Source organism: Squalius cephalus, assembly GCF_949319135.1.
Source record: "Squalius cephalus genome assembly, chromosome: 16".
NCBI classification, from domain to species: domain Eukaryota; kingdom Metazoa; phylum Chordata; class Actinopteri; order Cypriniformes; family Leuciscidae; genus Squalius; species Squalius cephalus.
Window position 1 is genome coordinate 5,499,528 of NC_137137.1, and position 72,089 is coordinate 5,571,616.

General features: G+C 37.7%; 5 protein-coding genes across 8 annotated transcripts in view; all 5 read left to right on the plus strand.

Annotated features, from left to right (window-relative positions):
* Positions 1–348: 348 nt before the first annotated feature.
* On the plus strand, positions 349–16,890 carry LOC307173783 (leucine-rich repeat neuronal protein 1). The gene is made up of 2 exons (XM_079897177.1): positions 349–573; positions 13,656–16,890. Exon 2 carries the CDS (start codon positions 13,741–13,743, stop codon positions 15,985–15,987), a length of 2,247 nt encoding a protein of 748 aa, XP_079753303.1. The 5' UTR covers positions 349–573; positions 13,656–13,740; the 3' UTR covers positions 15,988–16,890.
* Positions 16,891–19,429: 2,539 nt separating this feature from the next.
* otud5a (OTU deubiquitinase 5a) lies at positions 19,430–47,299 on the plus strand. 4 transcript variants are annotated; one of them, XM_079897184.1, is made up of 9 exons: positions 19,430–20,238; positions 23,655–23,748; positions 40,098–40,162; positions 40,244–40,400; positions 40,867–41,015; positions 44,244–44,429; positions 45,048–45,255; positions 46,287–46,403; positions 47,092–47,299. In XM_079897184.1, exons 1-9 carry the CDS (start codon positions 19,654–19,656, stop codon positions 47,211–47,213), a joined length of 1,683 nt encoding a protein of 560 aa, XP_079753310.1. In that variant the 5' UTR covers positions 19,430–19,653; the 3' UTR covers positions 47,214–47,299. The 4 variants fall into 4 exon arrangements, with proteins under 4 accessions (XP_079753310.1, XP_079753312.1, XP_079753311.1 ...); XM_079897185.1 differs by having other exon boundaries at positions 19,440–20,238; positions 23,658–23,748; XM_079897186.1 differs by lacking the exon at positions 46,287–46,403.
* A 1,936-nt stretch (positions 47,300–49,235) lies between these two features.
* Positions 49,236–52,819, plus strand: pim2 (Pim-2 proto-oncogene, serine/threonine kinase). The gene is made up of 7 exons (XM_079897452.1): positions 49,236–49,485; positions 49,718–49,818; positions 49,911–49,961; positions 50,469–50,689; positions 50,770–50,939; positions 51,026–51,202; positions 51,435–52,819. Exons 1-7 carry the CDS (start codon positions 49,422–49,424, stop codon positions 51,581–51,583), a joined length of 933 nt encoding a protein of 310 aa, XP_079753578.1. The 5' UTR covers positions 49,236–49,421; the 3' UTR covers positions 51,584–52,819.
* Positions 52,820–59,938: 7,119 nt separating this feature from the next.
* Positions 59,939–69,402, plus strand: slc35a2 (solute carrier family 35 member 2). Its single transcript, XM_079898006.1, has 5 exons — positions 59,939–60,210; positions 62,288–62,470; positions 63,519–63,670; positions 63,873–64,567; positions 69,019–69,402. The coding sequence occupies exons 1-5, from the start codon at positions 60,129–60,131 to the stop codon at positions 69,050–69,052; spliced, it is 1,146 nt and encodes a 381-aa protein (XP_079754132.1). The 5' UTR covers positions 59,939–60,128; the 3' UTR covers positions 69,053–69,402.
* Positions 69,403–71,612: 2,210 nt separating this feature from the next.
* The window catches only part of bcap31 (B cell receptor associated protein 31), a 20,823-nt gene continuing 20,346 nt past the window's right edge, over positions 71,613–72,089 (plus strand). Inside the window, exon 1 of the mRNA XM_079897834.1 lies at positions 71,613–71,756. The gene's annotated coding sequence lies outside the window, so the exon portion shown is untranslated. The remainder of the gene's footprint in view (positions 71,757–72,089) is intronic.

A 72,089-nucleotide genomic window follows, 5' to 3' on the forward strand; every position in this document is an offset into this window, starting at 1 on the left:
TATTGTTTGCTTGGTCCCGAGAGGATAAAGGTTTACGAGTTATCTCTGACATCATGCTTTTGTGTTAAACAGAAACCCGAGAGTGTATGAGCTCAGCGCTGATGGCAGGGGTTATTCTTCATCCTTCATCCTTCATGCCTGACGCTGCCGCAGGAGCTCAACCTGGAGGGAGAGCGAAAACTCGACCATTACATCATTGCTATGGGATACACCGATGCCCCGCCCCCTGTGTGTCATTGGCGGAGCGACCTGACTCGACGTTCCCATTGGTTAATGACAGCGTAATGGGAAGCAGCGAGGGGGCGTGGCCTCGGCGTGTAGGGGCGCTTCAAATACACTGTAAAAGATGCATAAGGGAGCGATGCTGATGCTGGTGATGCGAGAATAATTTCACACCGGAGGCAAGCTTTCGAACGGACCGAGATGGTGATGATGGACTTCATTTTTAGGTTAAAATAAGGTTTAGGTTAACAACTGCCTACCGTAGACGCGGTTATTTGCTCAAATTGCAACATAATAGAGAAATAGGTGAGAGTGAGACCCTGGATCGGATCTATCCTACAATCGCTGGAGGTAAGGGCGTTTCTGAAAGCATCCCTTTGGCGTTTGTGGTTTCAGATCAGAAGTTACAAACTCACAAACTGATGCCCCTTCTAATAGGGAATAAAACTGCTGGTAAATGTACTGTATATATTAAGAGTTTCTGAAGTTTCTGAGCTCGTGCCTTTATTTTGGATTCGCTTGATTTTTTAATGGAGGTGATATAGTCACTTCGTCTTCACCTGCTCTCAGTGACCCTGTAGGAAGCATCCAAAGAGCCTGAAATATTTAGAACCACATTAGAAACCAGCCTGGTTTGTTTGTATTATTTATTTGTTATTTTATGTCTTTTTTTCCCAATTGGGTCACACTTTAAATAACAGTGATAATTACAATGTACACAGAAATTACTGAGAAAACTATTCTCACTGTGTAAATTTGTGGAACTGTTTTCATATTATTATTGGTCTTAGCATTTCAAAATATGACACTGTAATTTAAAGTATTATGTGCATTTGTATATGTTATACCAAAGGGAGCCATCAAAACTCTTTACTGAACTGCGAACATTTTCCAAGTCGTATGTACTTTATAAGAATAATATTATTTAAATAATATTTTATCGGTAATGAATTCTCATCAAAAATTTAACGAAATAACATGACGTTATAGAAGTGCAGTTGTATTTATTTATATAATTTTATATCATGCACATCTAGAAGATGTGCATCATAATCTATCGTTGATAGCCCAATTTCGGCTGTGATGTTTTCTTGTTTAAGTGCCTTGTGTTTGCATGCGTTGAACAAAAATGCGCTGTTTAATTATAGCTGCTCTAAATAAAACCGTGCAGAAGACCTCTGAAGTAACACACCAGGAGAAAATGGCCCATGGGAATATGAGTGAACGGAGCAGAGACGGCACAGGAACCCTTAACAGTCGTAATGGATGCTTACATCCTCAGTTCATGTGATCTCACACTCCATTTGATTACTAAGTGCAGATTTATTTCCTTGGGCTGCTTTCCCTGTTTCTTGCTTTAATGATAGAATCCCAGAGTGAGATTTTATTGCCAGATCTTTGTTCAGTAAATTGACAACAGTTTTGGCCAACAATGGTAGACAATTACTAGTGATATTTCATTGCCCATGAATCTATTTTATTGTATTATTATTATTTTTACATTTAGGACTTTCTCTAAAGCAACTTACATTGCATTCAAGGCGTATTTGGAAGCAGGTTTATTAGGCAGCTGTCACTTTAAGACCTGACGCACGGATCCATTATAATGTTACACATGCGTTTTGTTTCTCAACTGTTTACATTCACTTAAAACAGACTGTGTTTACAAGAATACTCGCCAGGACCGGCATTTTGACATTATTTTGTGTGTATTTGACTGTTTAAGCGCAATTAGCAGCGAACAAGAACTCAATCGAATACTGAGAGGCGGCTTTATGTGCGTGCACTGTAGGTGCGAGTACAATATCTGCGGGAATTAGTCAAATTATGCACAATATGTGCAATCCCACTTCGAAATTCAAGCCCTGTAACACCAACATCAACCTATCTATCTGTTCTGCGGAAAATGAGTATTAGAAGCATTTCAAATTTTTCAGTGTCGATATGTCGATGATATATCGAAATAATCCAGGTTGGCGGGTGTTAATGTCAAGCCCTGTACATTTATAAATATATATTTTTTAAAAATGTAATATGCATAATTTAAATGAAATAAAATATATCCTTGTTTGGGACCATGGAAAGCTTTTATCGAACAGTTCTCTAGTGGAGGAGTTTCTCAGGCATTAAATGCTAATGCCGATCTCTGTGTGAGCAGTGGTTGTGTGTGATGAAGTGTCCCACCTCCGGACCATGCTGGATGTGGGATGCGTCTCTCCAGCCTGAGTGGTGAAACGGTTGCTGTCGGTGCTTTGCATAATGCACTGAAGAGTTTGGGCTGTACAGAGGCACTGTTGTATTAGTTTGGAGAGGTTATTGAGAGCCAACGGTGCTGTGGGTGGAGAAATGCATCAGGTCTTTTGTGGCCCAGAACAAAATGAACATGAAATAACTCCTGGGCTTGTCCTTGAGCGAGTCCTGTCCCCTGAGAGATACTTTCAGCTCCTTCTCTCTCCATGTCTCTGTCAACATTTAGGCTTATCTGTCTCGCTCACTTTCACTCTGTCTCTCTTGTCCAGTCCACTTCTTATCTTTATCTTCTTAATCAGAAATGATACTCGCCTTCACAGGGCAATGTTGAATCAAAGGAAGAGGACAGTGAGAAAGCAGCTCATATCACTTACCATTTAATACCAGGTTTCAGTCGATGAGTAAGAATCTGAATAAGCCACACCCCACAGAAGTGGAATTGGAATGGCTGGAATAGGAATTTTAAATGAAAAGAAATCAAAAGAACTTTAACACAACAGATATATTTTATTAGTCCAAAAATGATATCATTATTTTTTTCTTTATTACCCTTTTATTCAAATTATTTTACATACGTCCATACGTCCACCACTCTGTTTTCAGATAACAATTAATTAATAAATAAATTATCGAATAAATAAATATTCACAGTAAACTGTGGGGTAAAATAAAGGATTTTCAAATATTCTTAAAGCTACACTGTGTAGGATTTTCTCCCATCTAGCGGTGAAATTGTTTATGACTACCAACTGAATATTACTTTCTAGCCCCTCCCATTCCGAGGGCGTTTTAACTCCTACGGTGGCCGTATTATTTCAAATCTGCCGACAGTCGCGAGTAATCTCCCCCTCGCATTCGTCACGGTGCCACTGAGTGTAAAAACGCGAAAGGCGAAGCTTGAATTTCCAGGTATGTCCCTCTTTGGCTAATGTATTTTCAAGATGGAGGCGCAACATGGCTGCCGCCATTCGAGCGACTCGCTCGTATGTATTCTAAATGGCAGATTCTACGCTTACGAGAATACTTGATAAGTAATTACACATTAATGAGTACATATCATTTTGAAAGAACAAAGTGTTTTTTGCAAAGAATCAACTTAAAAATGACAGTGTAGCTTTAAATGAAATATACATTTATATTTTTGGAATTTTGAAACATTGATTATTACTATTATCTTATGGAAATAACTCTTATGTTGTGTGGATGTTAGCTTTTATGGGTATGGATACGGTATGAGTTAGAAACTATGATAAGCTATAGCTTTTATATGCACTCCTTTGAATTTCATTCTATTTTCCTTCTATTTTGACAACATTCTGGATTTGAATTGGACTTTAAAAGGCATTCTCAGTCCAATCCAGAATAGCGCACAACTCTGTTTAGTAAACGCTGACTCTTGCCAGAGATTGCTCATGTTAGTTTTACAGCCTCAAATATTGCCAGATCCTAACTTTACTCTGTAATGTTTCACTGGAGACATTTAAACAGTGACTCATAAGTCTATTTTATTCACTCAGCCCACTCTCCCAGCAACAGTTCTCAGTCCTTTTTTTATACACCAATAAGTGTATTAATGGACAGTTATCTGCTGTATGGTGGGTGTATGTTCTGGGCCTTTACATTTAATACTCACTGTTTTTTCACCCCGACAGCCCAGTGATAGGGCAAATAACTTAGTGGGCCCTACAATTGCATTTATTGGCATCAAAAAAAGAAAGCTTTGAATTTTAAGTGATTTTCACTCGCAAAAATGCTTACGCTGGCTTTTCTTTGATTTAGCATGCATCCCATTTAATGTAAGCGCTGCACTAGCTCCACTGCACATTTTCAGCTTTTATTTGGCTCTCTTCACAGCTTTGGATGTTGCAATGATGAAATGTATAGCGACACTGGCTCATGTCAACCTAAACATCCAGTTCTGACTGTTATACGTGTGTTAAAGGTTCACTGCTGGCAAAATGGGCTTTCAATAAAACTTTGCTGTCTATGCAGACACAGTGAAATCGGTACCTGAGAGAAAACTGAGAAAAAAGGCTGTTGTCTGTCGCTTTTGCCAAAACTTCAACACCCATAATGCACTGGGCATGTTGCCATCCAAGACTGCTCCCGGTCTGCTATGGAAACACTTAAGGCTTGCCCACACTAAAAGATTTTTTAAATCGTATCATATTTTCAAAATTTAAGAGACCACAAACATGACGATAAAAAATCATAGATTGTGTTGCTATAGTGTGTGGAGTGCCGCGATGTGACCAGGAAAACACACCACACAGTAACAGATTCCATTCACAAACAACCAAATTCCCAACTGTGAACACGGGAAATCTCGCAAAATCTCTCACGGTCAAATGTGACTTTATAGTAAATAAACATGGCGGACGACGGGCAAGAGGAAATAATAGTGTTTAGATTGCTTTTTACAGAAAATTATCGGGGGGAAAAGAAAAAGGTTTGGATGAAGTCGTGTTATGCTTCCGTCTTCTGTCAGCTCGCTTTCTGATTGGCTATCGTTTCGTTCCATTTGACAATCTACAGAGTGCGTGCGCGTTTGTCCTCGGGGTTCTCTTCACACAACAGGATTTCTGATCATAAATATTCAACATGTTGGATATTTATGATTAGAGATTGGTGCGGCCCCGACGTTCTTCCGAGCAGATTTAATCACTCTTAACACACCACAGGAAAATCTGATAAGATAATCTGTAGAACCATCAAGATAATCGGGATTTTACCTAGGATTGTCGGAAAAGTAGCCTGGAAATCCAGACCTAAATCTAAAAGATTAATGATCTGGCATCGACTAATGAAAATCGGCAAGCTCGAGGGGCGGCGCCAAGCATGCATTTGAAAATCTCACTGCACGCAATTGGATAACACTACGACCAATCACAATAAACCCCATACGCTACCAGCGGAGCTAACATAGATTATACTCTTACCGTATCCGGTCGGCAAAACAGCAAAAACGTCCTTCTTGCAAATGAACGATTCGAGCGCTGTCTTCTGTTCCTGTTTTAGATAAAAAGCCAAGTCTAACTCGTTCATTGTAGCGGCCAAAGCCGTTTCAAACAACTGGTGTTCATCCATAGCCATCTTGCAATGTTTACTAATGACTTCGACGTCACAGCGCTGTCGTCATCTTTAGCTCGCCTCTGGCCCGCCTATATCAGATAACCCGATGTGATTGGTGCAGCTCAGATCGAGGGGCATATTTAATGAGCATCATTACTCGACACCAGAGTAACTCGCTGAGCAAATTCAACTTGTGCTCTCGCGAGAACTCTGGATTACCAGGGTATCGAAAAAGGAGAATTGGGCCCAAAATCTGCCCAATTATTTTGTAGTGTGTGAGTGCCTTTACTAGATTCAAATACCGCCTTGCTTTAGTAGAAAATACTGTCTTAGCAAACTTTTAGTTATAATGGTGTCGACTTTATTGTTCCCGGTGCAAGAATTAAAAGGGTAACCGTTTAGCGGGAGTAAGTTACTTTCGGTTTCCAGCGGGTTGTAAGCAGTGGCTCAAAAAATATGGGGAGAAAATCTGAAAAACCTCTGCCATTCAGTCAGTTCTGCACGTACAGGAAAGAAAGCTGTTGCCATAGTCTTCCATTTTGACCACAATGCTGTTTGGAGTAGACAAAGTATGATACAATTTTCAGTGATAATCTTACAATAACTGTTTTGTTAATAACCCTCTGTCGATCCGACTGTCTGTGGGCGGGGATACCAAAATGCGGATGTATAATCTGTAATTTTTTACAAAAGCCCTGGAGCTGTCGAAAATCCAACAAAACTCATTTATTTGGTGACAAATAAATGGGAATTTCTCAGTCCAAGTAACTCGAAGAACGTGTAAACATTGTTCATTTACATATGAAGAGTTCAGATGCAAAAACCTGTCAAGTGTCATCTGAAATTTTCTTCTAGAACGATCATTTTTATCAAGCTCGTTTATTTAAGTTCAGTAATTTCACTTATTAATAGGTAATTTTCATTGCCATTTAAGTGAAATTACTGAACTTAAATATACGAGCTTCATAAAAATGATCATTCTAGAAGAAAATTTCAGACGGCACTTAGAGGCTTTTGCATCTGAACTCTTCATATACTACCAACATTGTAACAATACAAAGCGGGTTGAAAATCGGTGAAGTTACGCTTTAAGTCATGTAAGTGTCATATTACTGTGCCATTAGCAGCAATTAAATTTTCTTAATCAAACATGTTTTCTCAACACTCCACATCACATTAAGTCTCTTTTAAGTTTCATGCATCACCAGACATTTATCAGCCATAGACTGGATTTACATTAGTTTTACATTAGTAAGACAGTTTGTTGTTCAGCGAAGGTTAACCACTGTCATATTGATATTGGTAATTTATATTAATGCGTGAGAAGCCGATGAAGGGTCGGAAATTAGGTCACAAAGTGTTGACAAATTGTGACGGCCCAGATGCATCTTTCCTTCACACCAATTAACAGCTGCTTTTTCCCATTTTTTACCCAATAGTAAAAGGCAAGGATGAAAATTAAAGACCTGCCTGCAGTGCTCTCAATAATTAATAACCCATCTATGAATATTTCATCGGCTCCAATACGTTTGCAGATGTGAGGGGCTGTGTTCAGGCATGGCAAATAAAAAGGAAAGGAAAGTGTACTAAAAGAGAGATCAGCCCCAGAGGGTTATCGGCTACGCACCCTCCTTATCTCCAATCACCACTGTACTACTGCACATCGACGGGGAACAAACCCATTGTCTTGCTCTTCATTGTTGTACTTTGCTCTGATGTATGGAGTCATGTGAACATTTTCATTTCATTACGTTTTAATGGTTTGCAGTAGCAATGCATTATTATGTTCTGTGTACATTGCAGAGTGTGAAATGTAGGGCACCTTGTAAATACAATTGTCAGGATGCTTGTTTGTTTCCAGCAAATGTAATCACTTTTAAAAGCTCAAAGGCGAAGATTTAGCTGTATAACTTTTTGCACCAGACTCGTGAACAGCTGGCTGGATAATCTCGCTTAAATTACAATCTGAGCCATTCATTCAGTACACTTCGCTTGGCCACTGACCCGAGTGGCACAACTTTTTATAATAGACACAGTGAATCCAACAACATCTGTATCATTTTTTTCCTTTCAGTTTTTGTATCATGAGGACTTTGGCACATGATATGCAGACACATTCAAAAAGCAGATTTTTTGTTGTTTGAAAAAAAGAAAAATCAGGATCTGGTTAAACACACTATAGAGTAATGATTTTTATGTATTCTAACTTATTACTATTGATATTAATGACAACATTAGTGTATATGTGACCCTGGACCACAAAACCAGTCACATGGGTAAAATTTTTTAAATTGAGATGTATACATCACATGAAAGCTGAAGAAATAAGCTCTCCATTGATGTATGGTTTGTTAGGATAGGACAATATTTGGCCGAGATACAACTATTAGAAAATCTGGAATCTGAGGGTGCAAAAAAATCTAAATATTGAGAAAATCTCCTTTAAAGTTGTCCATTTATGTTCGCGACTGTGCTGCATTCACTCACAAAAATAAATGTTTTATATATTTACAGTAGGAAATTTACAAAATATCTTCATGGAACATGATCTTTACTTAATATCCTAATGATTTTTGGCATAAAAGAAAAATCGATCATTTTGACCCATACAATGTATTGCTGGCTATTGCCACAAATATACCCGTGAGACATGTGACTGGTTTTGTGGTCCAGGGTCACATATATGTATGTACAGTGCATATTTAATTTTATAAAAACATTAAGCATAACTATGCAGTGCAACAATTATATTTTCTATAAGTGTGTAATAGTGTAATAATAAATAATATTGTAATATTATTCATACATATACATTATATATATTTACATAACTATTGCAGTGCAGTGTTTCTTTTATTTTATTTTAAATTAGATTATATCCTTAACTGGATAGTTCCAAGAGTTTAAAGAGATTTATTTTTCTATCTATTTGAATTATTTTCCTCTTTTGTTTCCTTTAGGGCCTTATTACTGTAATCTCTCGACTGTGTATTTACATTACCGATTCACTAACCCACTCAGGTGGTTCTCTCTCTCTCTCTCTCTCATTCACTCTTTCATTCAGCTCTTTCCCAGCTCTCTCTCTCACTGAGTCTGTATGTCCCATCACACACATATGCACAAGGAAGCCCCAAGGGTTGGTCCTTTTTGCTTCTTCCTGTCAGGTTGCCATGGCATCAGGCAAGGTGGCCCCATTTCCTGCCGCGCAGAGGGGCCGGGGGGGTTACGTCCAGAATGACCGTCCCAGTGTCTAATGCGATCGGACAGGCGTGCGGAGTAGTGTCACACGCTACAGCCAGACTGAGACTCAGCTGACGCACACACACACACACACTCACAGATACTTCTTCATCGCTGAAGGTGATCTGATCTCTGCAGCAGCAGGATGGGCGGAAACAAGATGGCTTCTGCTTAAGATGATCTGTCACCAGTCTGTTAAAGGATCAGCACCTCTGAGGGTGAGAGGGGGCATTAGAAAGATATATCACTTTAAAATCGCACTTGCTTCTCTGAGACAGCAGTGAGATTAAATAGAGAGCAAAACAAGGAGAATTTGCCTCTTATTTGTTGATTAAATAAAGGCCATGCTGAGATTTGCCATGATACCAAATAAGTAAGAAATCCCAATATGTACTCAAGATCAAAAAGATCTAATGATCAGAGCTGCTAGCTCTGTATTCTAACTGTGTGTCAACTATCATCTTTTTGTCTTTTCTCCCAAGAATTCTTCCCCAGTTGCTATTAAAATGCACGGGTTGGCAGAATGCGAGTTAGCGCACTGAGAATAGAGAAACACTCTAGCCTTAGGCAAGAAATACACGCAAATATGCTAACGCTGATGTAAATGCTTGGCCAACACATTGCTAGCATAATACTGGTCTCTTCTGAAAGTAGACACACTTGTTATTCTCAGTAGCGTTGTCAGTGTTAACTAAAACTAGATATGTTTTTCAGTAATTGAAATAAAGATTACAAAAACCTAGACTTAAAGAAAATGAATATCTGACAAAAACTTGAACTGAAACTTAAATTAAATATAAAAAGTGGAAAAATAAAAGCGAATTAAAAATATTAATAAATACTATAATAGTGTTTTAATAATAAAGTCACACTGATTTCAAGCCTGTAACTTCAGCTTCTATCTACTTGAATGGAGAGAATATTAGAGAATATAAACACAGTATACAATATATAAGTAATATATACATTTTTTAATAACATTAAATCAGTAATAAAACCTGACAGCAATGGTATCATAAATTGTGCTTTTTATGCTCAAATCATACCAAAAAAACAAAAACAAAACGTATTTATACATATTATATTCCCATTCAGGTACATTAGTTGCATGATTGGAAATAGCTGACAAGATGGCCACCAAGTGAACTGTGCAATGTGCACACTTGCACAGGATGTTTACCAAACACTTGACATAACAGATACCAGATATTGAATCATGATTGAGCAGGTATGAGCTTCTTTATTACATTATAAAGCTGCTACAGTATACCAACATTTATGATGATATTAATGTGACGAAGGCCAGCTAGTAAAGAGCTGTGCTGGTAAACCTCACTCCCCTGGCGTCAAGAGGCTCACTGGCGACTGGCGCTGTGGTTTTTTAGCATCCTTGTTAGCGCGCCCGCCTCCTATGCCAGAAACGCTGGTTTGAATCCCACTCGGAGCAGTGCGAGTAGAACCGGAGGGGTTTCATAAAATTAGTAGTAAATGTAAATAAGTGTAAACAAACAGACCCTGTGTTACTGTGACAGTAACAAACCTCAGTACTCAAGAGTGATAGGGTTACCCTCATTTGTTTGTGCCATTAAACAGGTGTTTTATTGGTCAGATAGCTGCTATAAAATTGTGATTTCACTTGCTCAGCATGACTTTCCTGAGAGTAGTTGACCTGAAAGAGAATACAGTTAAATGCTAATATCAGCTAGCACCCCACGCTTGGCTTGCATACTTGTGTTATGAATTGTTGCTAAAAGCATTTGCTTTCACATACCTGTGTAGAGTACATTTCAGGCTTTATTCAGAAGATTGTGTCATTAGGGATTTTGAGATCTCAAATGCCATCATGATTCCCAGTAGCTCTGTTTCCAAAGAAACAGAACAGGTTGTACGTGAGTAAAAGTGACTCTAGTGTTGTTAAATCTGATCTGTCCTACCTGAACTGCCTATAGGAAGCTTGACGACAACTCGACAACAAGCTAATGCAAGAGATTGCATGAAGTGTTTTGGACTTTTATGCACCGATATGTTGTGACAGCACAAGTCTTAGAAGTACATCAGACGTTTGAGGCTCTTTGCAGCAAAGCGGGACACACCCCATCCGTCTGACTGTCCCCTCCCCCGTCTCATCTCGCCCCTCTTCAACACACCTCTCAGGGGAGTTCATTTGTGTTCGACGCATGAAAAGATCATAGTGTGGAGGGGGGTGAAAGAGGGTGGGTAATTTTTCCCCATCTTGTTTTCATTTCCAGAGCCAGTGCCGTATGAGCGTTCATCCACATTCTGGCTTTGTTCTGAGAATTTTGAACAGGCCTATCGCTGCAATCAAGAGCACTTTCCACAGGCTGAGCAGATTAAAAGACCCCCAGACTCAGCGGAATATAGGCGGCTCATGTCTCTGTGTGAAAAGTGTTGTATTTTCTTGTTATATACTGCCGCCACACGTGGAATTGTCTACCATTTAAAGCACACAATCTAAAGTCAGGTCTCTCTGAGGTTTATGGCATTCACTAATGAAAAGCTCTTTCATATTATGAAAAGTTCCATGGTGTTTTCTGAACTTCTTGGAGTGTAAATAGCATGGTATATGAATATGGGCACCTAACCCTTCATGATATTTGTCAAAATATAGGACACCATGGCATTATCATCATGGTAAATACCATGGTATTTTTATTTTATTTATTTTTTTACCATGGTATTATGAAAGAGCTCTTTATTACCATGGTTTCACCATAGAACATTTTTAGGTCAGATGAGCAGTTAGGACAACAGATCACGTAGAAGCACATAAAACCCTGTACTCTCCTAGTTATTGTCTTATTTTGCTTATGACATAACAGAAAGGGAAGTTGCTCTTGATTGCATCACTGGGTCTATTTTAATGTGCAACCAGGATATGTGGTTTGTGAGAGACAAAACTTTGATCCTCTCACTGATGTGCTTTGAACAAAGTTATTGTTACATTTGGTGCACAATATAAGTGTCACTTTCCATCTGCTCAGTGCTCCGTCATTTATCAGCTCTCATTTTAAATGTTCAAGACTTACATTTTACATTGGATGTCAAATGCTGACCAGTACAGAAATACTTTATCCTAAAAAGTAAAGAAAATTGTATTTAAAATGTTAATTTATTTAAATTAAATTGATCTACATAGCTATCCAATAATTCACAACAGTACAAAAAAATAAATAAAAAAAACCTATACCTACTGTAGTCTGGGTCATATTTTCTTTTACTTTGCATAGATTTTTTCATGGTTTTCAAGGATGATACCATGTAACACTACTTGTCCATGTTGGCATCGACACTAGTTTCTACCAAGCCATGAATTTACTTGTCATGAATATTGTGCTTTTGACTCTGATTGCATGAACTGAACTGATTGAATCAGTTCATGCATTCCCTGGTAATCAAACCCATGACCTTTGCATTGCTTTTCTATTTAAAGTACAGTAACACAATAAGTGACAGATGTATTTGCATCAACAGATTGTAGAGTTTGGAAACACAGCCTTTAACATCAAGAACAAAAGATACTGGAATTGTTTTCTATTTCTATCTAGCCTATTTATTTTGCGATCCTATATGGTTATCCTAAATATGGGAATTATTTCTATTTTATATCTATTTTGCCATCCTAACTATACACAGTTATACAGTGAGTTGCATTTTATTATTTGAGCTAAGCATTGTTGTTTTTTTTCCCTTTGTTCCCTTCAGTACAAACCTTGACAAGAATCACTGTTATGACTCTTCTAAAGTCAGTTAGTGTTGCCGTTTGTTCTAATCAATGCTGTCGTGCTTTAACTTCAATTACAGATTTGTGAAAACATATGGTGGGACTTTTAGATTTTCCTAGTTTAGTGTCTGTGTGAGTCATGCTGTAAAACCTATTAACAGCTCAGTCTTCAGTTCTTCTCTCGCGCCTCCTGCCTGTTAAATCCAGCTCATTAGCACCGAGCGGCAATCAGGGGAGCGATGCATCACAAACCCTGGCATAGTGGGAGATCAAACGGTAGTCCATCACCAAAGGCTCCCGTTTGAACTCGGGGCATATTTCTTTCTTTTTATGACGTTGAAAACAAAATGCTTTTTATGACAAATGCCATGTTGTGTTGTTGTATGTAGGTTATTTTCACTCCAAATGTCTTGCGGAAGATTGAATATGTGTGGTAAGCAAATTCAAAAAGTAGCCAAAATGCTTGAGGCTTAAACATGCTCTTGAGATCTCAAATGCCTCTGGCCTGGAGATATTTTGTCCGTTGGTTGTTTAGAGTGTGATAAAGTGCTTGGAATCTGTTTTATTGCATTGGTATTCATTTTGCCTTTCCTGCCGTATAGTTGCAGCCCCTCTGAGAGCAGTTACACTCAACTGTTACAAGACCGTGCAATTCTTCCAGGCGCACTTACACTTATGGGAAGATTGTACTGAGACGTATGGTGGAGCACACAGGCTTTGATGTGTGGCTCCTTTCATGTGTTTGTTGGAGCCTTTGTTTGGCAGGTGTATTTTTTGCATGCAGGCCGGAATAATGCTGCACGCTCGCTGACAATTGCTCTCTGTTTGACTAGAATGAGAGATGACTTAATAATCAATTATCAGAGGGATCTCTGAGCACTGGCAGGGGAACGATATTAAAAATGTCAATTCTGGATATTTACTCATTGCAAAAAATGCTGCTTTGATTTGTTTGTGTGATCTTAAGGAGAACAGAAATTGCAGTCTTTATGTTTAATATTCCTTCTGCGCGTACTGCAACTGATGCTAATAAATATCACATCTAAAGTTGCCGTTTATGTCATTTGCACTCGGCTGACATCATATAATCTGCATGATTTATATGTCTTCTTTCTTTTTCATTTTGCAGGGCTGGATGAGAAAATTCCTGTTTTCCATTTCGCAGAAATCTTCCCTCCAACTGTCAACTACCTACTGGGCACAGCACTCTAGAGATGCTCAATATGGAGAGAACTGCCATTTCCACTTCACTGCTCACAGTCTGTTTTGTGTTGGCTGCGTGTCGCTGTTCCCTTGCGATTCCCTTCTGCCCTGCCCAATGTGTCTGCGAGACCCGCCCATGGTACACGCCTCAGTCAGTCTACCATCAAGCCAAGACTGTTGACTGCAACGAACTCCATTTGAGCAGAATCCCATGGAATATTTCAATTGATACTCAGGTGCTGCTTCTTCAGAGCAACAATATCTCCAGGGTAACCTCAGAGCTCCAGAGCTTGGTCAACCTCACGGAACTGGATCTCTCCCAGAACCACTTCACACAAATCCAAGACGTTGGCTTAAGTAACCTAACCCAACTGGTCACACTCTACCTTGAGGAAAACCAAATTAAAGAGCTGCCTGATATGTGTATAAAGGATCTAGTCAGCTTAGAGGAGCTTTATATTAATCATAATCAGATCTCTTCTATTGGTCCTAATGCCTTTTCAGGCTTGGGGAACCTGTTGAGGCTTCACCTTAACTCCAACAAGCTTGTGGCGATAGACAGCCATTGGTTTGAGTCCCTACCCAACCTTGAGATCTTAATGATTGGGGAAAACCCAATTCTTGGGCTGCAAGATATGAACTTCCACCCCCTCTCCAAGTTGCACAGTCTAGTTCTCGCGGGAATGGGGCTCAGGGAAATACCCGAGGGTGCTTTCCAGGGATTAGAGTATCTCGAGAGTCTCTCGTTCTTCGATAACAAGCTCACGGCTGTGCCAAAGAAAGCCCTGCGTGTTCTACCGAGCCTCAAGTTTCTTGACCTTAACAAGAATCCTATCGTCCGTATACAGGAAGGTGACTTCAGAGACTTTCCCCACTTAGAGGAACTCAGTTTGAACAACATGGAAGAACTTGTGGCGGTTGAGAGGGGCGCGTTCTCAAACTTACCACAAATGGCCAAATTGGAGCTCTACAACAACCCTCACCTGTTCTTTATAGACCGAGCCGCTTTCCTAAAAATGCGTGTCTTGCGCACCTTACTGATCCACAATAATGACCTCACACTTTTGCCCCATGACATTTTATCCGCTTTCCCCAGTCTGGATGAAATCAGTCTTCATAGCAACCCACTCAGGTGTGATTGTCTCGCCAATTGGGGGCCCATCCTGGGCAACCAATCGAGCCTCAAAGTTCTGGAGCCCCAAATAACCCTTTGTGCATCCCCACCACATCTTGTCGGCCAATCCCTTCAGGAAGTGGTGTCTGCAAGTTGGAATGGGGCAAGCAATACCTGCCTGCCTCTAATTTCCCAGCATGCCTTCCCTCCGCTGCTCAATGTCACCTTAGGGCAGCTTCTAACACTCAACTGCTGGGCCGTGGCAGATCCAGCGCCTCAGTTTTACTGGGTGACACCCACCGGTGACAAAGTCACTTCTGAAGCTGTTTCCCCATCCTCAAATGAAGGAGGAGGAATGAAGAAGAAGAAGCACCGGATGCAAGAACAAGGAGCTCTAGAGATCCCACATGTCGAACCCGAGGATTCTGGTCTCTATACATGTGTTGCCTGGAATGCAGAGGGAGCCGACACCAGAAGTGTCTCTGTGTACGTGGATAGGAGCAACTGGCATGGTGGACGCTCTATTGGAGGTCATCATGGGGTGTTGAATACCACCGGATCCTTGGTAATCCTGGCAAAAATTGTCCATGCCCAGTCTGTGGTGCTCGAATGGAAGGTGCACCCATTTGCCGTCTCTTCCAACCATGAGGTGGCACAACCCAAGTGGCTCAGCGCTACCGTAAAGATTGACAACCCGCAGATCAGCTACACTGCAATGGTCCCCGTAGATGTCCAAGAGTACAACCTCACACACCTCCTACCATCCACCGAGTACCGGGTTTGCCTGACCATGGCCGGCACCGAGCAGACCCAGCACTCTTGTGTCAACGTGACCACTAAAGAAGCCAGCTTTGCTGTGGAGATGGTTGCCCAGCCGGCCAATGTTGCCCTGGCAGCCGTCATGGGCTCAATGTTCGCCATCTGCATCATGGCTCTGTTGGTGTTCTATATGGGACGGCGCATGAAGCAGAAATCTTGTCATCACTCTCTTAAGAAATATATGCAGCACACCACCTCCATTCCCCTGAACGAACTCTACCCACCGCTTATTAACCTCTGGGAGAATGAGACGGAAAAAGAGAAAGAGGGCGCTGCCGACCCTCAAAACTCACAGATAGACACTTCAAAAACGTACATGTGGTAGCTGCACAACAGAAAGTAGATAACAGAGACATTTTAAACAGTATATGCACTGTTATGTACATAAATGACAAGTATGTGTTACTGATTTGTCATTGTGGAAAATATATGTATTTTTAGATTGTACCCTTCAATGCCAAGCACACTTGGTTGCAGTTGTGATTTGTTAGAAGACCAACAGACGTGGGCAGCAAAACACATTTTATGCTTTTGCATTGCATTGTATTTTCTGAGACTAATTCCACGTTAAGCATGCCAATGTGTTAATAATTCATATAATTTATTCATTCTATATCAGCACTTAGCACGATTATACACAAACACAGATCAACACTATTTATATCGCCTCACACATATCAAATGCGTTCACATGACATCAGATTCACAGATTCTGGAGTTTTTGCATGGAATTTTGCATGATATTTTGGTGCTAACAGGGTGAGTCCTTTCCTAGTTCTCTCACTTCTAAAAATACACCGGTGTGAGAAGGTGACATAAGCCTGCTCGTTGCTCTCATTTGTCTTCAGCTCGTCGCATTTTATCACCTGCATTGTAATGAAAATGAAACCTGCCAGGTGCTATGAAGTTGAAAACTAATTAACTGTCATATGTAATTAATATCTGGAACACAACTGCGCAGCTGTGCTTATTTATTCTTGCATTGTTAAATAACTATTTATTGAAGAGTGTTTGAAAATGGCTGTGTTTATTAGCACTGCCTGAAAATGTATTTCATAATTGATAGAAAAAATCATTAGCCTATAATGATTATGTGGTTCAAATGCGTGACATTTACTAGCAGACATTCACCTTCGTTAACAATGATGGGGCCGTTTTGTGCTTTGCACCTCATCATGCGCTTGTTGTTTTGATTACTGAGAGATTGCTTCAGTTCTCAGTTAAATATGTTGCCAAACTCAATATTCACACAATTCAGTCTTAGTGTGGTATATTAGGTATCAAGTGAGTGTGGAGAATGAGAACTGAATTGAATGAAAATTGAAAACAAATCAATTTTGTTTTTTTCTCCTCGCATAGATTAATTAACCTTTAAATTGCACATGCCACCCTTAAAACAATATTAATTTTGTCTAAAGGTTTTGCCATGTTTAAAATTGAGATTTGTGCACAATCCTGCATTATATTGATCAATACAAATGTTATGCAAGACACATGCTCGTGTATTGTTGTTCTGTTTTGTATGAGCAAATCCAACATCCATCCAGATATGAATGAAATATAACCAAATAAAATTTTGATCTATCAAAAGTGTTCTAAAAGGCTCTAACTTTAAAGGTGCACTCTGTAATTTACCCTAATTAAGAATAATGTAAACCTAAAAAATTGCATTATATTTTATTTTTACATTAGAGAGGACTCCAGTCATATCTAATCTAATAAAAGCTTTTAACATATGACTTTCTATAATGGCATTTCAAACCGGAAACTTTAGCTTTAGCGTGATGCTGCATTCACATTGCTAATTGTCAGTGTACTGTAAGTCCAAGAAGACTCAGTGCAACATAAAAAAATTATGTTATGAATTATTTGAATGGATGTCTGGGTATATTTAGCTCTGAAGGACTGTGAGGAAAATCTTTTTAACATCTGTTTTCTTGCTCAGTTTTTGAGCTAATTATTGTAATTGTTATTTTTTTGTATTTTATGCTGAATTTTTTTATTTTACTTCTAGAAATGATAGAAAATGCACTCAAGTTCATATGGACAACTTCTAGAATCGACGTGTTTGCAGTCAGTTCTGATATGAAATGTATTTCATACACATGTCACATGATTTTAAGGTGTTCTTTCATCACTGACTGTAAATCACATTGTGTGTTATTACTGGAAGAAGAGCAGAGAAAATGTCACCTTAGATTAAGCATTAAATATTTCATTGCAGCTCTGCCCTCTAGTGGTGGAGGACACTAATGACGTCTTACACGATTTGCTGTCTCTCAGTGAATAGCAGGGTATTTTGTAATAGAGGAAAAATATTGTTATATTTCAAAGTCAAAAATAATGCTTTTACACTGTTAAGACGTGTTGTGACGTCCATGCGCAGTAGTTCAGAAGAAATGATTGTCTGAAGAAACATTTGAGAGAAATAAACACAATATCACTACAACTATAGGCTACAGCTTCTCTTTATTGTTTATCCTTGAAGTTTATGTCTAAAACTGTTTGAGTATCAATACATTAGTTTTAACTTTAAAATTGCTTCTCCTGAAAAGTTTCCCCCTTAAAATTTGCAAACTTTTGTGACAAAGTGCCATTTTAATTTATTTAATATTAATTGTTACATATATTTTTTTAATTGCACCCTGATGATCCAACCCAGCATCAAAATATTTTGGAAGCCTTTATTTTCATAAAATGAGTTTTAACCTTTTCAATTGCTATGTTATAAACCAAGATATCATCCAGTTATTTATGTAATTAACCCAATTACATTTTGATATATTGAGAAGTATTTTCGAAAGGTTTACATTTATTAAAGGTTTTTATTGCCTTCTACAACTCTTTCTGTATAGGCCTATATAATAATAATAATGTAGAATGTCCACTCATATTATATTATATTAGCCAATATTATATAATATATCATATTATATTTATATTACATTATATTCAGTAATTGAAACATTCACATCATAACAGAATCAAGAACCGTATAGTTTGTCATCAACAAAGTCTAATTAATCAGGATTTTTTAGTTTTCTAGTATAGAGGATGGTATGCTATACTATTTTTTAATTTTTTATTTAATACGACAGAAACCAGGTTGAGGAGGTATAACAGCATTTTATTATTTGCAAACACAAAATATAAGATATAATAGATACTGGCCACACTTAAAATGTAGGAATGTCATTGCATTAGAAAACAACATATGAAGGGAGGTGGCATTTATTAAAACATAACATTTTTAATGATCATTTATACAACAGAAGGTCACAAATGTTTGACTTGAACACTTTAATGGGTTAAACCTTGTTATATTTCTGCTTTGGAATAATATCTTACTTCTTAAAATACTTACTATCTTAAAATACACAGCTATAAATTCATAAACACATCACTTTTGCAAAATAATATCCTATGAAACACGATTTGGGTTACTAACATTTGAACTGTTGTTTACAAGACTATCACATGTCAAAACACATTTTTAAATGATAATTAATACATATTTTGTTTGAAGATGAAGGGTATTAGGCGATTTATGCTTGTTTGGCTGCCCATGAGTCCACGTGGTATTAATTCCACTGTTAACGTTACTAGTTTATTTAGATTTAATAAAACCATAAACATTCACAATAAACAGAATGTATGTATGTAGCCTATGTATGAATGAATGAATGAATGAACAATTCACCTGACAGCTTCTGAAGCAGAGCACAGGAGAGGCGGAACGAGCGGCGAGACGGAAATGACGTGCCGGTGTCGTCAGCTGTATGTTGATGTTGTGTGGCAACAGTAGGACCGAGGGACGGAAGACAGTTTGTTTTTGTTCTGTTATCCGCTGTTTTTACCCTCAAAACCACGTCCTATTGAATTAAATTCGCTCCAGGGTGAAAGGAGCAAACATTACGAACTAAAAGACGCTCACGTTTAAATGTTAAAACGCGGTTGGAGTCGTTAAAACGGACACCCTCCCTGAACGGTCATGACGATCCTGCCGAAGAAGAAGCCGAACTCATCGGTCGGTGTGTCTGATCACCCCGACGACCCCGACCGCAGGACCGGCTCCGACCCGCATCAGCACCAGCACTCCCACGGGGTCCGATCGGGTGCGAGGCCTCGCGCTTCTCCTCCACCTTGGTCTTATCAAGCCGCTCCGCCGGCGTCCAGAGAGGACAGGCGAACTGAATCCAGCTCCCGGCCGCAGCAGGCCTCTCCTCCGCCGGTGGGCGCCGGGTCTCCGGTTGGCCCGGGGGATGCGGCAGGGATGGCGTGTGTGTCCGGGGGTCGGGCTGAGCTGTCAGGTGGGGTGGGTTGTGGAGGTGGGATGGGAGGGTGCTGCTCGGGGCCTGGGCTCAGTAAGAGGAGGAGACAGGCGACCTGCTCCGGTGGGGTGGCCGGTGGAGGGACCGTACCCGGGGCGACAGGGGGAGGAGGCGGTGGTGGTGGTGGTGGAGGAGGAGGAGGGGGTCCCAGTCCCGAGCAGGAAGAAGGAGCCGGGTATAACAGTGAGGATGAGTATGAGAATGCTTCCAGACTACAGTCAGAGGATCCAGCGACTGTTGAACAGGTATGTGTGATGGATGATGCCACCTAATGCTGAGAACCATTGACATGCTGTTTTATTTAGATGTGTGACACGTGGTCTGACACTGGTATATATATATATATATATATAGATAGATAGATAGACAAACTGTCAAATAGAGACTGACAGCTAGGGAGATATACTGTAAAATAGATGGATGGATAGATAAAGATAGACAGAACAACAGATTGATAGATAGATAGATAGCCTAGATAGATAGATAGCCTAGATAGATAGATAGATAGATAGATAGATAGATAGATAGATAAAATTATGGATTGACATATAATCAGATAGACAAATTTAACTAATTTAAAGATAGGCAGACAGACAAACAAATTAAAGCAGATATTGATTGTGTAAGTGAAGACTGAAGATCAGTAAAAAAATGTTTTCCATTAGACTGCACTCAACGTGCATGGTATTAGTGATGCAGTGGTTTGTCTTGGCAGGAAACAAGTGTTTTTAAAATGATCAAATTTGCCTGAGTAAATGTAGTCCACATAAAGGTCCAGGCTGAGGCACAGCTGTGCTGAGCTCCATCTCCTCTGCTCTTTAGAAGAGGGAGTCTCTTTAAAGTCAACATGAAAGTAAAATCGAGCCTATTTCATTTCTGCCTTTTTTTTACTCAGTGCATGATATCGTGAAATAAAATTCCCACAAATTCCCAGTGGATAAAACCAAGGCCTGTCCTACATTTTCTTATTCACATCCTGTTTTACTCAGAAATATGTGTTCATTACAAAAGTAAAATGGGCTGCAAAGGTTGACTTTAACCTTAATGGGTTAAACCCTATATATATATTTATATATATATATTTTTTTTTTTCATTTTTTACAGTCTATGGTTAAACCTTAGGATGAAAAAAAAATCCTGCTATAAATTCATAAACACTTTTGCTGTAAAATGATATACATTGTGAAACATGATTTGGGTTTTGTATGCATTTTAACTGTTGTTTCCAAGACAATCACGTTTCCTTTGATAAATAGAAAGATCAAAAGAACTGCATTTATTTGAAATAGAAATCTTTTGTAACATTATAAATGTCTTTACTGTCACGTTTTAATTAATTCAATGCATCCTTGCTGAGAAAAGTATTAATTTCTTTTAAAAGAAAATGTAGTTTTGTTATACAATGCACATTATAAACAGTCATACCTCAAATGATGATTTAGTGTATTTTTTGTATATTTTAAATTTTAAGCCACTTAAAAGTTGCTAACCACAGACCTTATTTTATTCATAAATCTAAAACCGCTGTTCCAAAAACTCATTAAAAATTCTCAGAGGTGGACAAAGTACACAACTTCCTTACTTGAGTGATAGTACAGATACTAATGTACTGGTCAAATATTACTCCATTACAAGTAAAAGTTGTAAAGACCGATTTTTTTTTACTTAAGTAAAAGTACAGAAGTACTTGTTTTTAAAAGTACTCAAAAGTAAATGTCAATGCGTTGTTTTATTATTGTTGTATTGTTACAGTACCTTATGCCTCTGAAGCAACCTAGTGAATACACCGACCAGTTTATAGTATCTGTGGAATTAAGAGCTTTTAGAATGTTACAAAACCTATAGAAATTAAACAACTGAATTGATTAAAAAAAGACAGCCATAATAATCATCTTCATCTTTTCTTATTTAACACTCCTACCACCCCCACAAAAGAAGTACGCGTCTATGTGTATCCATTTATGCACATTTGAGTGGTCAGTAAATACAGACTGATCAGAAATACTTGTTTGCCATGAACAAAACTTTCAAACCATTAGTTGTGACAACGATACTGTTGCTCACAGATCACTCGTAAAGAGAAATCGTACTAGTCGCCGAACTTCACGACACGTGACCCTACAAGTGTGATTACTGATAGGCTGTTCTTCACCTGCAAAAATCCAATCACGTTTTAGAGACGAGAAAAAAGGATGCCCTGACTACAAAACTACTTTCTACTCAAGGACCTTGACAGAAATGTAGAGAAGTTAAAGTAACAAGTTTCCAGAAAAAAAAAAAATACTCAAGTAAAGTACAGATACTCAAAAAGTGTACTTAAAGGGATAGTTCACTTTGAAATTAAATTTTGGTATGTTTTAGCTTACCTCAAGGGCATCCAAGATGTAGGTGTCTTTTTTCCGCAGTAGTTTCAATTTTTATATTTTTAGGTCAAACCGTTCTTGTCTGTCAGTCATTTAATGCAGGTCTGTGGTCACTGTCTCAAAGAGCATGAACAGAGTCCAAATTAAAACAATTCCCCATTGTAAGTAAGTACACATTGATGGCCTAAGACACGAAACGAGCGGTTTGTGTGAGAAAACGAACAGTATTTATATCGTTTTTACCTCTTGTAACACAGCCACGTCCAAGTGATCTGAGGGCACGCACGCATCCTGTTGTGTGACGTGTGCGCAGACTGGTGCATAGATATATATACACTAGATGTCGCCTTGGCTACGGCATTCATTAAGAACTGCCGTAGCCAAGGCGACATCTAGTGTATATATCTATGCACCAGTCTGCACCAGATCACTTGGACGTGGTTGTGTTTATAATCAATATAAATACAGTTCGTTTTCTCACACAAACCGCTCGTTTCGTGTCTTAGGCCATCAATGTGTACTTACGATGGGGAATTGTTTAATTTGGACGATGGGGAATTGTTTTAATTTGGACTCTGTGCATGCTCTTTGAGACAGTGACCACAGACCTGCATTAAATGACTGACAGACAAGAACGGTTTGACCTAAAAATATCAAAATTGAAACTACTGCGGAAAAAAAGACACCTACATCTTGGATGCCCTTGAGGAAAGCTAAAACATACCAAAATTTAATTTCAAAGTGAACTATCCCTTTAAGTACAGTACTCAAGTAAACCTCTGGAAATTCTTGAGAGAACCGATGGTTCAAATGCTAATTCTCTTCTGGGTTTCAGGACTGCAGTCTGACTCTGAACTGGGCTGCATTTTCCTAAAGCATCATAAGCCTAAGTAGATCAGATCATTAATGGGATCATTTATACAATCTACTATGATTTTTATGCTTTTGAGAAACGCAGCCCTGATTTACCTGTGACGCATATCTGAACCTCACTTTACCCAGACACTAATATTAAACATTATACCTAAATTCTTTGCTTATGGTGTTAAATGATTATTGCAATCATTAACCCCATTAAACATGAACATATTTGTCTAAGGCTGAGAAAATTGTAATGGGATGAATATGCATAAAATGTGATGATCTTAGAACTTCTTTGTGATGCTCTGTTGACAGTCTGAGAATGCATAAAATAAATGTCACTAACAATGACTTTAGCATCAGAAGTCCGTCTGTTTATCAAGCACGTAATAATGATCCCCCATTGTGTCTGTCCTGAAGTTTTGCCTCTGTTACAGCAGGAACACTGGTTTGAAAAAGCACTCCAGGAAAAGAAAGGATTTGTCATCAAAAAAATGAAGGAAGATGGTGCCTGCCTCTTCAGAGCTGTTGGTGGGTACATTATTAACCACTTGATGTTCACTCAAAGTCAAAAGATTCAGCATCTAGTTATCTAGTTCATCTATTGGCAATAATGTAGAACCTGGGTGATTGTCCTTGTCAATTTGGCAGAATGCCATCTTACATTTTTATTTGTTGTATGGTAGGATTTGTAATAAGTAGACTGTTCACACACTACTCTTTCTATTTCTGTGATATTCATACTCTACACAGAGTATATACATTTTTTATATGTATAGAAAACCCAGATGACCTGCTACTTTTGGTAACGTGCTGCATCAAAGCAAATGACTATATCTCACATTGCAATGAACTGAAAGTTGCAAATGACTTTTCTCCAATGTTAAGTGTCTGGATTTTGATTTCATGTCGACTTTAACCTTCCATTTCCATTGCAACAAATTAAACAGAAGTATTATCATCTGATTTTTTTTTTTAATACACCAGTGTTTAAAAAGTTTGGGGTTGGCAAATATCAGTAATATTGTGAAATACCAAGACAGTTTTGAAATAACTATTTTCTATAGTTAAATATTTGTGTAAATGTAATTTATTCCTGTGATGCAAAGCTGAATTTTCAGCATTATCACTCCAGCCTTCAGTGTCCCATGATCCTTCAGGAATGGTGCTCAAGAAACTTTTCTGATTATTATCAATGCTAAAAACAGTTGTGCGGCTTAATATTCTTGTGGAAACATTCTTGTGATGCAGGATTGAAAGTTCAAAAGAACTGCATTTATTTGCAGTTATTTTATTGTAACATTATACATGTCTTTACTGACACTTTTAATTAATTTAATGCATCCTTGCGGAAAAAAGTATTTTCTTAAAATAAAAATAAAAAAAAGCCTTACTGACCCCAAACTTTTAAATGGTTGTGTGTATATAGGATTTTTTATTTTTATATTATATATAAAAATTATATATACAAATATTATGTTGTACACAAAATTGAATGAAAAAGTTCAAATAACTGTTTGTATTCCCGACACATTACCTAGATGCCATTTGCTGGAGAATAATGTAGCAAACTGCTGCTTCAAATGGTTGTTATTACATAATGTGTTATGTTAACTAATAGTAATAGTTTACTTGACATGATGCATTAAGCTAAAATGGACCATATTTTTCTTAATACATGTTCATGATCTTATTCTGCTTGATTCCACTGTAAATTTGCATTTTCCCTATGTTTATTTTTTCCCCTTGATGGAAAACATTAAGGAAAACATTTTAGAAAATGGGTTGATTTTATGTTGACTTTAAGCAGTGTGCTAGAAGCATCAAATTAATCAGAATTTATTATTGGTTTGTTAACAAAACAGCGATGCTTAATAGGAAACCTTAGACCTATCTACATAACAGTACTGTACCAGAACATCCCTCTGGATGGCGCTACTCATCTACATAAGTGAAGGGTGCAGTCAAGCACTTGTGTCAAAACATAACCTGTTATCTGAAGTTTCACATACTGTGAAAGTTGTATTACACTTCCGTTTCAGCTTGACACCAAATTCTGACTTTTTCTGTTTGTTGCATTTCTTGCACGGGTCTTTACAAGCCATTTTAATCATTTAGGGTGTGACATGCACCCCAGCCACTCTGGGGGTTCACCTTTGACCCGTTCCCATAATTTTACATGACTGTCCACTTTATATGTCAAAGTGGTTTTATTTTTGACGCATAAATTCAACATGACTGACGAAAGTGGTGCAACACCAAGTATCTTTTTAGCATTTTTGTCCAGCATACAACTAAATTATTAATGTATTTCTTTGTCGTTCACTTTCTGTAACTGTGTATTTGTTTCATCTAGTGGACACCATATACATTAAACAGTATATTTGTTTACTGGGATTTTTCCCTCAGCATTCAGCAACTCTCTCTGCAACCCCCATTGTGCGGCATCTCACCCTGTTTCCTCTTTCATTCTCTCTTTCATTCTCTCTTTCGTGTCTCTGTTTCCTTCTCTTGCTCTGTCTCTTTCTCTCTCCTTCATGCACAGCTTGCACACGTTCATTTCGTGAATCTTTTCCCTGTTCTCGTCATCACACTTCTTTCCTTGTGTGAGTTTTATGCAGGGTTTGATAGACGGGCATGTGATGTGCTGACCTACATGAAGCATTCCCATCAGGGACACTGTGCCACAGTTCTTGCACCGCAGGTGTGAAACTATCCATCTCCAAACAATCACTCGAGTCAAACAATCCATGTTATATAACTGGCCCGATGGTAATAAGGCTCTCACAGCCAGTGGGATCATGATATCCCAGGACAGGATAGTTTCTTACAGGACACTGTTGGTGTGAAGTAATAGATATGGATGTGTATTAGATTATAATTATTATTGTGGTGTACTAAAATGACCCTTATGAATCTACTTATGAATCTGAATCTACTCAAGACGTTAGTTTCTTGTTCCCGAAATGTAGCTTTATTAAATATAGCTTATTTTTTTTATTTTTGGGTGAACTGTTCCTTTAAGACTACACTAATGTTGCACTCCATTTATGGATAACCAAATCAGCATCAGATCCTCTTGTTATAATAGAGGCGTAGGTGAGACCTGCTATATTTTAGTTCTGCTTTTTTGCAGAATAATGTTTATTGCACAGAATTAGGAGTATTCCTAACTCTTTTGTAACTCTTTACAAAGAGTGTAACTCTTTTATATAAAATAGAAATAAATCTATCTTTCCATGATTTGCATTCTTATAACCGCATACTTTACTTCAATAATGTATGCTGGCGTGTTGTTTATGAATTTGAGATCGTTCTCATCACATAATAATTAGTCCGTGGCTGTCAACAAGGCAGCATTTGCTCTGCTATCAGATTTTGCCCTTATTTTCCTGTTCATCCTCATTGTTTTGTTGTTGTTTTGGTTCTCATATTATAATAAGATAGGTCAGGAGAGCAGTGCTTATTTCCCATGATTATCTATTACAATCCTGCATGACTAAACAACTTTAGATTACCGTTCAATGTAAAATGTTTTTAAAAGAAGTCTCACAAAGGCTGCATTTATTTGATCAAAAATTTAGTAAAAACAGAAATATTGTGAAATATTATTACAATTTGAAATAAATGGTTTTCCATTTGAATAGATTTTCATTTGTAATTTATTCCTGTGATGCTAAGCTGACTTTTCAGCATCATTACTCCTGTTGAAAACAGTCGTGCTGCTTCATTTTTCAGGAAACTGTGATGCATTTTCCTCAGGATTATTTGATGAATAGAAAGTTGAAAAGAACCGCATTTATTTGAGATAGAAATATTTTGAAATATTAGTTTACTTTACAGTAAAATTGAAATCTTTTATAAAACCCTTACTGTCACTTTTGTTTAATTTATTGCATCCTTGCTGAGTAAATGTATTAAAGGGGGGGTGAAATGCTCATTTTCACTCAATCTCCTGTTAATCTTGAGTACCTATAGAGTAATATTGCATCCCTCATATCTCCAAAAAGTATTTTGTTTTATTAAATTTTTATCATAAAGATAGGCTGTACCGAGTCTTTCCGGAAAAAAACGAGCGGCTGGGGGCGGGCCGTGTGGGCGAAGCTTAGCTGTGCTAACGTGCCAAGCTAGTGACAACACACAGAGACATTTGTTCAACAAACAGTTTTACTCACCGTCCGGTTCCAACGCACGACCGCGAACCTTTATCATTGTGACTGCTCGATCCTTAAGCATTAGACGATCTGCAAATCCGTTGATCTGGGCTTTGTTTATAAAACAATCATCGTCGAAATGCAGGGAACAAAAGTCTTACACAACTCCGTTTATGCTCAGGAAAACAAACTGCCACGGGTTCCTTAACGCTGTGTTCTTTGGGAATCTGTGCAGGGTTGTCTTGCCCTGGCAACCAAAAACACACTTCTTTGGTGACATTGACTTCCCAAAAGCCGGGCAGGGCGCTTTGATGGCGAACTGCTTTCACTCTCTTGCTCTGGTCTACGAGTGCGCGCGCGGCCGCGATCTTACCGGAGAAGTGCCCTTAGGACCCATATAAGGAAATTCCGTTACATCTGACGTCACACATACCCATACTCGAAAAAAACTTTCCGAAACTTGTGACAAACCGGAAGGAGTATTTTTGGAACAAAAATACTCCTTCAAACGTACAACTTAGTTTTTGAAACTTTGTCCATGTTTAGCATGGGAATCCAACTCTTTACCAGTGTAAAAAAACTCAGTATGCATGAAATAGCATTTCACCCCCCCCTTTAATATCTTTTTCTTTTCTTTTTTTTTGTAATCTTACTGACCTCAAACTTTTGAACGGTTGAAAGTTTTTTTTTTTTTTATAAATTGTGTAGAAGAAAGCTTCACTAATGAAAAAGGTGACTTTTGAAGAATTACATGATTTCTACATGTCACCTTGAATGACTCTGAATTTCAAATTCAGTTTCCCATGTTTAGCACAACCAAACCTGACATTCAGTTCATATTCTGCAATAAAGAGGCTTGTGGCGATAGCGTGCAAATGCTTATGCAATGTTTTGCAAATTGGTTTGCAAATGATTTTCCAAGGTATTTTATCTCACAGATGTCTATATCCTGAGAAGTCCATTCCATGGTAATTTGTGGTAATGTAATAGACCATCAGTAGGACATTTAAACACGCCTTCCAACTATTTTCCACCTGTCTTATATTTTATGCTCTGGACATTCTGGCTAAAACCTTTTTGAGCTGGAAACTGTATTGAAAGGATGTCCACATTTGTGGAGTGCTTTTTTCACTATCCAGCCAAAAGGCGTTTTACATATACATTTAACAGATGCATTTATCCAAAGCGACTAAAGGTAGAGGAACAAAAGCAAAAGAAACGCACACGTGCCTACAATTTGTATTTGTCTGGAAATAATGAGTGTCCGCTGGTTTTGACAGAGTTTCTGATCAGACCCGTCACATTTCACAGCATCATGGAGGGGTGGGTGGGGGGAACATGTTTCACTTTTACAGAAAATGAGCACCAAGTCGGACATATGGTCACACACACACACACACACACCTGTGTCTTCTGTTCGATAGTGAGAATCCTGCCACTGTGGTTTCTGTTTTGGTATTACAAAGAAAAAGTTTCAAAAGGTTTTGTGGTTTCACATATCTGCCATTTGGTTTGGTTGAAATGAGATGGATCCAGCAATCTACAACGTTCAACAACTGTTGTAATACCCAGCTTTAATGTGGGTTTTATAGGGCCACGTCCTAAGTATGAAAACAGTTTTGTTGTGAATAAGTCTGAATCACCACATCCTGACGAAAACATTGCAGCATGTAATGTGCTCTGTGCTGTAGTAGTTGTTGTGCAGGGTTTTGTGTAGTGAATGCGCTTCTCCTTTATGATCCGTGGGAAACAGTGTCATGTGTTAGATCCCTGCCCTAGCTCCCAGCATTCTCTCTCATTTCCAGTGCTGCTCTGCTGGTTATCCAGAGCACCGCCCCTCTTTCCAGAGCTCGACCTGGACTCTGGTGAACAGGGAAGCAGTTGACACCATTACCAGCACACACACACACACCGGCTGTGTACACTTATGAGCGGGGTGACCTGACCCAGCCAGCTAAACAAACATTAATTAGGCTCTTCAAAACGGTTTAACCAATGTATTTTCCAAACTTTGGCCGTAAATAGCTCAGCCATCCGATGTGAACGCTTGTCCACAGTTCAGCAGGTTAAAAGGTGCAGATTCTTGCACTGTAATGGGAGCGCATTTAAATGTTTTATTTTTTCCAGTCTCCATTGAAGATTAAGGTTACATGGCAGATCGTAATCCTACACTGGAGGAAGTTGAATGTTTGTTCGAGTAACAGTGCACTTGTTTGCTTTTGGCTTGGATTTGCACATTTCTTCTGAAATGCAACAGTGCCAGCTGTGCATTTTATCAAAGACTCCCTCTTTCCGGGCAAACCTCAATACAGAGGGATAAAAGTGCCTGACTCAGTGACCAACTATGTGGGCTGATCTCTCTACTTGGTCCATAACAGTCTGGCTGTGACATTAATTTTGTGACGTATTTGAATAAATATTCAAAAAGCATTGAGTTTTTCGGCTCTAAAATCTGATTGGATGATCCACGTTCAAAGGCATTGTAAAATAGCTGATATGTGCGCACCTGTAGCCTCAGATCATTTGAATTTTACTCATCTACCTACAGTTATTCTAATCAACTCTTTTACCTTGCAGAATAATTGTTTATACTGGAGAAAATCATGTTTCGATGTTGGGAATGGTTAATAGTGGTTGCGAAGCAGCGTTGTTATTGTTAACTAAAACTAATACAAATGGATTTCATAATTGGAATAAAGCTAAAATAAAATATATAGCCTAAATATTAGATGAAAAACTTAAATTCAAAAACTGTAAACTAAAATCAGAAATGCTGACTGAAATAAGTTGAAATAATACAATAACTAAAACTGAATTAAAATCAATTTAAAGTGGAAAATACATTTTTATATATATATTTTTTTTTTTTACATAAAAATAAAAGCTAATTTAAAATATGAATAAATACAATAATAGTATTTAAATAATACTAAAATAACACTGCTGCTAAGGTGTTGTAGGTGGTTGCTCCTTCAGTTTAAGTATGGGCAATAGTATTAGTTATTCTTGCCTTTGCAAACACCACTAATACATGTAATTGTTTATTGAACTTCTGTGTAACTTATGTTGTGCATATGATGCTTTTTAAAAGTTTAACCATGGTAAAGTCACTGTAATGCAAAGCCTAGGCCTATGCTTTTTTTGTTTTGTTTTGTTTTTTTACTTTTTCCAAGAACTATTGTAGAGGGTATTGCATCAAAACCCTGTTATTTATGTAATCTAGGCTTCTTTTGTTCACTCCATTTCCTCAGAATTTAGTTTAAATATATGTACTTCCTTTTGTCAAGTCAGTTGTTGTTTCCACTTTCTCCTCATGCAAGCTGCTATTTCAGGAACAAGCGTTATTGTCTCTGATCGATCTGAGGAGGCGCCAGTGTAGACGGAGGGCTAAGAACGGCCTCACCTGGGGCAATACTAACCCTAACCTCACATGGGCGAAGCTTTATATGAAAATCGCTGGGATATGCAAAGTACATTCCAATCTAAGCCCTGTTTATTTTCCCCCGCACGCACTGTGGGATCACTTCCAGATACCTGCTTCGGTAGTAAACAATACAGCCTGTGCCCTGCCGGGAACCTCTGACGGACAGCTCGGCTGCATTCCTCTCGTTTTGTTGTTCGTCATCTTGTTGTGATTGTAGAGCAGATGCCATAAATGCCATAACATGATTTGACAGAGTGGGAAATGCCAGCCGTTCTCAAAGCGAAGGTGGGGCCGAAATTCCTCTCCTCCAGATTCATTGGTGCCTTCTCCCCACCTTGCCCTTAGGTATTTAAAAGGACAGTTCATCCCCCCCCAAAAAATTCTGTCATCATTTCATGTCATTCCAAACCTGTATGAATTTCTTTTTTTGTGCATTACACAGAAAAAACAATAACATTGGACCCTAATGACTTTCATTATATGGATAAGATACACTTAAGTTGTGTCCCTAATGACTTACTATACACTTTTCACTTATACTATGAGCTATTTACTGTAGTGTATGAATTTTATAAGGTTATTTTGTCACCGAATATCAGAGTCGGATATAGCCCCTCCCCCTCCACTACGAATACAATGCTGCCACAGTTGAGTTCATGAAGTGTCCAACATTCCACACTTTTTTCTTTTTTCTTTTTCAGTTACGACAATTAAGGGTGTGTTCACACTTGGCATGTTTGGTTTGATTAAAATAAGCCCTGGTGCGATTGCTCTGCTAGTGCGGTTCATTTGAATAAGTGTGAACGCTGCTATCCGAACCCTGGTGCGATCCAAGCTTTGGAATGCTCTCCCTTATCATGTGAGGTCTGCTCCTTCATTGGACATTTTTAAATCTACTCTGAAAACACATTTTTATTCTTTAGCTTTTGGAAACTTGTAATTGTTTTTTTTTTTTTATAGTGTAGTCCTGCTATGCACTATGTACAGCACTGAGAATCAATTTGTATTGTGTTAAATGTGCTTTATAAAGATTGTTGTTGTTGGTGTGCACCAAACAAGCGGGCCGAGAACGCTGAAAAGATGTGTCTCGGTCCGCTTCCAAACAAACTCTGGTGCGGTTCGAATGAAATATGAATGCATCACGGACCAAAGACGTAAACGAACCAAAAACGGGACACGATGTCACAAAATGCGACCCTAGTAATATAAGATATGCTCATGCATATCTGTTTTTTCTCGTCATAGCCGCGATGTTGCCTATCACAGTTCTGTGGACAGGCATCAGAACAGCATCTCCTTGCAGCAGAACTTCATTTGTGTGTGTGACGGAGGGATTCCTGCTGTTGTTTTGACTCCTTTACACATTTTATAAGCTCTTCACGAGTTCTCAGCTGGTCAAAATACCATCATATGTAGGCTGTGCACATACAATATATGCATTTAGCCCAGCACACAGCATTATTTTGGATGTTCTATAAGTTCCGTCACCAAATATACATAATAAAAGCCGACCAATCAGGTTGTGAACATATCCTTTTAGGTTCGGTGCTAAAATGCCAATGTGAACGCTAAGCGGACTAAATGTTTTGTTTTTTTAACAAACCAAGCCTAGCGAACCGGCCCTAAGTATGAACACTCCACTCCCTAAGTGCGTCATTTGGGTGTTTGAAGTGCATTTTTTCTTTTTGGAGTTTTCAGTGCGAACACTACTCACACTATTTATACTACAAAATTGCATTGATTAGTGTATAAGTACGTGAATTGTGATGCACCCATAGTCATACAAGATTGGAACATGACATTGAGTAAATGATGACAGAATTTTCCTTTGAACTCTACTACTATCCCTTTGAACTCTTCTATTGATTGAACATAAGAAATTTCCCCTAAAACATGAAGTAATGAATTTTAAGGTTACATAAATCTTCAAATCAGTCACATACAGGTCAGCACACTGGATTATTGCGGATGTGAAATGTAAAAAGCATAGGTCAGCTTTCAACTATCTTTTTTTTTTTTTTTATTGGTCCAGCATAGTATTTCACTCCTGGACGTCATGTACTGTAGCTTTGTGGCAAACATGGAGCAAAGTTTGATGCCATGTTGGAATCAAGGGTTGCTAGTAGATTCCTTGTCATTACATTGATCAACACCTTCTGGGACAGGAAAGTACAGGTTTCAACACAAGCACCGCTCACGTAACGTCTTTTAATAGTGCTCGGTTTCTATGAGACGGGAAATGAAGAACTTGAGGATGTTGACTAGTTTGATCCAGCGTAAACCAGTGAGTTTGAGTTTTCTGGCATGATTGCAATGAGCTTTAGAGCAGATGTCAAGGAGCATAATTCAATAGCGAATGCTGTTTAAAACCAAAAACCATTTTGAAACTCAATTGTAAAATGGTTTCAATCACTTGACTCGCAGACGTTGATTGTGATAAGACCGTCTGCGCCCTTTAACTTAGTTTCCTCGGGTCTTAGCTGCCTCATGAACTTTTGCACATCTGGAAAGCAGATGCCCAGCAAGTCTCCCCAACTTTCACCTAGACACCACCAAGAGTGTAAGAGCTGCATCTTCTCTTGCCAGGATATAGAAAACAATGTCATCACCGACACTTGGCATCGTCTCTTACAAAACCAAGCTGTTGACGAAATCGTTTAGACACATCATTGAAGTCTGGAGTTTACGCTAGACTGTCAGTGGTCCTCTGTGCCCTGCATTGGATGTGCCAGTAGACAGCATGCCTGGTTGCAATACAGTCTCGTGAGCGTGAATGAGTGTATTTGACCGTCGGTGTGTTTCTGGGGCAATAGTAAGCTCTGTGTTACTCAACGCTCTCATGATCAACGGCTGACTTTTCTGGCATTAATAAAAGGCAGTTCAGTCCGTACATAAGCCATTCTTCGATATCTAACTGTACTTCCTCAGCACAGGGTGTACTTTGAAAAGACGTTTGTGATCTGATCCCCAAATGTGCTTAAGAATCAATATGTATTGATCTATACGATCACAATCTCAAATTCATAGTCTATTGAAGCGCTGCAGATAAGTGAGCCGAACACACGGTAGTCAATAAGGCCATTGAGTGGAGTTACCTTTTGGCCTGCTGTAACTGCTGTCTGTTTTTAGAGTGCCGCATCGATTCGTTCGTTTGAAGAGCATGTTTACTGATCAGTTGTCGAGGTGGACGTGGCCTGTTAGATGTTATTGTGACCACTGGAGTCAAGGAGCACATAAGTGCAGGTCAGAGCGGTGATCTCAGCTCTTTCTGGATGGACTATGCAACTCATGTTCCACACTGTCATATTTGGACATGGGGATCAAGGTTTTATGAAGTAATTACAGTAGAAATATCTATTATGTCATATCTGTTTGCATCCATAAGCAAGTGTAAAATAGCCTATAGTCACAGAAATAGTTCACCCCAAAATGACTATTCTGTCATTATTTATATGCCTTCATGTTGTTAAATCTGTGTCTTTTTTTCCTTCTGTAAAACATAAAAGGTCATGCTTTTCTTAATGATTCGCATAATTCTTTTCGTAATGATACCTGTGGCTTTAAAATGGCAAAAAAAAAACTTACCATAAAGAATCATGAAAGTCCTTTATTTGACACGTGCATTATTTTCCAGTTCTTCTAAAGTCATATGTTAGCTTTGTGTGAGGAACAGGCTTAAATTTGGATCTACTCATTCAATTAAAAGATCTGACTCAAAAGAATGAACACAGACATTACACAGGTGCAGATTTTCAATGAATGACAATTTAAATGATCAGTCTGTTTCTCACACAAAGCTATCATATGACTTCAATACTTGCAATGTAGCGCACATGAATTATTTTTTAATTAATACATTTTCTTTATTATACAATTAAATATACTAATTTTTAAATGTATAACAATATATATATATGTTTTTGAGGTGCCTTTTTTGTTATTTTGGAAATGACAGCCTCAGTTGGAATTCAGTTTCATGAAAAGCATGGCCATGAAAGAAAGTTTAGTCTAAGTCTAGTCTAGTCATTCAGTTTAGAATGACATGAGATCAATAAATGGTGTGTTTTGTCCCTATTAATGCCTTTTTTTGCCTTATATAAAAGTGTTTCTCTGTGTACCTATCAACCCCCCTTAACTATGGTAAAATTACTGCAATGCACATATTCTCTCATAGTTTATTGCTTCAGTAACATACAACCCCAATTACAGAAAAGTTGGGTCATTTTGTAAAACGCAATCAAATCAAGAATCTGTGATTTGTTAATGCTTTTGAACCTTTATTTAACTGACAAAAGTATAAAGAAAACAAATTCAGTGTTTTCACTGGCCAAATTAATTATATTTTGTAAATATAAACTAATTTGGATTTTGTTGGCTGCAACACACTCTAAAAAAATTGGGACAGAGACAAAATAAAGGTAAAAAGATTACAGAATATCAAAAGTTAAACTTTTGAAAAAGTCCACAATTAGAAGGTGAATTGGTAATAGGTGAGGGTATCTAGTTAGGGTATAAAAGGAGCATCCACCAAAAGCTCAGTCTTTGCGAGGAAAGATGGGTCATGGCTCACCCCTTTGTGCCAAATTTCATGAAAGAATTGTCAAACAATTAAAAAAATCACATTTCCCAATGAAAGATTTCAAAGTATTTAGGTCTCTCACCTTCTACCATACATAATATTGTGAAAAGATTCAGTGAATTCAGAGAAATCTCAGTCTGTGTAGGACAAAGCAGGAGACCTCCGTTGAATGTAATTAAAAGGGAAGGTGACAGACAGTGGTAAACATGTCTCTGTCCCAGCTTGGTGTTGCAGCCATAAAAATCTAAATGTGTTTATATTTACAAAATACAATTAATTTTGGTCCGTGACAACAAATATTTATTTGTACTTTGTTCGCTAAATAAAGGTTAAAGAGAATTAACACAATTACAGATTCTTGATTTTAGTGCATTTTACAAAATGTCCCAACTTTTCTAGAATTAGGGTTGCACATTTGCACAGAATGCATGTAGGGGTTTAAAGAAAAACTTTACTTAAAGCCTTTATGTATAATGTATAATAAAGGTATTCGAAATGCACGTTATAGCACATATGTTTTAATAAATAATTGTAACCAAAGTTAAAATGCATTATAATAATTGAAATTAGTGGTTTGTCTTGTGTTTAAATGCATTATACTTTCTAAAGGTGTAACAATGAATAGATAAGTATTATAATGTATTCTAACTGTGGTTACAATTACTCATGATTTCATACATTGTATTATATGGTGCATAATTAATGCATGAAAATACTTTTATAATGCATTGTATAAAAGTGAATTGTTACCGATTTGTTTTATTTAATCTTTTTTTTATTAATTTTTAAATGCTTTAGAATTTGCTTTCATGACAGAAGCACAGAGCCACCATGAACAAAACCTGATGATCACGTTCTCCAGCATGATTTGAGATGCTCCAAAGAGCATCTGGAGCTTCAGTGGAAGACAATCTGACCTTCCACATGACCAGTCACATATTTGCTTACGTTAATACCTAGAAATAGGGCAGAATCTTGAGTATTTCTTCGTTTTTCAAAATTGTTTTAAATGTGGTCTCATAATTTGAAGCCCACTGTATATGCATCAGGTTGGGTATAGGTTGTTGCTCTTGTTCAATACTATGCAGTCTTTTTATTCTGTTATTTGCTTTTCTCTTTGTATCATCCATGTGGTTTACATATGACACACTTCCTGCTGCTGAAATACGTGAATGAAGCTCTTAAACTAACGTAGGGTGTGTAAAGTTCCCGGGAATCTTTGACAAATTCAGCTCATTGTGATGTCACTGTGGCCCTGCTCTTTGAGGATAAACCTTATCGATGACCGCCAGACCTCAAGGGCAGGTCTGAGCTCTCTCTCCTCTTCTCTGAGTTTAAGCTGGGCCTGCCCCTTTCTTAGAATCGAGACGCTATCTGCGGCCTACATTAGTGGAAGTGAGCTTGTGGTTTTGTTTTTGCTTGGTGGACCTCTGCTCTTCTCTTTTCTAGTGAACTCTATCACCGGCATCGGTCTTTCGTGGTAAACCTACCCAGTGTATTTCTCTTTTCTGCTTTTTATATTCACTGTCGATCACTTCTCATCAAAGTGTCCGCTGGCGGCAGAAAGGTCAACCACCAGCTTTTAGTGTTGGGAAACGTCCTATTGCAGGGTGATCGTTGCGGTGGGCTAGTCATGTTTTCACTGCAGTTGAGACACAGTTATGTGAATGTAAACAGAAATGTCTGCCTGTTTTCTATGTTTGGTTGCATGATCAGAAGAAACCGTATAAATAATACAGAGATCACGAATTTCGTCTTCTGTACAGCATTTTTTTTTTTTTTTTTTGGTCTGTTAGAAAGACAACAGTTTTTTTTTTTTTTTCAATCTAAATTCTGATAAATCAAGCAAATAATAAGTTATTTGAGGTGCAGCTTGCATAAAATGGTTGGGAAATATCATGTAGAGTTATCACATGTCTCTTGGGATCAGAATATCATATCACTTATATTATACTTGTATTGAGCAAGGATGCATTACATTGACAGTAAAGACATATAATGTTTCACAAGATTTCTATTTCTAATAAATGCTGTTCTTTTGAACTTTCTATTCATCAAGAGTCCTAAAAAAGTATGACAAAAGTATTAAATATTAAAAAGCAAAACTGTTTTCAACATTGATAATAATAAGAAATGTTTCTTGAGCAGCAAATCAGCATTTAAGAATGATTTCTGAAGGATCATGTGACACTGAAGACTGGAGTAATGATGCTGAAAATTCAGCTTTGCCGTCACAGGATTAAATTATATTTTAAAAACATTGTGATTGTATTTCACAGTATGCCTATTTTTACTGTACAGTATTTTCAATCGAATAAAGCCTTTGAGAGAAGAAGAGATTTCTATCAAAAACAACAAAAAAATCTTTTGAAAGGTAGTGTAAAGGTGTAAAGAACTTAGTATTGCCACCCAGAACACTCTTGGAAACACCCTAGAAACCACTCAGAACACCTTAATAAGTACTAAAAATTTCTTAGTGTGAAAACCCAATGATGTTTAGGTGTTTTAGGTTGTTTCTAGGGAATTGCTTGGTGGTTCATTATTGGACCAGATCAAAAGAGCCTGTGAAAATTAAGTTGGGCCACAAAAGTATTAACATGCCTCTCAACATGCCACATGACTTTCATCACTGTCCATAGCATAATTCAGGATCTATTACATAATACAGTTTGTCATCATTTACTCACCGTCATGTCATTCCAAACCTGTAGGAGATATTTTAAGTGTCTCAAAATAAAAGTTTTTTTGTCCACAAAATAAAAGTCAGTGTGATCCAGTGTTGTTTGGACACCAACGTTCTTCAAAATTTTAATTTGTGTTCCACATAAAAAAGGTCATACAGGTTTGGAACGACATAAGGGTGATTAAATGATGACAACATCTTCATTTTTCCATAAACTATCCCTTTAAAGTTGAGAGTTTTGGAAATTCATTAACCAAGTATAAATGTTGAAAATGCAATTTAGGTCAACATACTTGAGGAACTATTTTTCTTGAGTACTGCTCACTGTTTGTTCATGCAAAAGTTGCAGGCCCCACGTGCCAGCACCACTATAGTAAAGCTGTTTGTTATTCAAATTTGGGGTGAAATCAGGAAAAAGGCGAAGGCAGGTGTTGATCATCACACATGAGTCAGAATAATGCAAAGGAGCCGAGGGGAATCCCTGATTCTCCCCCGCAGCACCCACTGACGACAAGTCTGGTTATCCACTGCACTGTGCTGTAATGAATGGAAAGGGTAAGACATCTGGAAATACCAACAATAGACCAAATGGGGAACCAGAAACAGGCCGAATCTCCAGCTGCTGTTCTCCTGTGTGTGAGCTAAAATCTTCCGAAAGACAGCTTCAAATGTTAAGGTCCTGGTTTTAACAAATGAACTTGTCTTAAAGGCTCACTTCACCTATTTAGAAAAGTAAAAGCATTCATTGATCTAAATGGAGATTTTTACTTGACAAAAGTTGGCTTCAGAACTTGTAGTGTTGCATCAACCGCATTGACCTTTAAATTAACACACGTCCAGCTTTAAGCATTCATAAATGGAGGTTCGATTTTTCCCAAACAATCCTTGGGAGCGACATCTATAGCTAGCTCATAAAAGCAACATGGACCTGCCAGAAACTGCAACTATTGTTCGTTTCGGGAACAGAACGACCAGTTCTTTCAGATCAAATTAATATCCTAAGAAGCACAGAGCGTTCACTCATTGCTGAATGTGCCAATTGCAGTAATGAACTGGTCTTTAATCAAACTTTATGAGAGCTTTTGCTGTGGGATATTCGTTTCTGCACCAAAGACTTCCTCTTCCTTAAACACCCTATTCCATTTGATCAGATAATGTGTATGGTTTACTGGGCCTCTTCTAAGAACTAAAAAAGTGCAAGTGTCTTAAAATAAAGCACCTGTATATATTGGTCTGAACTGTCATTTGAAGCTTGTTTTTTTTTTTTTAAGCAAAGCGAATGCAACTTCCTTAGTCTGTTCAGAAGTGTCACAACAGAAGTAGGCCGATACTGTGAAAGAGGAAATTGACTAAGAGATTCTGAGAATCTTTGCGGCAAAGTGGTCATGTGACTAGCCGGAATGAGCTTTGAGGCTGAAGCTCATTTGCATATCGCTGCTTTTGCAAGGAAAAGGTGTCGGCCTCTGAGTGGAGCTCATACGCCCGTTTGTTTACATCTGTTCCTTATTTGGGCCCCTAGTCTTGCTTTGAGTCACTCACTGGCACTTAAATGAGTATGATAAAGCCCGCCAAAAGTGGCACTTGCAGAACGAGCCATGCAGCTTTTGCATGCATGCATTACAGAATTTGCCTACAATCAAACCCCTCAAGGTTCCTCAGTAGTTGCTTGCTCCCTATAATTTTGTTAGGTGTTAAAAGAAAACCGATTTAGAAATTTCAAACAACCATAATAACTAACATGAACAGTATTTTGTTTTGCAACTCACCCTGTCCTCCTGTCTTGTATTTGTTGTGTAATCTAAAATTAAAGACAAAAATGAAATGCATCGAAACCATTGTCTGGCATGCAAAAAATGTGTGCTAAAATGAGGTGTACTGTGTATTGCTACATAACATAATTCAGTTCTAACTTTTTATTTTGCAGAGACACTACAATAAATGTAAGAAAATGCAATAAAATATGAAATGCTGTCAAATTATTGCATGCAGAGACCCTATTGTTAATTTGCACATAACCGTGGTATCATCCTCTTTATACAGCTGATCAGGTTTACGGAGACCAGGATATGCACGAAGTCGTCCGCAAACATTGCATGGATTACTTGGTATGTGATGTTCTTTCTTTGGGATCACCAGAGTGTACAAAACCTGATTATGTTATAATTTCTGTATGATTTTACTTGCAGATGAAAAATGCGGATTACTTTTCAAACTATGTGACAGAGGACTTCACTACATACATCAACAGAAAGAGGAAGAACAACTGTCACGGGAACCATATTGAGATGCAGGCTATGGCGGAGATGTACAATCGGCCAGTGGAAGTTTATCAATACGGCACAGGTCAGCACAGGGTCTAATTTGCATTATGGTGTCCATAAAATGTAATTATGCACATTTAACTACACTGTAAAAAAATTATATGATCAATAAGTTATGACAACATGTTTTTACATTGCTTTAACTCATCCCAAGTTTTGAAAAAAACACTTTTTTTAATAAGTTATAGATTCAACTCATTTTTTAAAAACAGTTTGTCATTTAAGTTGAAATGACTTAAACATCCAAGTTGATTGTACTTAAAAATTTAAGGTAGCAACTTTTTTTTTACAGTGTCCACTATGCAACCCTTAGTGAATAGCGATGATGAATATGAAAATTATTTTGTGGATGTATTGTAAGGAATTACATGTACATGCAATATATTTAACAGACACTGTAGTGACGCATTTTGCTCATATAGTGATGCAGTTGACCTGTATGTCTTGTTCTCGTTGTTTCTAAATGTTATTTTGATGGCCTCTTTTAGAACCAATCAACACGTTCCATGGCATCCATCAAAATAATGACGAGCCAATCAGAGTTAGTTACCATCGGAACATTCACTACAACTCAGTTGTGAATCCCAATAAAGCCACGATTGGAGTTGGGCTTGGACTTCCTGCCTTCAAACCAGGGGTGGGTACCTGCAGCTGCCACTAAAGTCAACATGAAATGCCATTCGCAACCTATTTACTTCCATAATATGTTATGTTAATGAGTGAAGCAGGATATTCAATGAGAAATAATGTTGAGTGGGTCAAGCTTATATATTGGGGTTGGAGAATGAAACTGAAACACCTAAAACACTTGGTTTTAAACCACTATCATTTATTAGTCTGGTGTGGGGCCTCCTTTTGCAGGGAAGTTAGTACTTACTGTGAAGTTCTTCACAGTGGCCAGAGGGATTTTGAGCCATTTCTCTTCCAGAACAGTAGCCAGGTCACTATGTGATGCTGGTGGAGGAAAACGTTTTCTGACTCAGTAATATTCAGATCTGGTGACGGGAGATGTTCAGCTTCACTTTCAAGTTCATAATACCATTCTGTCACCAGTCCTGCTGTGTGTATTGGTGCATTATCATGCTGATACACGGCAGTAGCTTCAGGGTACAAAGTTTGAACCATTGGGTGCACATGGTCCTCCAGAATGGTTCGGTAGTCTTTGGCAGTGACGCCCATCAAGCACAGTCGGGAATGCCATGATATTGCAGCCCAAACCATCACCGATCCACTCTGTGCTTCACTCTGGGCAGCAACAGTCCAGATGTTACGCCTCTTTGGGGCTTCTCCACACCGCAACTGAAAAGACAGTGAAAGTGGACTCATCAGAGAACAATACATGTTTCACATTGTCCACAACCCATGATTTCCTCTTCTGGCACCATTGAAATTGACGTTTGGCATTGGCGCGAGTGACCAAAGGTTTAGCTATACCAGAAATATTGACTGTGGAACTCTTAATTTATTTGGACCAGACTACTTTTTTTTTTTTTTTAAATGTCCAACTCATTTGAACTATATTATATAAGAGATTCACAATACTTTTTGTAACATAAAGCAATCCATTAGCGAGGACATCTTTTTTAAGTCTCATTTAAATGAGAATAGCTGGTGATTGTGTATTTTCAGTGTGAGATATGCTAACTGCTGTGGTTGACCCCTCTGAGTTTGACACTGTGGTGTCACTATTGTCTATGTGTATTCCTTCACGTACACCTCCATCTGCCTGTGCAAGAACAGCCATTTTTCACATAATTATAATAATAAATTTCACGTAATATATTTTTTAATTAAACAGCCTACAGCGGTGGCCTGTATGTTCTACTCAGGAGTGTGTAACAAAGTTTGTGAATTGGGAAGTCCATCATCTCGTCAGAGTGTTCCTCCTGTTCACTCATGCAGTTCCGTCAGCTGATCCACAGTCTGAATTTGGAGACAGTCGTCATCAAAGACAAAAAAAGACAACAAAGTGTGACCTGCAGTGTCCCATTTTCCCTGACTGCTCTGGGTGGAGAGGGAAACATTCCACACGTCGGTGGTTTTCGGGGGAGACCCATTAACAGCACACTGTTTTGTTTACGTGCCACATGCCTTGTGATAATTTAAGCCGAGCAGAACAAAGACAGATCATACCTTCCTATCAAAAATAGAGCGTGCGTGTGTGTGTGTGTGTGTGTACGTGTTCGTGTACGTACACATGTTTTTCTATCCCGGTGGGGACTTAAACCTGAATGCACACAGACTCATGAGCACTCGTGTCACTGTGGGGACCTAAATTGAGGTCCCCATGGGTACACAAGCTTATAAATCATACAGAATGAGTTTTTTTGGAAATGTAAAAATGCAGAAAGTTTTGTGTGATGGGTCGGTTTAGGGGTCGGATTAGTGTAACGGGACAGAATATACAGTTTGTACAGTATAAAAACATTACATCTATATATATTTTTTTTTGTACAGTGTGCAAAACCTATATGCTGGTTTGTATCTCATCCACTGAATTTAAGAATGTATCGTCCTAGAGCTTCCCCATATTACAGTCAGTTAGTTTACCATAAAGGTCTGGACAGACAGGGAATGAGCCAGTACGCTGTCCACACTGTTCCAGAGCAGAGGACATGTAGTCTAGCTCTATGCTAGTGTCTCTTACACAAGAAAAAAAGAGATACATCAGATCTTGAAATCAGGGAACAGACATGCACAGCCCTGTTTATTTGACATTGTTACGAGTCTTTCTGTCTATCTGTCTGTCTATCTATCTATCTATCTATCCATCTATCTATCCATCTATCCGTCTATCCGTCTGTCTGTCTGTCTGTCTGTCTGTCTGTCTGTCTGTCTGTCTGTCCTTCCAATTTCCAACTCTTGACTTGCATTTGTATGAAAAGAGATAGACCGCAGAGTGATATAAGAGACAAAAATATTTGACTACTCAGTGCCGTGACTGACCAGTCAGAATCAAGTATTCTGGAGAGTTGTATAATGAAGTTCTGTAGGCTAAGTGTAGGTGGTTTACAGTTGTCATCAATTGCAGCTCATCTAATCAAAATGCAGTCAAAACCTTTGGTTTAATGAGATGTGTTCTGTATGTCTGAGGTGGGATGGGATGAGATCCACGCTTAGAAAGTGTCTTAAAAAAAGACTTATTGCTCAGTTTGCATTTAGCTTAACAAATCGCCTCCCCGTCAGGGTGCTCCAACAGAAACATTCTGACCTGTGTCACCTGGGGGCAACGCTGTGGTATTTAGCCCATCTGTCTGTCAAATCGTAATAATCATAGTAAGCTTGCACACCATTTTTGTCGAACTGGCTTGACAGAAGTTCAGCACTCGCCATTTGGTTTTTAATGTTGAAATAGTTATTTTTAAAGAGCCTGTCAAGATAGTGGTTTGTTACATTTATTTGCTCACCATGTTTTTTGCGTTCTTTCTAGAGTGAACGTGTCCTGTGTATGGATGCTCTCATATCTATCCATCCATCCATCTATCCATCCAATTTCTAAACCGTTGTTGACTTATGACTTTTTATGAAAAGAAATGGACTGTGGAGTGATATAATGGACAGACTGTGACTGACCAATCAGAATCGAGATTTTTTTTTGTGTGTGTGTGTGATTTTCTGTTTCTGGTTGCTGTCAAATGCAGCTAATCCAGTCAGAATGAAAAATCAAAAACCCTTTTTATGAGATGAGGATCATCATCAAGTGTCTGTCTCTTAAAAAATGATGTATTGCCTAATTTTCATTTTCGCTTGTTTTTCCTCCTCCCACAAATCAGCTCCTGTTCAGGAGACGTTTTTCACCTGTCACCCGAGGGGCAACACTGTGGCCTTTAACCGCTTCTCTGTGTCTCTCTCTGTCTCTATGCAGTTTGCAGACCAGTCACTCATGAAGAATGCAATTAAAACATCAGAGGAATCTTGGATTGAGCAACAGATGCTGGAGGACAAGAAGAGGGCCACGGATTGGGAAGCCACCAATGAGGCTATAGAAGAGCAAGTGGCCAGAGAATCGTACTTACAGTGGCTTCGAGACCAGGAGAAACAGGCGCGACAGGTGTGGGACCTGCCCGTTTTAATACTAATCCTACTAACTACCTAACATCATGTCTCATTCAATCAGAACCTTAAGTTACATTCCTAATAGAATGACTGTCGGTAGGAATCAGGTATTTGACGTGATAATTACAAAAACCTTTGGCGTCATAAACTAATCTCTGTTTTTAACGCTGATTGCACTGGAATTACGCACACGTAAGCTGTGAAGACTGCTTCATTGGCGAAGGTACACAAAGCCTTGGACTATCGGTTTCGTAAAGACGTGCAATCTATGTGGTTTGCGTTTTCACACTTAAACCAGCTGTGAACAAGACCCTTCTTCACAGAAACAATAGGCTTTCTTCTAAATCAGCTTTTGAACTGAGTGACACCGGTCAATCAGAGGGAAAGTGTTGAAGATGTGCTTCTGAATTGAATATTGTCATATCATCTAAGCAAACAAAGATAAAACAGTTTACGCAAACCTGGCTTACATAATCCTACTTTCCATAAATGTTCTTAGTAAGAATGTTTACTGTTTTGAATGACAAGCTATAAAGTCTTCACAATCACATACCAATTAGCCTGTTGACTTATGATTTGTGAATAAACGTGTTTACTTTTGTTACTCCCTCAGCCTCGTAAGGCCAGCGCTACGTGCAGCTCCGCCACGGCTGCGGCCTCCAGTGGTTTGGAAGAATGGAATGCCCGATCTCCACGGCAACGCAGCTCCGCCCCCTCTCCGGAGATTCCTGATCCTTCGCATTCGGACACACCCGCTAAGCCCCCCTCCCCGGCCGGAGCGGCCCTCGCACTATCCAAACCCCCGTCACCCTGTGCACCAGGTCTGTTATCAGTGTTTTGCAATAAGGACGGTGTCATTAAAACTAACAGTATGATGCATTTCCTTCAGCAAGCCAATTTATGGGCTAAATGGCACATGAGGTTCACGGATGATTAAACTGATTATAAGGGTGAATCTCTGGAAACCTTTCTAGAACTTGTCTGGGTCGTATTTCACCTCAAAATCTGAAGGAATTCAATAAGAAATGATATTTTGCTCAAAGAAATTTTTTAATTCTCATTACATTAATGTACACTAGCATTCCAAAAGTTTGGGGTTAATCTCTCTTAATGCTCACCAAGACTGCATTTATTTGATCAAAAATGCAGTAATATATTGTGAAATATTATTACATTTTAAAATAACTCTTTTCTATTTTAAAATATTTTAAAATGTAATTTATTCCTGTGATGAAAAGCTGAATTTTCAGCATCATTACTCCAGTCTTCAGTGTCACGTGATCCTTCAGAAATCATTCTAATATGCTGATTTGATGCTCAGCAATCTTTGATGCATAGGACGTTCAAAAGAATAGCATTTATTTGAAATAGAAATCTTTAGTAAGATTATAAATGTATTTCTTGTCACTTTTGATCAATTTATTGCATCCTTGTTTAATAAAAGTATTAATTATTATTTTTTGAAACTTACTGACCCCAAATTGTTGCATATTTGTCATCAAAAAACATTATCGCAATTATTGTGGTACTGTATAACAATAATGCAAATATAATGAGAATTATCATTATGAATAATGGTAACTAAAGCATCCAGATGCATTACAGTAATTAAAATGTGCGGCTAAATTTGCTTCATTTGAATGAAAATAAGTTCACGATGCAAAAAAAAAAAAAAAAAAAAAACTTTTTTTTTTTATGCAAAATATTTGCTTTTGTAGGTTAAAATGTTACATGTCTTTTTGTGAAATTCACTCAAAACCACTTTGCAGGGGAAGCCACATAGATAGAATCTAAATCTCTATACTTTAGTCTTTCAAAATAAAGATTTCCTGCGTTCCGTCTCGCCGTTCAGGTCCCAGTAACCAGGCTTGCGTTGGACCAGACAGACCCAGCTCGTCTTCTCTGGTGTCTCTGTATCCAGCACTGGGCTATCGGGCCATTATGCAAGAGATGTCCCCTACTGCTTTTGGTGAGGAAGTGGAATCATGCTTGCCAGTTCGTCTAGCTGTCCCGCCTGATTCAGTATGAAAGAATCCTGGGCTCAGGAATGCCATGTTAATCACCGCGCTCGCTCGCCTTCCTCATGCGTCTCACACAGCTTGAATCTGTGATGTGATCCATGTGATTCAGCCTCGAAATGCACCCAGAAAGCAGCGTGTACAGTTATTATGTGCCGTTAAATACACTTGATTGTAGTGGAGTATCGGCACACCCCAGCTACTGTTGACAGCGGCATTGTTTCGGCTAAGAACTTAAGAAGGTGCAAATAGGGAGTGAATGTTTTTCACAAATTGAACTCTTGTAATGGATCAGTCTAAAAAGTCTGGCCACACCTACTCATGCTATTTTGCACATTTGAGAATAATAGTAAAAGCATTAAAACAATAAAAGGCATTTTTTTAGGAAGTTCCAATGTATGTTGGACACTTGCTTTTCTTTCACTATAACGTCAAATGTATCTATCAAAAAATGTAATCATTTTACATTTGTAAAGAAATGCACATGTAGACTCAATGTGTATTTATGTTGAAAGCTAATTTCAAGCATTGGCTTTTGATAAGAAATTCAGTCATGTGTGTTAAATGTTTGGACTTGTAGCGTATATAATATGTTGTGACCAAACCGTGATTTGTTTTGTTGCTCTTGTTTTGCAATAGGACTAACAGACTGGGAAGACGACGAGATATTGGCGTCCGTCTTGGCCGTGTCACAACAGGAATACCTCGATAGCATGAAGAAAAACGCCATGCATAGAGAACCTTCTCCAGATAGCAGTTGATAAAGGAGGGTGAAGGCACAATCTGCAACCGAAGCAGGAGGCAGATACATGGGGATCAAACCAATCACATTCTCTCCATCATCATGCAGTTCACACTGTCCTTCCTTTCCTTCACCCATCCATTCATCCATCCATCAGTCCATCACTGGCCTCAGCCATCCAGCAGTAATGGCCCATTGTTGTGATACTCGCCTAACCACTCCTTTTCTTTCTTACGCCATTCACGCCATCATCATCATCATCGGACTTCTTTAGGTGCATGTGAAAATAAACATGACTGATATCATTATTGAATACATGGGGAAATAAAAAGTTATTGAAAAAAAGTCATACTTTATCCTCTTAATAATTGATTAATATAATCTTGTTTTATTTTCTTGTTTGGATGAAAATGCTCTTTTTTTTTCTTTTTTTCTTGGAATAAAAAAAGAACTTTCTGAAGAAATGTACTTCTTTGGTGGCGTCCTTTTTGTGACATATCACTAACAACATTTGATCGTTTTTGGACACACTTGCCTGAATTTGTTTCTCATTAACTTAATTACCTGAGGCACCTTGCAAAACTAATTTCAACATTTAAGGTTGAACTTTTTGATCTAACCTACACCAGTTGGAGCATATGGTGAAGAAGCCAACAAGTGTCCATCATAAGTGTGAACTATTTCCATTCTGTTTAAAACATCCTTATGATGTTGGTTGAGAGAATGACAGAGCACAAAATTGCACAATTTATGTTCATGTGTTGAGTTCACCGAGTTCATGTGTCACAGTTCTGATAGCCTGCATCACTACATCACTAAAATGTTTCGATTTTTTGGTCTTAGATTCATGTGAATTTGTGGTTTTTGATGACTACTATCATTCTCAAATGTGGAAAATATTTTTATTAAAGAATGAGGTGTGTGAATATTTGACTGGTAGTGTATGTGGAAGGGTCTTTGATGCATGCAACTTAAATGCATTGCTGAAATCTACCAGTCAAGTGTCTCAAAAGGATTGCAAGGACATTAAAGTCTGGTAAGTCAGGTCTGCATAAAGTATTGGCAAACACTATCATTTATCTATTAAAAGTTCTGTATTTTTTGCATGTCATCATCATGGAGGTGAAACCTCCGGTTTTGTAAATAGCTGATGTGGGACTGCCCCACATGCACAGAGCATGCTGGAGAATGAGTCATAATAGCCTTCAAACCAGTCGAAGATCATACCTGTTTATGTGCCAATGTGCGCAATGTTTTTCGTAAATGATTGTAATTTCAACTACATTATATAGTATTTACATTTTTGACGATTTGTTTATTACTAGTAGTAAGTAATTCAATAGTGACTATGTTTTTCATTGCTATTGCTATTCATTAATTACAAGTGCTTATTTATTACTTTGATTCTAGTTACTGTCCAAATGGGGATTCAATTCTAATGTTACTGATAAAAAACTGAATTATTTTCTCATTTTGTGTTCAGATCTATTCACTTCCAAAATGAATGCATAGGAATTGTATACCAGTTTTTTTTTTTTATATGGTAAACTATTCGTTTAGTACTAGTAGCATTTATTAATTACTAGTATCTATTCCATGTTTATTTGTACCTATTTGTGAGACACTCAATTGGCATTAAACTGTTTTTAAAATGAAATTTCTTTTTAAAGAAAATATAAATATATATATATATCAATTTAGAATAATCGTCATGTTTATTATGGATTTCTTTAAAAATGCTACTAGAAACAGTTGCATTAGTGCATGGATGATTTAAAAACGTACGCGTTAAAAAAACCTCAAATGTATTCCTGTCATCGCACGCGCGCGCGCGCTTTCTCCGGTACGTTAGGCAAACGGGAGGTGGCGATTCTTAGAATTTTAACCACCGCTCATTAATATTCCTTTATTTAAAAGTTTCAGCGCTGTGATTGGCTGTCATTTCAAAACACTCGAGCGTGTTGGCCGCGATTAGGCGGGTTCGTGAGAGTGGGCGTGTTTACACATGTAAACTTAAAACATCAACAAACTGAGCTTATTCACAGTCTGCGCGAGCGTTTGAAGGAGTCACATACGCTCACTGAAAACGGTGGAATTTGAACTGAATTGAAAACAGACAGTGACCAATCATAACAGACTAACATGGATATGCACTGCTGAGGCGGCTGACGGTGATAGCTGAAGATATCATTTGGGTTTTTTATTTGTATTCTTATAAAAACTGAAAATGTTGGATAAACGTATTGTTGACCTGCGTTTGGATCAGCTGGAAGAAGTGAAAGCGAAAAATGGTGAGTTCATTATAATACCGAACAACAAAAATATTAAGATTTTACTTGTATGGCAATGTTTGAATTTGTCCTAACACATTGTTTTAAACTAAGTACTCAACAATTAAATAAATAAATAAAAAACGCTTTTTCAATTTCAATGTTATCTTAATCCAGATGCATAATTTAGAATAAACGCCATTCATTATTCCTGGTTATGTTGTTTCTTGAACATTATTGTGTTTATTTTCAGTTAAAGAGCACTTTGAGAAGCAGTATAAGATGGGAACTCTTCTGGGAAGCGGCGGGTTCGGGTCTGTGTTCTCCGGACAGCGCATTTCTGACGGGCAACAGGTAAAAATGATAGAAAAAAAATATATAAAAATGTAAATTATTTTCCCCCTCATATATGTAACATTCTAAATGACTTATGTTATGATTTTTAGGTCGCTATTAAACAAATATCCCGTGACAGAATTCAACAGTGGGCAAAACTGGTGAGTAATCTTTCATATAAATGCATTTTTTTCTCCCTTACAAGTAATTTCCCTTACAAGTAATTATTATTATTATTTTTTCAAAAAGACCTGCTTAAATAGCCTACGTACCAAAAAAACGAAGTAAAAGAAATATGATTAACAGCGCCCTCTACTGTTTATTATTATTATTATTAAATTTTTTACCGGAACAGAATCGTCTAAATACAGAAAGTGACGTAGGCGTGACGATTCGGAACAACCTAAAAAGGGAAACTAACTGGGCTTTTCCCTAATGTGTCAGAACAAGTTTCATAGACCTAATTAACAAGATAGATATGGTTTCAAAACAACAAGTACATTTATAGGCCCACAAATGTGACATGAAATTGTAGTTCCCCTTTTAAATAACATTTAGGGAGTTTACACCTGCAGTAGGGAATTTTAGCAGGGAAAATATAACTGGGTAATAAAACCATTTTCAGAATTTAGACTCAATAATGATCATTGTCTTTTTAACTCCCACAGCCTGGGGAAGCAAACGCGGTCCCGATGGAGGTCGCTCTCCTCCTGTGTCTGGGTGGAGGGTCGGGGTCGGTACCCGGTCACCGCGGCGTCATCCGGATGCTCGACTGGTTTGAGATGCCGGGTCAGGGGTATCTCATTGTGTTTGAAAAACCCCAACACTGCCAGGACCTGTTCGACTTCATCACTGAACGTGGGGCCCTGGAGGAGCCCATTGCACAGAGGTGCGAAAAAGGAGACAGTCTCATTTTGACAATGAGTTCTAACAGTAAACTCCAATACTGATGAGAATTGTCTTTCTCAGGTTCCTCAAACAGGTCATTGAAGCCCTCCAGTTCTGCCACTCCAAGGGGATTGTCCATCGGGACATCAAAGATGAGAACATCCTTATTGACACCCGCACCGGAGACATCAAAATCATCGACTTTGGTTCTGGCGCTCTACTGAAGGACTCCATTTACACTGACTTTGAAGGTAAGGCAGCTTTGGGGTGGTTAATGCGTATTTATGAATATAAAATGAATGTGGATCAGGTACGAATGACTCCTCTGTCTGTTTAGGTACCAGAGTCTACAGCCCTCCAGAGTGGATCCTCCACCAGCGTTACAGCGCTCGTCCGCTCACTGTGTGGTCACTGGGCGTACTTCTGTTCGACATGGTGTGTGGAGACATTCCCTTTGAGCGGGACGGCGACATTGTACAAGCCACTCCGAGTTTCACTAAACGCATCTCCAAAGGTGAGCCCTCAAGCAAAATGAAATGGGAGTCATCAACCCTATCTACATTCTTAAAGGGGTAGTACGCCCAAAAATGGAAATTCTATCATTTACTCACCGTCATTCAAACCTGTTTGACTGGTTTGAGATATTTGAACATTTTCAGTTCCCATTTCATTTTTGTCCATACAATGGGAAAGTGTGCCAATAAGCTATGCCAGGTTTATTCAACCTTTATTCTATTTCATTTCAGAATGCCAGTCTCTGATTCGCTGGTGCCTCTCGTACAGGCCGGAGGACCGGCCGAGTTTGGAGCAGATTTTGATGCACCCTTGGATGATGGAGACCTCTGAGGACATGGGAGATTTGCAAGCGGAAAGCAATATTAAGCCAAGCCTTTAAATCCTGAAGGACTTTTCACACACACTGTTTCGTTTTACACTGGACTTACTGAACTCTAGTTGCTGGCTTCTGGACACTTCCTTATTTATTTTTGTTTGGCTGCCTTCAACTTTGGTTTTTGTTTCATATGGACTTGGGTTCTGTGCTTCTCGAAGCTCTGGATTGATGCAGTTTTACTTTATGAGTGAATTTTTCCCCACGACTACAGCCATCGCAGCTCAATGCAACAGCGGGAAACGTTACTTTTCTTATTTATTGCTGATTATTTATTTTTTCAGCCACGTACTAATTTATTTGTGCGCTCTGTGGTTCATGAAGTTTCAGAAGCAGCAAACTGTGTTCGTTTTGTTCGTGTTGTTTTAAGTTCAAACTGACTTAAATGACAGTGGGTGGACTTGCAGTCACTTATTAGACTGCGATGATACCTGGTTTTACAGGTTTTTGCTGTACAGTGATATTCTCTCCCTGTTCTAAGGGGTTTCAAAAAGACTGGATCTGCTTTCCAGTCTTTTGATGGGAGGCCTGCCGTAACACACACTCTCAAAGAAGGTGCGACAGAAGAGAAGAGGAACATTCCTGTGGATCCTGTTTACTCTAAATTAACCAATTCACTAGGTGGATTCCTCAGAGCCATTAGCTGGGCGGCTTTTGGTTTCTGTCGGGATTGTTTGTGAAATACCTGGTCTGTAACTTAAAGAATGTGGTCAGGACGCTTCGTGCTGAACGTGCTCAGATATGTGTCATTTTGTTGAAAGTTCCCAAAGGTCAAAGGTTTGACTAATGTCATGAGGGCTTCAACCACTAACCCACTAGTGATGTTTACTAAAAAGGGCCAAGTGAGTTTTTCCTAATTGTTTGATTTCATTATAATACACCAAAGAGATCTGCCTTAGTGCTTTATGTGAGGTAAACGGATACATTTGATGTGACCAAAGATTGGGTCCAAAACAGCATTGCTATGTTCAAGTCAAATCCTTTGATTTGAGACTTTGAATGTATGTGAATTGGACCTCTCCTAACATAATGTGTAATGCATTTGTGTAAACACTGGGGTATTTTTTGATACAGTCAATTTTATGAAAAACAAAATCCTTGCCATTTTTGCTTGGGTTGGCACAACAACTTTGCTGTAAATACTTGTGTATTGAAATACTTGTGTTCTGTGGCTTCTGTCACGTGATGTTTAATTTATGAGATTCTATAAATAAAAAATATAGAGGTGAAATATCTATATTTAAAGAAACATCTGTCTTGTCTTTTATATTGTTTTGCTCAAGCAAATTAATTAAAAGAGGAACTGCTGCCAATTTAGTGGTTAGATCTAAATAGTGATCATTGTTTTCTGTTCATACTTCAAATTGAGGAGATATTTGAACAGGTATCTCCAGTCAAACCATTCAGGTCACTAGTGTTTAATGAGTTAAACTTATCTTTTGACTCTCATTGGATCTTTATTTAGGAAAATGTATATTTAAATTATCTATAGGAAAAACTACATTTAAGTGTGATGTCTTGACTTAGACTATGCGGAATCTATTAGGTGCTGCTGCCCCCTACTGGTCCCTGTGGTGCAATACAAATCTGGCTTCTTTACGGTACTTTTCCCCCTCCAGTTTACATAATGTATTAGTAGGATAGTTCAGCTAAATAGAAATTAAGCCATTGTGGATGGCTATGAAAGTATCAGATTTGGATAATGGAAAAGGGAAAATAAATGCTCAAGGGAAAAAGTGTAAAAATAAATAAATAAAAAATCCCACGGACAGTTACGGGAAGTGATTTTGTGAGACGTCAGCCATAACGACCTCATCTGTGCTGTTGTTTCACCAAAGTCTAAAGTATTTGGTTTAATTGAGCAGCGGCGTGGGAATTATATCATTAAAGATCGTGTGAGTTTGTGGGCAGAATTAAGTTCATGTTCGATGACGATGATGGCAGAAGCAGGCAATGAAAGTCCAAACAAAAGCTCTGAAGGCAAAACATCTGCCCACAGACATAATGAAGGTAAAAAACAACTTAATTTCATCTACTATCTTTCTGATTCAAACACAGGACTCGATGCTTTGGCTGTCAGATCAAATGCATTTATTATTTATCATTTATCATGAATGAATATGTTTTTTTTTTAAGTGTAGTTTTTACATGGTATTCTAAGATCGTTTCAAGAATGCCATGGTGCTTTTTGCATTCAATCAATAAAAGTACAAAAACGTACCATGGTAAAGAGGATTGTCGACGTGAAACGCAAGTTGCGACAGTTTTCTCTTTCCTTTTGTGACGTACGAGTTAAAGAAACTGGCTCACATACTTTCCTACTAGTAGGCACAAACAGTATGTGACAATCATAGGCTACTGTACGTTAGGCAAAAAGTACCCGGATGACTTACTACTTCCGGTTAAATTCTGAAGTGTGCTTATGCTTATGATCGACATTTTACTATCCCATGAGGCCACAGGAGGGGATGTGAATGGAGGTTAAGTAATACAACTGATGCTGGTAGGTCACATGATAATGACAACATGTTGAATGTAGTACAGATTACATTCATACTACATATACTATATAACATAATTTTTAGTGGTCGTAAAATGATTTCTTATTCAAAATAAGTACCTACTCGAGAGAGCATGTGTTTTCGGAGGCAGCCAGTGCTTCTCGAATGAGATAAAAATGTATGAAGTCACTTTGTAGGCCAGTGGCAGTAAGCATGACACTGGTTTCCTCAAGAAAACCCAATAAGATTTTCCCATAGGCTTTTGGATTATCGCTAAGAACAAGATTTGTGATCAACAAAAGTTTATGATACTTGCACGTTTTGTCCATCAATATAATTATCACAGATGAACACAACTTTAATGAATTCTGAAGCCTAAATGCAGTCGCCAGAAGTAAAAAGCTAAAGGTAGGTTATAAACGAACTACACCACGGTCCCACTAATTTAACGTCACCATCACTAAGCTTCCGACAACATTTTCAGTTTTTATCGAAAAACATTTTCCCAGACCGTTTGAGTTAGAATAGTTTATAAGAGCACAATAATAAGCATAACGATGCTTTAAAGCACTGAGTTTACCTGTTCGGCGTGATGACGTTTAACCTCCTCGACAGCCTCTGTACTGTAGTCCAGTTTAGCCACTTGTTAGCAACCGCCTTTTTCAAGACACGTAACAGCTAAAAAAACCAGAGTGGGGTATATATTGATGTATTTTATGTCGTAGAATAAAACGTGAAAAGTGTCTTGAGGTTGTGTTCACCACAGACCAAGGGGGTAATCTTTCAGAAAAAACTGAAGCTTCCCCGGGCGCCGCCATTGATTAGCAGACCATCACCTGCTGTTAGCATTCCATTGACTCCCATTCATTTTGGTGTCACTTTGACAGCGAATAACTTTACATCTGAGGCGTTTAAAGACTCCATTTGTCCATTATTTATTTCTAAAGAAACACGAAAATGTATTAAAGGCTCCATTACCTTGTATCTTACGTTATGGCCCCGTAGAAGCAGTTTTTGTAAAAATAGGCTAACGATTGCGTCATAACCACATGACTCTCTGTCGCACAGTAGAGAGATTACCGTATGGACAGGAGGAGAAGCTCGCGGGCAATCGGGGGGACGCGGAGGCAAAATGACAAAATAATTAATCAGAATACTTAGCAAAAGTTGCTCCTGCTCCTAGCTCATGGACACCTCCTACTCACACTCTCCGTCTCTGCAAGTTTCGGAAGGGAATGATTCAGATTTGGCACAGCTACTAGAAGACAGACGGGTTGCTCACGTCACATCTACGTCGTCAAGCTCAGTTTGAGTCTGCGCAGTACGCTCAGCCATCAGGAAGTGAGTGCTTCTAATTGACTTCACTTTTCTCCGTTGAATCCAATGGGGTCGCTGTGTCCATTTCTTTTACTGTCTATGCCACAGACCTTATTTCAGCCATTTAACCAAAATCCCAATAATAAAAAAAACATTTTCTTCAGGACTGTGGCACCAGAAGTGCTAAAATGCTAACTCGCTTCCGCGTTTTGGCCTACAAAGTGATGTCATACCTGCACCACTCGATTGATTGGATGGTTGTGGTTTGCTATTGGTGGATCTCATGTGAGTGACTGGTTGTGCCGCCCTCACGCTGAAAAACACATCATCAGAGAAGAGTTGTCAGCAAGAGGGAGAAGTTATTTTCATTAAAGATTACGAGGGCAAATCAATTAAAAAATATTATTACATGGCTTGGTTGAATTCCAATGTAGAATGCGGTCTGTTATTTCTTGATACACCGTTGCCATGAAAAACAGAGCGTTGCTATGGACGCGGAACGGACTATTTTCTTTAGCGGAAGCAATACAATCGTTTTTAAATCAATAAACTCCTTTTTAAATCAATATTTTGTGTCAAATTATTTATTTATTTTTTAGGTAGCCATGTGATAAGCGGGATAATGTATAGCGAGGCGGCTGTTATAGCGAATAACAACCCCTTCAGGCTGATTCAAGACCCCTCCGCTTCGCGTCGGTGTCCAGTTCAGCCTGTCGGGGTTGTTATTCGCTATAACAACCGCCTCGCTATATACAGTGCCCTCCACAATTAATGGCACCCCTGGTAAATATGATCAAAACTGGCTGTAAAAAATAAATCTGCATCGTTTATCCTTTTGATCTTTCATTCAAAAAATTTGCAAAATTCTAACCTTTCATTGAAGTAAAAGAATTGAATCTGGGGGGAAAATCACATTATGAAATAAATGTTTTTCTCCAAAACACATTGGCCACAATTATTGGCACCCTTTTATTAAATACTTTTTGCAATCTCCTTTTGACAAGATACCAGCTCTGAGTCTTCTCCTATAATGCCTGATGAGTTTGGAGAACACCTGACAAGAGATCAGAGACCATGCATTCCTCCATACAGAATCTCTCCAGATCCTTCAGATTCCCAGATCCATGTTTGTGCTTCTTCTCTTCAGTTCAGCCCACTCATCAGGTCAGGGGACTGGGACGGTCATGGCAGAAGCTACATTTTGTGTTCCGCAACAAATTTTTGTGTTGATTTTGATGTTTGTTTTGGATCGTTGTCCTGATGGAAGATCCAGCCACGGCCCATTATAAGATTTCTAGCAGAAGCCATCAGGTTTTGATTTTTTATCTGTTGATATTTGATAGAATCCACGATGCCATGTATCTGAACAAGATGTCCAGGACCTCCAGCAGAAAAATATGCCCACATCATTAAAGATCCAACGGTATATTAAATTGTACACATGGTGTACTTTTTATCCTTGTGTTCACCAAACCCATCTAGTGTGTTTGCTGGCAAAAAGCTATTTTTTTAGTTTCATCTGACCACAGAACCCTGTGCCGTTTGAAGTTCCAGTCATGTCTGACAATTAAATTTGCTGGAGTTTGTTTCTGGAGGAGCGAGGAGGATTTTTCTTGAAACCCTCCCAAACAACATGTGGGGATGTAGGTTTTTTTTTAGTTTTTTTTTTTTTTGGCTTTCTGACCCCTAAGACTCAACTAATCTCTGCAATTCTCCATCTGTGATCCTTGAAGAGTCTTTGGCCACTCAAACTTTCCTCCTCGCCGTGCATTAAGACAGTATAGACACACGTCCTCTTCTTGGCAGATTCATCACATCTTTAGTTGATTATGACTTCTTAATTATTGCCCTGATGGTCAAAATGGGGATTTTCAATTCTTTAGCTATTGTCTTACAGCCACTTTCTATTTTATGATGGTCAACAATCTTTTGCTGTGCATCAGAACTATATTCTGTGGTTTTACTCATTGTGATGGATGATTAAGGGGATTTGGCCTTTGTGTTTCCTCATATTTAAACTCCTGTGAAACACAAAGTCATAGCTGGACAGTTTCATGTTCCTAGTCACCCTGGTGTGCTAAAAAAGGTAAATATTAATGGGAATATACTTCAGAGATATTTTACTCGTAAAAAATTCTAGGGGTGCCAATAATTGTGGCCAACGTGTTTTGGAGAAAAACATTTATTTCATAATGTGATTTCCCCCACTTTCAATTCTTTTACTTCAATGAAAGGTTCGAATTTTGCACATTTTTTGAATGAAAGATCAAAAGGATAAACGATGCAGATTTATTTTTTACAGCCAGTTTTGATCATATTTACCAGGGGTGCCATTAATTGTGGAGGGCACTGTATTATCCCTTACATATTATGCACGAAAAAATTATTCATAATAATGCAATATTCCATTTAAAAATAACAATTGGAGTTTGATTTCATGGTGACTATATCACCATATTAGGGCAATTACTTTCTGATATATCATTTAACAGGATAAATGAAGATTCAAAAGAATAGCTTTGATAAATAGAGAAATCAGATTTCCAGTTTTTGAAACTCCCTTTCTCCTTGTCTATATAGTCCACCTGACCTAATCATATTTTTGAGAAGATTTCTCAGCAAAGTCTTTGCCCTTCTCACATTCTATTATTATTTCTTAGTGAAAGCCATTGATAAATGAACTTGCTTGCCAGGACATAGTTTCCACACGCAGCAGACGTGAATTAATCGTCTGTAAGAAGTGTGTTTTCATCTGTTTAGGTGTGTCTTTAACTGATGATAATGACTAGCTACATTCAGAAAAGTGAGAGACGTCCATGCATGTTGGTGTTTGTCAGTGTATATTATTTCCAGATTTCAGTAAGTCTTTACAGATGCATTGGTGCCTATAACAACATGTAAATGATAACTAAATATCCCTGACTTTTGTCTCATGCAGTTAAGATAATGAAGTTCATCAGTCTGGTGATTCTGGTGATCCAGAATGCATCGCTCATCTTCAGCATCCGCTACGTGTGGACACTGGCTGGAGATCATTGTCTGGCCACATCTGCTGTCGTGATGGCAGAGATTCTTAAAGTCCTCACCTGTCTGTTTCTCATCACGATGCAGAAGACAGGCCAAACATCTTCCAATGGTATTGCTTGGGTTGGCCGAACGATTTTACTCTAAATACTTGTGTACTGAACAATGTAATGTGACTGTTGTCATATGATGTTCCATGTCAGAGATTTCAGCGATAAAATTTAGATTTGAAATATCTGTTTTAAAAGAAACACTTGTCTTCTTGACCATTATATATATTTTCTAAAGATAATAAGAGAGAACTAAATAATGGTAAATATAAATATCGATTATATGCATGTACTGCCCTTTTGTATAACAATTGATTCAAATAAAAACTATGCAATAATGATCCAATTTGTCTTTGCCTTTATTTTTAATGTATGTATTAAGTCACTTTAACAAATATACAATCAAAATCAGCTGTTAATAAATCTGATCAATGTCAAAAATTATTACTTATGAGGAGAAATGTGTATTTAAGCAATAAAGATGGGTATTTTTACTTTTAAACGACTTTATAAATGTTGTCATATTTGTGGGGGTGTTTGTTCAACCTCAAGTAATGCCAGTTAAAACTCATAAAGTTCAATATAAATCTAACCTGTGTATATTTCTTCGCTATAAACTATATTTATCACTTTTTTTTCCCATTAACTAACATTATTACATTATAAAATGCTTATGTCTCGCGATAAGACATATACAAATATGCAATGATTGTGTGCTTCTGCCATCTAGAGGTCCCTGTAGAGCAACACATCATTATTCTTGAGAGACAGTCGCAATGGGATTTTTTTTGTCATATTTAATTATTATTGAGCAACAATATTTTAGTTACCCGATTACTTTTAGTTACCTTTGTATTGATTTTTTTTTCTTTTCTTTTTTAAATTCAGACACAAGCAAGCATAAATGAATAGACTTTTTTAAAATATAGTTTTTTTTAGCACATACGTATGTGGTGTCAATTAAACGTTATAGATAACACATATTTAATTAAGAATTAAAACTAGATTTTAAATGTAATAGCCATAATATGTTTCAAATAGCAAAGAAACAACATATTATTATACAAAATATTTGTTTTCCAAAACAAAGCAGAAAAAACCGCATCCTACATTGATTCCATTTTCATAATTTTCTTTCAGTAACTATAAACTAAATTTCTTTGGATTTTGTCAGTAAAGTCTCCATGGACCGTATAATTCCTTTACAAAAATACTGTGGCTATATGAAACCACCCTAATACCACCGGAGGAACCATACCACCCTAATACCACGCCATTTGATTACTTCAAAGTGCATATTCAGAATGCAATGCTATTACTAATACCATAGTAATTTTGAAGTACTTTTTATGCCATTTATTTGATTCGAGGCTGCACGCGAGCGGCGCTAATACGTTTCCGTAGTTCAGATCGCGATAGAGCGAAGAAGAAGAGCGTGAGCGCGTGTGATTGGTCGAGGCTCTCGCGAACGGTTACAGGAAGTGATTGTGTGCTTGGGGACGTCAACACTTTTCCTCGAGCACAGTCTCTGATGATCATTCCGACCTTATTCACCGCATAAGTGAGCAGTTTCATGGAGCAGCGGTGGGGAAATTATCATCAAGCTCTGTAATCGATACAGATCGTGTGAGTCTGTGGGCAGAATTAAGTTCATGTTCGATGATGATGATGGCAGCACCAGACAATGAAAGTCCAAACAAAAGCACTGAGGATAAAACATCATCCCGCAGACAGAATGAAGGTAAAAAACAACAACATAATTTCATCTTCAGTATGCTATCTCTCTGATTCAAACACATGCCTGTTTAAGGACTCTGCTTTGGCTGTCAGATCAAATGCAATGAAGTATGAAAATGTAACATGGTGACCATAGTTACAAGGGGTGTCACAATATATATCGTGTCACAATATATCGCAATACAAAAATGCAACAATATGTATCGTGGATAGTTCACCCAAAACAAAAATTACCATGTGAGAAAAAATTGAAGTTTTCAGAGTCAGTACTACATTAAACTACAATATATTATGTTGAATATAATGTATAATAATGGGGGAATATTAGTGGGTCCTGATAATGCTTATGTTATAAGTCTTATGTTACCAGTAAAAAGTGTCCAACATTATTTTAAATATATCTAGCCAGTGACAGAGTGCAAGCATATTCGTCTAAAATAATTCTGTATTTTCAGGGTCAGAATCATGAATATATTTATTCTGGTGTCACCATTGTCCAAGCCTATTCATTTACACCCACAATGTTACATCAAATTTAGCATTTAATCAACAGTACATTTTTTCTTAACCTTTTATTATATGTCTTGGAGTATCGCTATAATATCGTATCGTGATATGTATCGAATCGTGAAATTAGGGTATCGTTGCACCCCTAATAGTTACCTACCCAAATTCCGTGGTTACCACATCCTACTATCTTATTACCATGTGTTTTGGACATATGCCATTGGAGTGTTTGAAGTACAATGTAAATAACATGGACCATGGTATCTGAATATAGGACTATGATATTGCTGTTTGATACTATCACGTACAAAAATGTACCAGTATCTTAAGAGGATGTACATGAGTATGACAATCATTCAGGAATTTAGCAAAGTGCCATGGTATTACCATCTGATATCACTGTAGCATGATAGTACAGTCACAGTATTGTTTGTAAAAGTTAGTGTAAGAATATTAAAATAATGAAAAATCAAGATCAAAATACAACATGTTTTGTCATCTCTCTCTCCTTTTTAACCCTCGGATGTAGGCTATGAATTATAAAATCACAAAGGCAAACAATATCTATTTTTTTGTTTTATTAAAAACAAAAATATAATCACTCCCAATTTACTTCGAGAGTGTTGCACATTTGTCCACTGCAATAAAGAAATATAGTTTCATGAACAAACATTAAAAAATTAAAGTTAGTCAATGCATTTGGTATCATGAACTAACTAAGGTTAATTCTGTTAATTTCTACACACAATTAACCATTTATTATGAACAAATATGAATAAACAATTTTTAATTCAACAATCTACATTAATAAAACTGGTAATAGTTGCTTCATACCTAATGCATTTACTAATGTTAACTAATTGCCAGATTTTTCACACCATTTTCTCTGCCATTGAAACCTCTGTGAATGTGTAAAAATGCCACAGTAACAGAACTCTACATTGCAATAGATGGCATACATAAAAAGGGATAATCGTGGCAGTGGTTTGCTCTTGTAATGCTCTTTGAATTTCCTCAGACAGTGTCATCTTGCAGACAAAAGTATGAGTTTAATGAGTTTTGTGAGTTTTGACGGCGTGGCAGAAGGTGTGTGTTATACGTCAGTCTGTCTAGATGAATGACATTCTTTACAAAAAAAACGAAAACTGGTAAATCACGTTTTCACAGTTCCTGTTCGTCTTGTCTATAGAAACTGTCTATAGTTTATTTTTTGTATTTCCTTGTTGCCTTTCTTTCATCTTGTCTTCTCACATTTTAATCCAATTTTAGTTCGATAATTGTATAGTTTTGGCCATTTGGTATCCAGTATTACTGCATTAATATGTTTCTACATGCAGTGGTGGGAATGAATGAAGTGTCTGTAAGCGGGGTGTTGGCACCGGACTGAGCAAACACCGGCACAGTGTTGACGTGTATAGGTGTGTCCCAACTGAAAATACAAGCTAAACATTGACTAGCTGCATTCAGAAAAGTGAAATGCTGACGTCAGTGTTCAGATCCGTTTCCAGTTTCACGCTTTCAGTGAAAAACCTGCTTTTTGTTGACCAAAATATTCTCGTGCTTGTCTCTTGCAGTCAACAAGAAGTTGAAGTACATCAGTTTGGCAATTCTGGTGATCCAGAATGCATCGCTCATCCTCAGCATCCGCTACGTGCGGACGTTGCCGGGAGATCATTTCTTCGCCACATCAGCCGTAGTGATGGCAGAAGTTCTTAAAGTCTTCACCTGTCTGGTCATCATCATAATACAGAAGAGAGGTGCGTTCACTGGAGTTGTGTGGCCTGTTACGTGTATAATATGTCTTAAAGGGATTGTTCACCCAAAAATGACAACTCTCTCATTTACTCACCCGTCAAGTCGTTCCAAACCTGTTCATCTTCGAAACACAAATGAAGATATTTTTAATGAAATCTTGAGAGATTTCTGTCCTTCCATTGACAGCTACAAAAAGTTAATAAAGACATCGTAAAACTAATCCATATGAATCGAGCGGTTTAGTCCAAATTTTCTGATCGCTTTATATGATGAACAGATTTAGTCAGTGGAGGCACAGAAATCTTTTACATTTCAGGGTGAGTAATTGATGACAGTTTTTTTTAATTATTGGGTGAACTAACCCTTTAAGTTCAAAGATGGTTCTAATAAGATTAATGTCTTATCTCACAATGCTTTTCGTGTTGAGCAATACTTATGTTGATTATTATTTAAAATAAATGCCATTTTGATATTCTGTTTTATGCAATGACACTCATATCATACATGTTAAAGGGATAGTTCACCCAAAAATGAAAATTAGCCCATGATTTACTCACCCTGAAGTCGTCCTAGCTGTATATGACATTCTTCTTTCAGACGAATACAATCAGAGTTATATTAAAAAATGTCCTGGCTCTTCCAAGCTTTATAATGGGAGTGAATGGGTGTATGTCTTTGGAAGTCCATCACAGCGCATCCATTCATGATTAAAGTGCTCGACACGGGTTAATAAAGGTCTTCTAAAGCGAAGTGATGCATTAGTGTAAGAAAAATATCCATATTTAAAACTTTATCGATTAAAATACGGCAGACGGCCGTACGCATCGATTTACGCCAAAAGAGTAACCCTTGAACTTGACGCACAACGTAATGACGAATGCGGTTGCCCAGCCATGTTTGTTTGAACCGCGAGAGGCGGCAATTGCCGTCATTACGTTGTGCGTCAAGTTCAAGTGTACTAACAAAAAAAACACCACTTCTACTATTATTATTGCAGCAGTGTGTCTGATAACAACGTGTCTCTTCTCATTTTTGTTTTTGTAAATGCAGGTAATGTGAAGTCCTTCGTAAGGTTGTTGTATGACTCTATATTCATCCAGTATTCGGACACACTGAAGTTAGCAGTTCCGTCACTCATCTACACTTTACAAAACAACCTGCAGTATGTGGCCATTTCCAATTTACCAGCAGCCACTTTCCAGGTAAGACTTCTCCACAATGTATTTATTTGTGTGTGTGTGTATATTTGTATATATATGAAATAAAGTTTAATGATATGAAAATATGTAAACTAAACCAACATGTATTTCTCCCCCCAAAACATGTTATGTTTAGTAAAAACAAGGTTGTCAGTGTAGATTTGAAACTTACAGAAGGTTGCAATGATTCATTTCGTTTTTGTAGGTCACATATCAGCTGAAGATCTTGACCACAGCATTGTTTTCAGTGCTCATGCTGCGGAAGAGTCTGTCTAAAATCCAGTGGATCTCACTAGTGCTGCTGTTCGCCGGTGTGGCGATCGTCCAGGTGGAGCAGGAGAGTGGAAAACAGAAGGAGGCTTTGACCGGCACCAACCAGAACTACTTCAAGGGCTTGGTGTCCGTGATTGTCTCGTGCTTGTCCTCCGGGTTTGCCGGCGTTTACTTCGAGAAGATCTTGAAGGGCAGCTCTGCCTCGGTGTGGATGAGGAACATCCAGCTCGGGATCTTCGGGACTCTTTTGGGTCTCCTCGGCATGTGGTGGAACGATGGCGCCGCCATTGCTGAGAAAGGCTTCCTGTTCGGATACACTCCCCTTGTGTGGGGCGTCATTTTCAACCAGGCGTTCGGCGGCCTTCTGGTGGCTGTTGTCGTAAAATACGCAGACAATATTCTCAAAGGCTTCGCCACCTCTTTTTCCATCATCGTGTCCACGATCACGTCCGTCTACCTCTTCGGCTTCCACGTGGACCTGATATTCACGCTGGGCGCGGGATTGGTCATAGGAGCCGTCTATATGTACAGTCTCCCCAAACCAAACACCAGCACTTCCAGCACCAGCACATCTTCACCCAGCCACAGCAACGGAAGAGACTCGGAGCTGGATGCTTTCCTTCCAAAGTCAGTGCTGGTGAAATGAAATGAGCCACCTTATCTGTGTCCCCTTCCATTAATCGCTCTTTACCTCTCTCGGTGGAAGTCCTAACTCTCTCCTCTTTCTCATTTCTCTCTGCTGCTGTGGGTTTGGGTGCTTCTGTGAACACGTCTAGGCCAGATTAATTATTTAATTCATTTGGAAAGCACAAACCAGAGAGACGTAGACTTAGTTTTCACTGTTTTCAGTGTTTTTTTTAATACCAAAAACAAGCAGTGGCATTTTTCACCTGGGATATCTGTTGAAACTCTTTCCAACATCTTCACCTCCCTTCCCTGTTTGCCTTAAACAGCATTTTCCTGTTAGACAGCTCGATCTCGGGGGAAGAAGACGTGAAGCGGAGGAACGTTGGGCTGGATTGACTTGAAATCTAATGGGGGAATCTCACAAAACCTGTAATTTCCATTTCAAAATGATGAGAAAAAAACGAAGAGCAAAAAATGTAAAGTGCTAAAACAAATGATTGCATTGTGAATTTTAAGCATATTTAACTTTCAAAATCAACATCTTAAATAATATATTTGTTTTGCACTTTATGGTAATGCAAATTTAGAAAAGGAATGTTTATTTGTTGTGAAAACAATGCAAAAAGTCACAATCTTAATGGTCCACATAACGCTAGGCTTAATGTTCTTCACACAAAATATAATTGATCAAGTTCCTCTAATTTCTATTGTGATTTTGGTGTGAAATTTACCCGACAGGTTTTGTGAGATTCACCCAAAGCTTCTTCTACATGCTAAGCACTTCGCCCCGAATCATTGTCTCGTGTAAATAGAGAAAGAGAAAAATAATGGTTGAGAAAAGCTGTTTGAATGTCTGCCATGTTTAAAGCATGGCAATACCTCATGGCAACACCTCTTAGGTTTGTACAGTGGCAAGGAGCTTGTTTCACTCGTATCTGTAGCAGTAATGTGGCACTTTGTCGTCTGCGTGTTGGCTTTGGTTTCATATTGGGTGATTTGGGCTGATATAGTCGTGGAATCAGATCAAGGGATTAAGCTTTTAAAATCAGCTTGCAGGGAATTATACTATAATTTACATTAATCTCAAACATTTTTCTCTGCAAGTCCTCCTTACCCATAATCAATGTGTTAAGCGATGCCATACAGGGCATGTCTGAAAATGAGCTTGAGATTGAGCTCCATTAATGCTATTAAAATGTGTTTTAATATGCTTGAACTCGAAATATTTGACGGACAATCACTTAACACATTGTTTCCATGTGGATTCTTGCTTTACCACCCTCGGCATTTTCAGCTCACAGCTCTTTACTGTTCAGGAAACTGACTAACCTGGTCATTTTCTAACCAAATGGCACCTTAGTGAAAGCTCCTCTGTTTGCTTTGTGTGTGCAAATGCCTGCGTCTCTATGTGAGGGGGACTAGTTTTGCTTAACCAACAACTGGTTAATGCTGTGCCTTTCTCAATCAACTTGTGACTGAATGGTAACTATATATGTTAATATAGTTCTTACACTGTACATAATATCAAAATAATATCTTCTTTTTATGATGCAAAAAAGTCAAGATTTGTGGATTTATCTTATGTTATGTATTGTACAAACAATTTTGTGCACATATTTGATACAAATATGCCAAAACTGTTCTCAGTAAATCCCCACACACCTCAAGAGAACGTCCTGATATGAAATTAATGTTTTATTTCCGTTTTTTTTTTTTTTGCAGTAGGAAATATGCTCACCAGAGCATATGGAAATTTGGTCAACAGGTGATGGATCATATTGGGGAAATATATTGTTGTGGTTTGGTAAAAAGGCTTTTGTTGCTCTTTAAAAGGGTTTAATATGCATGTCAGAATTCATATAAGCTTAAAAGAACTGGGTTAAGTGCTGTAAATTAGATTTTAATTCCTCATTGTTTTGGGTGAAGAAATGTTTGTTTACTTTCTTTGGTGGTTCATAAGCACTAATTGACTTTAAGTCAACATGAAATCAGAATTAGCTCTGTTTACTTTATTACATGCTGGTGGTCTTAATGTGCATAAATTATCTGTGCACATTATTTCTAAGAAAGAAATGTTTGTTTTATCTAAATATAAAGTTTTCCCCATCCTCAAAATTGCTTTCTATGGAAGCTTGTTTCCGCCACAGAATAAAAAATAAAAAAAAAACGTGCAACTTTTTATCTCACAATTCTGACTTTTTTTTCCCCCCTTGCAATTCTGACTTTATAACACGCAATTGCAAGTTTATATCTCGCAATTCTGAGAAAAAAGTCAACATGAAACAAGCTTCCATAGCTTTCCTTTTTGCCAGTTGTTAATGTAGAAATGTAATGGATGGTTAATGTTAATGTACTACAAAAACAGCAAATAGAGATTTACATTAAAAACTTCCCATTATATGTAATACCTGCTTTCCCGATGAAACCAATACCTTTTGTGATGGTAAAAAGGCTCGCGAATAACGTTTCATGTTGACTTTAATTCAGAAATTGTGATATTACTAGTTCCCTTCAGCTTTAAAGTTGATAGTCTAGATCTTAAACCCCATCATGGGATTGTTTTTAGAGACTTTTTCAGAAACTAATGAGCCGAGAGTGGCCTCAGGCAGCTAAAGCGATTTTGTGTGTGTGTGTGTGCGGTAAAAATATGTTATCTATATATGATTGTGTCTGTGTGTGTGTGTGTTTGGGTATGAGAGAATTTACTTACAAGCCATTTTATGACACAAAATCATGTAAATCTTTCATATTTGTTTATGAGAGATTATTATGATGGTGTTTGACATGATGGCCTTGAAAGATATATCACCATGAATATTAATAAGGGTCACAAAAGATAGAAGCATTTTCAGTGAATCACAAAGAAACAAGTACAATGTGAACTGAAAATACTGTATTTGTTTTCTTTTGTATGTTCGGCTCATTGGTGAATAGATCTGATTTTAAAGAACTTGAGCTGAAAGCGATCGCATGTACAAAAATATGAAACGTTGCACATGTCCAGTTGAGATTTGTTAAATTTTGTGTTCTGTGACAACTGTTAACACCTCATCATTGCAGAAAGACTGCAGAGATTTCATCATCACAGCTGATCAATCAAGGACGGCCTGTGTTAAGCCCTGTCTCTGGCACTATGATCAATATTGTAAATAGTCTGTGAAGAGTTGAAGTACAGCCCCTGCTGGCTAATTTCTTATAGTGGCCTCTTTCTTGAGGCTGACAATAAACATCGAATAGAGAATAGAGTTTCTGTTTCTTATATGAGCTTCAAAATTTGATCTTTCTTGTGTGTGTGCGTGTGTGTGTGTATAATCAGACTTGAAAACTAAGTGAATACATGAAAACGTAATTATATTTCACCAGAAAATTAAAGCAAAAACAAATGGTTTGAAGACTATTTTTAGGATTATTTTTATTTTTTTAGTTTAAGATATTATTTACTGTCAATTTCTAGTCTCATTGCTGTATATATATCTGGATTTTCCACTTTGGGGTTTTTGAGGTTTAGTTACTTTCTTCTTTAGTGATTCTCATTTCCGTAGTTTAGTCATCTTTACGCTAAAATAGATATGTAATATTTAATTTACTCTGTATAAATTAAATGCAGTAAAACAAATGCTACCCTGATGCATAAATATTAATAGTTAATAAATGAGAATTAGTTGATCATGGACTTCTCATGATTTGCTGATTGATCTTTTCATACATCAAACTACTTTTTCCCACTTTACCTGTAAATACAGTTTCAAATAATTGAACAGGCTTTTTAGGGCACATGCTGACAAAAAGTATAACCAGAACAGGTTATCAGAGGTGATTTTGCTTCATTTCTGCATGAGCATAACTAACCACTAACTGATCTCTTGCATAATAATGTTAATGCACCCCTTATATATAAACTGCATGGCCAAAGTATGAGAAAACTTGAACACCACATCCATATGGACTTATTTAACTTTTAATTTCATAACCATTGTAATTAAACAGGCAGTCTGTCCTCCCTTGAAGCTTTCATCTTTATGGATTTGCATTAGGGATGTTGTCATGCTGGAACAGAAAACGGCATTATTGTATTGTACTTTTATTGATTCTTTGTTCCTGTTAGTAATGGGCGTCGTTCAAACAGCCAAATCTGTTCATTAAAAAAGGTGTCTCCACATACTTTCAGTCATGTAGTAATGAGAATTTCTACCAGATACCTTTAAAATATGAGCACAACTCGAATATGCATTTCACAAAGGAGCAATGTGAGATCGCTGGGTATTTACTTTGACATGGCTGTATGATATTCAAGAATACATTGCATGTATAAAAACGAGCAAACACAGATAAATATGTATGTTTATATAATGTTAAAGTCCACATATATTGGAGAAATGCATTACACCATGTTATTTCTCTGTTTCTCTACAATTAATGTGTCCTTTCTCTCTCTTTTCTGTTACCATTAGTCCCAAGGCCCCAGGAAAGAAGAAAGGAAATTGACAAAAACATGATACACAAGAAGAGATGATGAGAACACATTGTGCCTACAGGTCCTACACTCCTGCCCTATTTCCAAAGGAAAAGATGAGGGTTATGTTTCAAGTGCCTTTTTATGCTCACAATATTAACTCCGTTACAAGTCAAACGTACTTCTAAACTAAACTGTGCTGACTGACTTTATGAAACCTCATATTTATACTGATACCTCACTATCACTAATGTTATGCATTTGATATTGTCATCGATTGAAGGTGTAATATTAATGTAAACAGGGAATTTTTATGTTTTGTATGCTGGAACTGGAAAAGTACTTTTTTCAGTGGCCTCATCAAATTGGGAATTCAGAAGCTGCTGCCTTATGAAATATTTTCTTTCTTCTCTTATTGTAGTTATGCTTTTTTACTAATAAGTGATTTAAGTGTAAGAAGGTGGGGGGGGGGGGGGGGGGTGTAGGTTATTGTGATGTCAAAACTGCAATAAGTGTAGGCTATTGTGATGTCAAAACATTTGGTAGCTAACTAAACATCATTTTATTAAGTTTAGTGACAACATGTTACATGGTGCAATGATTGCTAGGCTTCTGCTTTTATTATTGCTTGATACAATTTTTACTATTTCAATTCAATTCTTGTGCTTTGATTCCGATCTAGATTCAATATCGATTCAGTTGGATAAATAGTACAGTAGATACATGTTAATTTTTCTCAAGAAAGAAATTCTCACATAATGGCAACAGAGAGCCCTGTCAGCTGGTATTATTAAAGGTTAAAAATAACAACTCAAATTAAATATAATGCGGTTTTTATTATAACAACAACTTTACAATATTTTAATTTGTATTATTTTAATATTTATAGGCTACTAATACTAAATATATTATAAAATACTAATTTTTCTAGCCAATTAATGTGCTATGGTCATTAAATGGCTTTCCTGAGGTAAATGTAAGGTGAATACTCTGGGTGAATACTCGATTCTGATTGGCTGCAGGGTGTCCATTAAAAAGTGATAGAGGACACCTAGTAAATAAACCGTAACCAGGGAAACCAAGTTATTGTTTGTAAAAACTTTAGATTTCGATTGTAAAACTAATTAAAATATACACTAATGTTTTAAAAATGTGTTATTTGGCAAGTGACCATGGTATAAGCGGGTTAATGCCCTTCGAGGTGTCCATTGTCAGGTATTAATGGACCGGCGGAGGCAACCGTCCTTTCACGCTTCATTACCTGACAATGGACACCTCGTCGGGCATTAACCCTTAACGTTACTTGTTCTCCAGCTGTTTTATTGACCTCTTTCCGCGGTTGAAAAACACTGATTGATCGATATTATGTGAGGCTTAACATTTCGATAAGTTGTACTGTATTTTTCAACATACCTATTATTGTTTATTCCTGTTTATTTACGACTAACTAACGTAGTAGTAAAGAGAGATGATCGGTTCACGTGCCGCTTGAACTGAGGCGCTACAGTGATCTGTCACATTTAAAAGCGGTATTTATTGTTTGAATTTCGTAATAAAATTGACAGAATTTGAGAGCTGAGAATTAGTTTCATAATATGAAAAGGAACGTCTTGTCTGTCGGTGTCAGTGTCTTCTGCTCGATTGCGTGAGAAAATGGATGTGTGGCGTGAGAGTGTGTGAAAAGTGAGAGTTGGCAGCTCTGCTTTGTGTATTAGTGCCTTTAACATTTCAGCTGTGCTATGTGTGACAGAGTTTCAAATATACTTTAAATAATCAAGCAAATTTTTCTTTCTCCACAGTGCACTTCAGAAACTCTATTTCATGTTGTATTATGTTATATGTCAATGAACTTTAGTTCACCTCTTTAGAGTACAAAAACTGCATTTCTGATCTAAACATTGTGAATTCATATCACCGTGCTGTACAAGTTTTGTTTTAAAATATCTATTCTAGATTATTTTTTATTATTATTGGCTGAGCAGCAGTAAAGTGTGACTGAATTGCAGTGGGAATATTTCAACCTTGTAAACATACAATTGCCTTATCATTTCACAGTCCAAGTGTGGGGACCTAAAACTACACTAAATGTTTAATCATTTCAGAAGATTAATCAATATTATTGTTGTATTTGTGTTTGGAATAAACATGGTTTTGAATGTGATTTGCCTTGTTGATATTAATGCAAAATTAAGTTATAATATTGTTAGCTTGAGTGGGTTTAACCCCCCACATTTATCACCTGATATGATCTTTGAATCTGGCAAGAATTCCTCGATTAAGGTGTAATTTTAAATGACTTTTTGAAATTAATTTGTTATAACACTTTATTTAAAAAATAAATAAATAAATAAATAAATATATATATATATATATATATATATATATATATATATATATATATATATATATATATATATATCTCCATATATATATATATATATATATATATATATATATATATCCATATATCATATGTCTTATATTTCCTAAATATATTCCTACCCAATTGTCTAAAAATGATTATTATATTGTTATTATATTATATTTTATTTTATTGTACAGAGACTTTTACACTAGCATTTTCCCGGCTTCGACACAGGAAGTTGTCATTCCGTAGAGTGAGTTGGCACGTATACCGGAAGTACATTAGTGTGAAGTGGAGTCAGGGTGCAGCAGAAGTTTTGACAGATTCCTGTAGGCCTTTCTGCGAATATTACTGATTTTACTTCACATTCTGTAAGTTCTGATACAGCTATTTATTTAATTTCTCTTAAGTCAAATCAGAGCTCTTATGAATGCGAATAATTGTGTGTGTACCTCAAATAACAAAGCGGATTTTCTGATATCTTGTACTGCTCTGACAGAGACATGTTTATGTATGTAAGTTTGTTGACATATGTATCCCTACTATTCACACATTTTTTTTTTTACCGATATATTTCTATTTTTATCTAGTAGTACAACGTCTTATTTTTTCCTCGTTTGCAGTCAGTCTAAATAGTTCTTGACTAAATACATTCGTAATTCGTTCTTCATATTTGGTAAGATCTGTCAATAAATGTTTATTTC

What these genes read in the sequence shown, in the direction of transcription:
- pim2 (XM_079897452.1), top strand. Translation starts at nt 49,422, where the DNA reads ATGTTGGATAAACGTATTGTTGACCTGCGTTTGGATCAGCTGGAAGAA. An exon ending in AGAAGTGAAAGCGAAAAATG is followed by an intron (nt 49,486 to 49,717) that starts GTGAGTTCATTA and finishes GTTTATTTTCAG; the next exon opens with TTAAAGAGCACTTTGAGAAG. An exon ending in CATTTACACTGACTTTGAAG is followed by an intron (nt 50,940 to 51,025) that starts GTAAGGCAGCTT and finishes CTGTCTGTTTAG; the next exon opens with GTACCAGAGTCTACAGCCCT.
- LOC307173783 (XM_079897177.1), top strand. Translation starts at nt 13,741, where the DNA reads ATGCTCAATATGGAGAGAACTGCCATTTCCACTTCACTGCTCACAGTC.
- slc35a2 (XM_079898006.1), top strand. Translation starts at nt 60,129, where the DNA reads ATGATGATGATGGCAGCACCAGACAATGAAAGTCCAAACAAAAGCACT. An exon ending in ATCCCGCAGACAGAATGAAG is followed by an intron (nt 60,211 to 62,287) that starts GTAAAAAACAAC and finishes TGTCTCTTGCAG; the next exon opens with TCAACAAGAAGTTGAAGTAC. An exon ending in TACCAGCAGCCACTTTCCAG is followed by an intron (nt 63,671 to 63,872) that starts GTAAGACTTCTC and finishes TCGTTTTTGTAG; the next exon opens with GTCACATATCAGCTGAAGAT.
- otud5a (XM_079897184.1), top strand. Translation starts at nt 19,654, where the DNA reads ATGACGATCCTGCCGAAGAAGAAGCCGAACTCATCGGTCGGTGTGTCT. An exon ending in AGTTTATCAATACGGCACAG is followed by an intron (nt 40,401 to 40,866) that starts GTCAGCACAGGG and finishes GGCCTCTTTTAG; the next exon opens with AACCAATCAACACGTTCCAT. An exon ending in AGGAGAAACAGGCGCGACAG is followed by an intron (nt 44,430 to 45,047) that starts GTGTGGGACCTG and finishes TTACTCCCTCAG; the next exon opens with CCTCGTAAGGCCAGCGCTAC.